Here is a 72089-nt window from a genome sequence, read left to right on the forward strand (position 1 = left end):
CAGGTGGGGATGTTTGCTGATCTACCACTGCATGTCCCAACTTCCTTCCCCTCCACTCCCTGTCCTTCCTAAACCTGGTGTCCTCCTGACTTCACAGATTCTCTCTGTCCCACAGAGCCTACTGACCTGTCCCGTCCGGACACAGATGGACACTCTCCCCTTTCTTTGCAAATTTCCTAGAATCAGTGATTCCCCTTTTTTTCTGATTTCTGGGCGAAGGGACAGGTATAGTCCACAGATGATGGAAAGGAGAATTCAGAGTAACAGGTGTCTTCTCTGATGGAGGGGAGTGTACACTTAGATCCTGGCTGCATGTTTGAATCCCTTGGAAGAGTTAAACAAACAAAGAGAAAATACCCTACCATAAACCAGTTAAATGAGAATCTCTTGTGGTGTGGCCTGGACTTCTGTACTTTAAATCAATCTTCCAAAGTGTAACCAACCGCCGACTTAGAGGATGACCCACTCAAGAGGTGAGTCCTTCCAGTGGGAAATCCTGTGTTTTGGGTGAGGGGGGTCACCCTGCAGAATCCACCACAAATCGTAGACATATCCAAAATGAAAAGTAACCCATGGGGACTATGACTCAGTAGGTACTTAGAATCTGAACGTGCCCTTGGGCTCTCAACACTGATTCTGCCATTTAGTAGATAAGTCATCTTTCTTTGCTTCACCTCAGTATCCTTATCTGTAGAATGGAATGATAGTCCTTGCCTCTTTGAGTGAGACTTGAATCGTATGCTGGGGCCCACTGTAAACACCCCGCCATTAATATAGCCATGCTTCTCTCTGCTTCCTGTGGAGCCTGGGGCTTGGGGATTGTGCAGGAAGCAGCTCCCCACATCCCCAGCTGCTGGGCTGTCCTGCTAGGCAAGGGAGGTCTGCTCAGTAAAACAAGAGGAACTGCTCCCATGTCTGTTTTGTCCCATTCCTGACATTGTACACCCTGTGATCACTACAAATTAATGGGGTTCCTCAAGGCAGTGCAATAACTGATTGTAAAGACACCCAGGGCCCAGGCTTGTGAGGCTGGTGGTTCTTAAGCTCTGTGTGGGAGGGTGAGGAGGGGGGGAAGGGCAGACATCTGTTGCTTTGGAGTCTATACGAGAATAGCCAGCCACTCACACCTTCCATGCAAGCACATTGGTGATGCACCATGCCATACCTGGATTTAATAATTGGTGATTGAAATGATTCTCTTCTTTGAACACCACCTCCTTCTCTGGTGGCTGAGGACCTTTTGTGAGTGGGTCCTCACCTGGGGCTCACAAAACAGCGCAGCACAGATGAAAGGCTCTTCCCCAGAGTGGCAAGCCGCCTTTCTAGAGGTCTCAGAGCTTGCTCATGGACCCTGACCTGCCCTAGAAAAAGGGCAAGTCCCAGAGCTGTGTTGGTACCATTGCTGGTGGTCACCTTTGCATTCCAAACATGTCTGCAAGAAAGAAAAGACACGTGCCAGGGGGTGGGGGTGGGAGATGCTTACAGCAGGAGGTGGAGCATTCCGGAGACCTCTGGAGGAGGTGTCAGCACCCTGCTGAGCCTCTTATGCAGGAGCCCCAGATAGAAGATAGATTTGGAAGGCGGATACAGAAAGACGAGGAAGCGGACAGGAAGGGGAAAGGGTATATCTTGCTGCTTGTCCCCACAAAGCCCGAGTTGAGGCTTCCATGAGACAGGTAGGGACAAGCTACCAGGCGCTCAGCTACTTCCATTCTAAGGCCTTGTGCGCTTGCAGTAGGGGTGGCGGGGCAGAAAAGATACCCTAAGAAAAGTGAGCCACAATGATCCCATCCCTTCCGAGGAGGCTGTCATAAGTTCAGGGGTTGGAGAGTTCAGGGAGGAACAGCCAAAAATAGCTTTTCTGGAAGTCTGGACATACCAGATGCTTCCGTGGTCCTTCTGCAAACACTCCGTATCTTGCAGCTGGGCAGGAGACTCTTACCACCACAGGGAAAAGTTCAACTGTTAGAAAATTCAGAGTCCGTGGAATCTTCATGAAGGTACTAGAAATTAGCCAACTTGAGGGACTTGTTGCCTAAAAGTCGTCTTTCCTTTTTTTCAGGCTTTTGTGTTCTTTTTTAACTTTAAAATTTTTTTTTTCGATTTTATTTATTTGAGAGAGAGAGAGACAGAGATGGTGAGAGAGCACAAGTGGGGAGGAGAGGAAGAAGCAGGGTCCCCACAGAGCAGGGAGCCCGATGCGGGACTCGATCCCAGGACCCCGGGATCATGACCTGAGCCGAAGGCAGACGCTTAACCGACTGAGCCACCCAGGCGCCCCTTTTTTAACTTTAAAAAATCTATCCTTTTTAGTCTGCCAGGGAACTTAGACACTTCCTAATTTTGCTGGTGTTCATTTTTGGACTAAAAGGGTAACTGCTTATACGTTGAGCCTGAGGACAGTTTCTACCCAGAGTCTTACGCCCTAGAAGAGAATCATGTATTTACTTATTTTTAAAGAGGCAAGAGACTGTGATCTAAAGGCATTCTGAGAGACTGTCTCTTCTAGGGCACAATTTTTCTTAAGCTAATATTTTCTTTCAACATTCTCCCTCAGTCTGACTTTTATTATGGCTGGCACTGTTTCTTAAAGATTGTCACATTCTTTGGGATAAACCTGGGATCCTTCCTCAAATTAAAGATGTCCCTGGTGCTTGGTCATTTTGTTTAAAAATAGTGTACCTTAGATTCGTATTTAAATGGAACTTTTTAGATGTGTCTCCAAAGGGTCAGCTTCCTCCTACCCCCTACACCTCCTGATGGAAACCTAGCTGAGTATCAGAAGGAAGTCGTTCAGTTGAGTCTTAAGAGGGTTGCTACCCTCCTGTTGGGATATGTAATTACTGGCTCTAGTCCCATGTGAAGAGCACAGAGTTTGCTTCCTTCCTCTTGGCATCAAAAATTATCAGAAAAGCTTCTGATTAGGGAAAAAGACGTGGTATCTTATAATGATGCCCGATGGGGCTCTAATCTGTAAAGGAGTGGCAAATCCATCTTTCCTACAGTTTTCACATCCCGCTCCGAGTGAACACATGTTGTAGGGTTGAGGCTGAGATATCCTTCTAGAAGTGGAGGAGGAGCTTTATGAACAAGTCTGTTTTGAATTTTTATGGGATCCCAGGAGACTTCAAAATACAGATTCCGGTACATCAGAAAGAAGCAGCATTCCGATCGACTCTAGAGCTAAACACCAAGATTAGATGAAGTGGTGATAAATGCAAAGCACCTAAATTATAGTGAATTGCTTAACTCCTACTCCCCAGGGTAGCCTTTAAATGCATCTCTAATTATAATGGACACATTTATCTGCTGCTTAAAAAAAAAAAAAAAATCTTTGTATAGGGGATCACATGCAAAAGCACAGAACTGATTGTTGAGATTGGCATACGTTTGCCTGACATCCCCAAATTTCAGGGATATTGCCTAAGAATGAGCAGACTTAAAAAGGGAACAAACAAGCTTCAATCTGCAAAGGAACTGTATTGTCAGACCTACCTGTGTGTGCCAATCACGTATACTGCTCCTGGCTTCTCTCTTCTGGAACCACTCTCTCTCTTCCTGCATCTTTTGCTGTCTGCCTACATTCCCCTGGTTCTTGTTACCTGGCCCCTGATGATCACACACTTCACATGTGCCCCAAACCCCAAGTCTTCTACTCACCTGTACACAGGTCTCCCTTGGAGCGGCTCTTTCCACCCCCAGCCACCCCTTCATTCCTTGCTTTAGAAATCAGTCTCTCACAGAAATCTGTTTTCCATGCGCCTGGGCAGCTCAGTCGGTGAGGTATCTGACTCTCGGTCTCAGCTCAGGTCATGATCTCAGGGTCGTGAGATCCAGCCCCTCATCACGCTCCTCACTCAGCTCGGAGTCGGGTTGAGATTCTCTCTCTCCCTCTTCCTCTGTCCCTCCCCCCTCACTCTCTCTCTCTAAAATAAATAAATAAATCTTGTAAAAAAAGAAATCTCAGTTTTGTTTTCTAGTCCACATATTTTGAAGATGGTTCTCGTTGGATGTGGTCAGAACTCCCATCAGGCATTACTCCCAACAAAAACGTGAACACTGCATTGGCTTCAATTAGTGTTGTGAAATTGACAAATGATGGGTCCGGTCAGCAAGACCCTCGGGAAGAGAAGCAGAGTGACCCCGGGCATTGTCTAAAGCAAAACTGTGTCACTCTGAAAAGGATGTGTAGTGGTGTCCCAGTGAAGTACAGAGAAAGGAGAGTCCCTAAAGATCTTGGCACAGTCTCGGAGAGAGGGAGGGACTGGTCAACTGGATGTGGTTTTCATGCCCATTGGAAACCCACCTTATCACAGAGGGATCCTGCATCCAGCATTCTTAACTTGGTCATGAAAGAGTAACTTAAGCTGCTTCTTCTTGTCTTTTTTTTCTGTTTAAGATTTATTTTGGAGAGAGAGAGCACGGGGGAGGAGCAGAGGGAGAGGGAGAGAGAATCTTAAGCAGACTCTGCACTGAGCACGGAGCCCAACGCAGGGTTTGATCGCAGAACCCATGAGATCATGACCTGAGCCAAACCAAGAGTCAGTTGCCCAGCTAACTGTGCCACCCAAGTGCCCCTTCTTTTTCTTTTGATTTCATTCCCAATAAGATTTGTGATTATGTACTGGTATATATATATGTATATGCATATGTATATGTATATGTATATGTATATATATAAGGAAGGGTGGTGTTGGTCATGCCGAGAGGTATATTCCAGGCAGATGACATCTCTCCCTGTAAATTACTAAGTTAGAATATGGATTCTATCAGTTAATCTTTCGGACTTGGTTAATGCCTTTGCTCTCCAGTCCCAGTATGCTGAAAGAACAAGTTTCTGACCCTGTGAGTCCAGAATCCAAAACTTGCACATGGCAAAGTCACGAGAAAATGGCCCCGACAAGGCCTTGTGGGAGATGGCCATCCTGCGTGCCACGGACCGTGCCCTGACCGCAACCAGCCTGCTCCCCTTTGAACGTCTCCAGATGGCCCATGTTTGCTATGTCTCAGATGTCATTCATGAGAGAAATGCTTAGTACATTCAAGCGGACTGGAACATGCCTCAACCTAAAAGTTTTTCCCATGCCAGTTTTCCAATGTTCCCATTCACGTCAAGAGTTCCAGGCTTCTTCTTTTTTTTTTTTTTTAAAGATTATTTATTTATTTATTTATTTAGACAGAGTGTGAGCAGAGGGAGGGGCAGAAGGGGAGCGAGGGAGAGAATCTCAAGCAGACTCCGTGCTGGGTGTGGAGCCCCACACAGGGCTCCGTCCCAGGACCCTGAAATCATGACCTGAGCCAAAAATCAAGAGTTGGACGCTCATCTGACTGAGCCACCCGGGGGCCCCAAGAGTTCCAGGATTCTTACACTGAGCTGAGCTCAAAGGCTCGGTGGCATGAATCTCAACCTCATAGCTCCTTCCTATAGTCAGACAATGTGCCCTCTTGATTATTTTAATAACCCCTGGACTCTCTTACCTTCCTTTGTCCACCATCACTGCCCTAGGTCTGGATTTCATCGGCTCACACAGGAGTAAACACTGTGGGCTCCTGACCCTCATGCTTGCCTCTAATGTCATTTCTAATCTCCTTCACCCGGCACACCTCTTACAATTAACATCTCCAATTAGATCCAACCCAATCCCCTCATTAAAGTTCCCCATGATTTGGCCTGGTAACAGCCACCTACCTTATTTTCATTGTTCAAATACATACCTCACACTCACTTGACTCGTGGGCAATCAGTTATCTATTGCTGACTAACCATCCCAAATGTTCACGCTTAGAACAGTAATCATTTATTTTGCTCACAGAACTGCAATTTGGGAAGGGTTATGTGGACAATGAGTCTGTTCTATGTAGCATCAGCTGGAGCACCTGACAGGGAGCCAGAGGATCGGCTTTCAAGATGGCCGCCCCCACAGCTGGCAAGCTGATGCTCAGCCAGGACTGTGGGATGGGTGTCTCTTCATGTCCACAGGCTGTCTGGGCTTCCTCACAGCACGGTAGGTGGGTTCCAAGTGTCAGCATCCCAAGGGAACCAAGAAGATGTTGTATCACATTTTATGTCCTAATCATGAGGCCACCCCGATCCAAGGGGAGGGAACACAGACACCATCACTTAATGGCAGGAATGTCCAGGCACACTGTAAAAAAAAAAAAAAATCACGTGGAATGAGAGATCGTGCAGGCCTTCTCTGGAAAGTGCAATCCACCACACGTAGCACGTGAATGGGTGATTGGTTTAGGATGGATAGTCCAGTGACACTTCCTACCTAGTGAGGCCAGGTGTCATATAATCATGCTCTTGGGGGCGCCTGGGTGGCTCAGGTCATGATCCCAGGGTCCTGGGATCGAGCCCGGTGTCCTGCTCCCTGCTCAGTGGGGAAGCCTGCTTCTCCCTCTCCCTCTGCCTGCCGCTCCCCCTGCTTGTGTTCTCTCTCTCGCTCACTCTCTCTCAAATAAATAATCAAATAAAATCTTAAAAAGAAAAATCATGTTCTCGGATCTTGGAGATTTCATGTCATCTGACAGCTCGGAAAACTAAGACAAATAGAAATTGTGACTTACCCAAGTCATGGTGAGTGGCAACGCCGGGAACAGCGGGGTTGAGGAGTGTACACGTTTAATAAATGTCCAAGATGACTTGCATGAGCAGGCACGGTTGGGTAACACGGTGCTGCCATTTGCCACTCACTGGTGCTACGGTTAGCAGAGGGCACATGGCAGCTGGTTACTAGAAACTCGGGAGGGTGTGGTTGCGAAGCGCAGATATTCAAGCCCCTCTCCAAATGGAAGCCATTATTATTAGTCCAGAGCCCCGGTGCACAAACTAATCTCCTTGGATAATTAGGAGAATGACTAGTCAAGTTCCCCATCCTGCCCCGGAGACACGGGGAATCAGGCACCGACTTGTTGCTGATAATTTAATCCGTGCTGGTGTGCTGGCATGCTGCCTTTCCCCCTCAAATGATTCAAGAAGAAAGGAACCTGTTGCCACAAGCAGGAGTCCTTCAGGTACCAGCTGCAACTGTGAACTGGCTGAGGCAGGAGCGCCCTTCATTATGCAATTATCCATAATTAGGCGCTCATTACTACTTTATCAGCGGGGAGCCAGCACCCACCTGTGCAGGGCTGTCGTGGGGCGGGGGCTGGCAAACAAGTGGAACAGAGCTTTGCTTGTTGTCTAGGAACGTGACAGGGAGACTCGGCAGTCCCAACCTGCAGGGGGGCGAGGCCACGCCTCACGCAGACAGATGCAGACACTCGGAGGCCAACTATGTAAATGACGCAGATGTCTTCATCCTGGGGCTCAGGTTTTGCTTGGGGTGGATGCCCATAGAGAGGGAAGCTGGAAGGACAGAGGGAGATGCCCCTTTGCCTGGCAAATGCTGGAACACTGCCCATGTTTGGATATGCGGGGGGTGTCTGAATAAACTGTGGGTGGAAAATAGGAGATTTGTAAGGAAGGTCCGCCTTCAAGGCACAGAGACAATACGTGTGATTGGCTTGTTCCATAAGGGGACAGGAAGGCAAACATCCAAATACTTCAGGTAATTCTATGGGGACAGGAAAGCAAATGTCCAAACACTTAAAGTAATTCTGTAAGGAGAGGGCCTACTTTTCATGGGGGAAACAAGCAGGAGACATACACATTATTAAGGATAATAAATGAGCAGAATCCAAATCAGTAAGGGTCGACAGGCATAGAGTCCCTCTTGTGGATGGAGCACCTTCAAAATCTGTTTTCAACAAAGTAAACTTATTAGGGTTGCTAATATCCCAGAGATGATTCATGTTTTACAGAACAATTCTTCCTGCCTTCTAGAAAGGAAAAGCGTAAGAGTAAATTTATTGATTTACCTGTTTAAAATGCATTGTAAAGGGCTAGTAGTTAAAAGGTTCAGGCTCTAACACACCAACAGACACAGGTACACTTACTCTGGGGACTGCAAGTTCAGAATTAGCCTCAACATACACAGGGATTCTGGAATCAGGGGTGGTGATTGTACAACGCTGTGAATATCCTCAAAACCACTTAATTTTACACTAAATATACATAATGAGGTATGAATTTAGAAGATGCTAAGAGTGTCATTTTTGAAATATTTCATAGATAATACTGGTTCAGGCGATGTAATATTGAAGGGAAAGAATACAGTATTACTTTGCTTATTATACAAAATTGATTGAAAACATAAATCCTGATAAACATACCATAAGTATTCTAGACAACAATTTGGGAAACATTTTTTTTTTTTTAAATGATCTTGTGTGGAAGGTTCTTTCAAAGCTTGGTAGAAATCCTCTAAACCAAAATTGTTAAATTGAACCACATAATTTAAAATTCTTGCATAGTGCATAGCAATGTTTTTAAATATCATATACAAAATCAAGACATACAATGTAAAGAAAATATAAAGGAAATTATGTATACATATAGGAATATGTTAGGATGGAGATGTATATAGGTATATATAGAGATATATATGAAAGAATATAAAGAAGGAGTGCCTGGGTGGCTTAGTCCGTTAAGCGTCCGACTTTTGGTTTCAGCTCAGGTTGTGATCTTAGGGTTGTGAGAAAACAGCCCTGTGTCAGGCTCCAAGATGGATGTGGAGGCTGCTGAAGATTCTCTCCTCCTCCCCTCTGCCCCTCCCCCTACTTGTGCTTGCACACGCGCGTGCACGCTCTCTCTCAAATAAAGAAAGAAAGAAAAAGAAAAACTTGCAACATATGATGAAGGACTAATTTTTGTGGTATTCAGAACCCAAACAAATTAATTGAAAAAATAATCCAGTGGAAAAATAAAAAAGGGGCAGGAATGAGCAGTTTACAAAAATAAGTATCACTAGTGAATAAATAAATACATCTCACTCATATCATGTCAACAATGTGATGTCAGTTTTTACCTGTAAGATTGGGAAATATTAAGATTTATAGTAGACTTGAGAGTTGTTAAGAGAGTTGATCTTAAACATCAGCACACACAACATCTTAATCATGTGCAGAGATAGAGGTGTTAACCTGATGGTGGTAATTGTTTTGCGACATATATGTGGATCTAGTCATCAAATTGTGCATTTTAAACTTACATATATGTCAATAATATCTCAATAGAAGATAATAAAGGGCTGCAGTCACATTCTGTGAAGCCACAAGCAATTGCTAATATGGGTAAAATCCTATTAGAAGGAGTAAATGCTTCCTCTGTCTTTCCTCTACATCTCTGAAAACATGAATGCCCTGTCCCTTGGCATTATATCGAGGAGAATAGAGGCAGGAAGGACAGAGGGATCTTAAGAAAGGTCAGCTGCATTTTTATTTTCTATTTTTTATTTTTATTTTTTTAAAAATATTTTATTGCTTTATTTGAGAGAGAGCGAGCGAGAGGGAGAGCATGAGAAGGGGGAAGGGCAGAGGGAGCAGAGAAGCAGACTTCGCACTGAGCAAAGACCCCGATGCGAGACTCGATCCCAGGACCCCGGGATCATGACCAGAGCTGAAGGCAGATGCTTAACTGACTGAGCCACCCAGGCGCCCCCAAGAAAGCTCAGCTGCATTTTTAGAGGCTATTTTTATTACATAAATATTTGTCCTGGCTATTTCTTCTCTTGGAGAGCATATCCCCTAAATGTCCACTCAAGTAACTCCTTTACCTTTGAGTGGTACTGTCACTGCAGCCTACCCTGATCATCATCATTAAAACTGTAATGTCCTTTGGGCGCGAGATTCTCACCCTCCTGTTCTAGATTCTACCTCCCATAGTTGGTCACACCTTCTAAGAGATTATTTAAGTTACATATTATGTTTATTTTTTGTTGGTTTCTTCTCTCCACACCCACTCTCTCTCTCTCCTTCTCTCTCTCTAACACACACACACACACACACACACGCACACACCCATTATGTGCACGCTGCACACAGGAAGGGGGTATTGTTCTGCACACTAGTGCATTCTAAGCATTTATAAAAGCATCTAACATGTGACACGTGCTCAAAAATTTGTGGAATCAACAAAATGGTGAATGTCTGTTAGTGTTTCTCTCAGATAGTCTTTAGGGTTAGAATCTTAGTATTTTTGTTACCATTACAAGAACAGTTAATGATTCTGATCTTTCTGATGGGTAAGAGCTCAGACTAACCATAGTGATGGACAGTCTATGACATTTTTGTCCATCCTCCTGTCTGCCACCGGCAGCCTGTGTAACCTTGGAAGTCTCTTCACTCTGTGGGATTGGAATGGAAACCTAAGATCTTTATTTTGATATATCACTCTCAATTACTCTTTATAGAAGTGGAGATGCCAGATGAGGGCTGTGTCCTTTATGTGTCATCTCATTGAATGAAATGAATTGGGATGAGTAGGGCAGTCATCTTTCCTTGGGAGAGAAAGATGTTGGACACCAAAGACCCGATGAGAAGCGGTGTCTGTGGGCAGGGCAGTAACGAAATGAACTGTCCAGTGGAAACAGAAAAGAGCAAACAATCACTGAAGTGTCCAGGCATTAAAACTCCAGGGTATTCCATTTGCCCTTTGCCATAAAAATGACAGAGTTGGGTTAAGGATTCTGCACCCCTTATTAGCCATTAGCATTAACAACAAAGATGAAAGACCCCAAAGGCAATTTTTGTCACTGAGATCTGAATTTATTTCCCTTTGCTGAATCTTAAATTAGTAGTTAACTGATGGCGAGATCTGTACCAAGAGGAGGTCATGTTTCCAGCCAACATTTCCTAAAGCCATTAGATATCAGTATTTCCCCCCCATAAATTCAGAAGCTGGAGTCTGACAAGAGCAATAAGGGGGGGAAATCCACACTCAATCACACTATCTTGAGTTTATCTTTCAGAAGCAGATGTAGGCTCCTAGCCTATCTCTTGTAACTACCCGACAGGGTGCAATACAAGAAGAACTCATATATGGGAGCTTTAGTGGAGAAAATCCTTTTTGTGTTTGATCTTCTCCTTTTCCAGAAATACTGACAGTTGCTGGGGACCATTATCTACTTACCAGGGTTTATGGTTTAGATCTCCTAGATTACTTTTAAGCTAAGATCCAGTTGAAAAGACAGTACAAAGGAAGTTTGTTTGTTTGTTCCAAATACAGAAATTGGGTGGGATAGTTCTAAAAGACCCTGTGTATTCCATTTTGGTCAAGGGAAGGCCTTTAATTCCACCTCTGGCTTCTAAGAGTTTCCATATAGATAATACTTTTCTAAATTGTCTGTTTATTATGCTGCCTCTTAAATAGCATAGCAGTAGTTTCTGGAGAGCAATAGAAAGTAAGGAAGAATACTAGAGTTTACGGAGGACCAGTTATTTACAGGGTACAATGTTTTTTCATGTATGTTGCAATTTAATGCTCTCAATAGCCCTGTTTAGTAGAAACTCTTCCCATTTACAGACGAAGCTATTGCTTACAAGTGCTGGGATGAGAGCATCAGGATAGACTGATCTGGAGACCCTGATTGGAGAGCCCTTGATCTAGACCTTGAAGGCTTTGATATTTCTGCTTGGGACACCATCATACCTTCGTTTGATTTATTCGATCAATAAATATTTATCGAGTGTCAACTACCTCTTAAGTTCTATGCCAGGTTCCAGATAGAGAAGTTATCAAGAGATTCATTCTTCGCTCTTAGCACTTAGTTTCTTGGGAAAGACAGTATTAAATATATTTATATGCATAAATGTGTGATTTTAAATTTGTGATAAGTGCTATGAAGGAAATTTCAAGGCGCAATGAGACTCAATGAGGAAGAAATTTCCCCCCAGCCCCCAAGATCAAGAAGCTGGGGGGGTTGGGAGGGTGGGGGGTCTGGACTGGAGATATAAATTGGGGCTTGGTATGTGAACTTGGGAGCCCAGCAATATCGCACGATGATCAAGAATACTTGGAGTCGGGTAGCCTAGGTTTGAGTCCCAGCCCCATAATTTATTGTAGGACCTTGGGCAAATTTCCTCAGACTTCCGTGCCTATTTCTTTTTTAATGTAATGGAGAATATTCATATACAATCCTCATGATAAATGACTGAAAAGCTAGTATGTGCCAAGAACTTAAATCTTATCTTAGTTTTATTGGTAATAGTGGTAATAATAGTAGTAATTTAAAAATTGAGGGGCGCCTGGGTGGCTCAGTTGGTTAAGCGACTGCCTTCGGCTCAGGTCATGGTCCTGGAGTCCCAGGATCGAGTCCCACATCGGGCTTCCTGCTCAGCGGGGAGTCTGCTTCTCCCTTTGACCCTCTTTCCTCTCGTGCTTTCTATATCTCATTGCCTCTCTCTCTCAAATAAATAAATAAAATCTTAAAAAAAATAAAAATAAATAAAAAATAAAATAAAAAAAAATAAAAAAAATAAAAATTGAGCATGTGAGGGGTGCTTGGGTGGCTCAGTGGGTTAAGCGTCTGATTCTTGATTTTGGCTCAGGTCATGATCTCAGGATTGTGAGATTGAACCCCACACTCAGTGGGGAGTCTGCTTGAGAGTCTCTCTCTCCCACTCTTAAAAAAAAAAAAATGGAGCATATGTAAGTGCAAAAGAGTGGAAAACTTGCCTAAAGAGAGCATAGAGTAAGAAGGAGGGCAAGCCCCAATTTCTAAGGATTGAGTAGAAGATGAGTCAGAAAAGTCAATCAAGAAGTAGATACCAGAGAAATAGGAGAAAATCAGAAGACTGTGAGGCCATGGAAGCCAGGAGAATGGAATGTTCTAGAAGGATGGAGGAGTCAACTGGGAGCACAGATAAAAATTGAGGAGTCTCTCCCATTTGGCTACATGGAGTGCACCGCTGACTGTATTCAAGGCATTTTGAGCAGAATGATGGGGTGCAGGACCGGTTGGAAGGGGAGGGGGGATGGTGTGCATTTACGAGAAGCAGGACACAGTGAGATAGTTCTGAAAATGGGGACAACTGCAGCATGTTTGGATATTGAAGGCAGAGATCAAGGGCAGAGAGAGAGACAGAGGCAGGGAGACAGAGAGGAAGTAAGGACAGAGCATGGGAGTGAGAAGAGACAAAAGAGTAGAGTGTGAGGTCCACTGAAAAGGAGAAAAAGGAAGGAGTCAGTATCAGAATGATGGAAAAGAAAGTCTTCCACTGTAAATGAGGAGAGAAGAAGGCAGGAAGGTATGCAGTTCTGGTGGTAGAACTGGGTGTCTTGTCTGTTTGGTGGCAGTGGAAGTCAAGGTTGAGCAGTGGCCAAGCTACACAAGCAGTTCCTGCAGAAAGTAGAGCACACCAAGAAATGTATGCTAATTCCTGGTAGAGTCCCTTCAAATCCTTGCTTACCTGTGACTCAGTTGCAAGTCCCTTTTCCAGCAGACATCAGCTTCTCAGCCTGCCCTGACGAGGTTTTGGTCAGGTTCTCCTAAGTTTGGTATCTACCTGGGTGGGTGCAATGGAAGGACAGAGGCACAAGGAAAGTATGGAATTCGCAAGATTTCAGGGCACGGGGGCCCTTGCACTCCTGAGCTGTGGCCAATAGGGAAGTTTTAGGAACTGTTTTGTGAAAAGATCAAGAAAAGTTGGGTGTTAATTTTGCGGGACAAAGTTGCAGAGGGCGCCGTGGAGACGTGTGGGAGGAAGTGAAACTGAGATTTCGAGAAAGGGAGCAGCCCAAGGGAAGGGGGAGGTGGGCTCACATCCAGCAAATGGTTGTGAGGTGTGTGTTAATGCCTTTCAGAGTTTCAAATAGACTTGGCCATCATGTCTTGTTAGTTTGAGGATGCTGAGGCCAGGGGACCTTCAGAAGCCACCGCTGAATCTGGAAGTCTAATTTGTAGGTAAAGAGACAGATAGAGGAAGAAGCACTGGGTGACTGAGATAGGCTCATACTCCCAAAGCAAAATATTTAGTACATAGAATCTTTTTCCCACGAGAACAGGACCCTGTTTCTGTCATAAGTACCACTGTTTGTCCAGAGAAAGTGAATCAGTGACATACAGCGCTATTGTCACCATGGCTGGTGCCTTGGATCGCTCCTCCCATCTCCTCAGCTAAGGACGACAGCGGCCACATCCCTGAGTGGTTGCTCTAGTCCTTATAAACAGAACGTGCAACATAGTGTCTATTCACATTTATTGAACACTTTGGGGCAGGGCACTCTCAAATTTTATATACATTGTTTTATTTAAGACAGCAGTATGAGAAAGGCATTATTATTGTCATATTATATATTTTTTTGTCATTATATATATGTGTGTGTGTTTCTTTTTTAAGATTTATTTATTTGAGAGAGAGACAGAGAGAGGGCGCGCTCGGAGCCTGACGCAGGGCTTGATCCCACAACCCATGAGATCATGACCTGAGCTGAAACCAAGAGTTGGATGCTGAACCGACTGAGCCACCCAGGCGCCCCTCATTTTATATATTTTTAAGGCTTAGAGAGCTTAAGCACGTTGTCCAAGTTCACCGCAAGAGAAAGCAGTCGACCTAAAATAGTGACCCAAGAAAGCTGACTTCAGAGTCAGCTCTCCCTGCTGCCATATTGGGATGGTTCCCTGTACCAGTTAATAGTCACCATATACATAATATGGAGGTAGGTATCTGCTGTGAGGGAACCTCCGGTAATAAAAGTCCATAATATCCTGGCTAGCTTTACGAATTGCCACATGGATTTTATTCTGAGCAAAGGCGTAGCATTCCATTTCATGAAGATTCTGTATTTTATTTAAACTCTCCCTTATGGGGGCGCCGGGGAGGCTCAGTTGGTTAAGCGTCTGACTCTTGATTTCACATCAGGCCTTGAGCTCAGTGTCATGAGATGGAGCCCCGCATCAGGCTCTGCTGCTCAGTGGGGAGTCTGCTTGAGATTCTCTCTCTCTCCTTCTCCGTCTGTCCCACCTAACCCCCCCCAAAAAACCACACAAAAAAATCTTTAATAAAAATAAGTAAATAAAAAGTAAGCTCTCCCCTATGTATGCACATCTAGACTTTCCCCTCTTTTTTCCTATTACTGTTGTTTGCAATTAAACTTTCTGGCACATATATCTGTAGACGTGTACAAAGTCGTGTCAATAAGATAAGCCCCAAAAGTGGAGTTGCTGGGTCAAAAGATCTATGCATGTTTCACTTGAGAAGTATTCACACTGCTGTCCAAAAATACATCCTCCCGCCAGAATTATAAGAACATTGTCTGTTTTCTTGCATATTTGACAACACTGGGTATTAGTAAGCTTGTAAGTTTGTGCCAATCTGATAGGAGAAATATGATCACTCATTGTTTAATATTATATTTATTCCACTAAGGGAGCCGAATTTCATTAACTACTTTTCTTTTTTTCTGTAGGCTGCTACTTTATATATCCTGCCCTTTTTTTTTTTTCCTCACAGGGTAATTATTCGTTTTCTTACTGAGTTATAAGAGTATTTTATGCCTTAAGGAAATGAGTTCTTTATCATATATATTTTCCTAGTTTCCTACTTATCTTGCCTAAAGGAACCTGCAGGATAGTTAAGTCCCATTTGTGTGTGTTCCTTTTTCAAAGGTGATCACAGGCTAGGATGTGCTCAGACATTTTCTTGAAGCACATGTGTGAAATGTAACATTACTTACCAAAATGTCGGCTGAGAAGGTAATTAACTTTTCACTTCTCACCGTTCTGCATGCTACTTTTTAAATACTGTGACTATATGGCTCTTGTAACTAAAAAGGCCACGCCCCTTGCTCTCGCTCTGGATATTTGAAACCCAGGAACTGAAAACATACAATTTTTGAACAGACAATGGCCTCCTCTATCTCTCTCCTTGCTGCTTTAAGCTCCCAAGTTGTGAGTTGAGAGCTCTTTTTTGAGTCCGAGAACCATAGTAAAATTCTTCTGTGGGCCACGTTGATGTTAATGGCTAACATTTGGGGCAAAGGTCTCCTCCATGTCCACATCTGCAGCTTTGTACAGACCTCACCTCCGAGATGCCTGAAAGCGTGAAGCCAGGCAGGGCGTAATGTATATTAGCAAGACAAAGAGCGCACGAGGGGAGACGCGGGGGATGAGCTGTAATTTACTGAAGATTTATTAGGCCTCATGAAATCTGCCTGAACCACCCATTTTCTGGCTCATCTGCCCACATCTAAATAGGATGGCTTTGTTAGTAGACGATAGTCGTTTAGAATTATCCAGCAACAAATCTCACTGCTTGAAGAGGCGGACCGACGGGAACAGCACATGGGAATGCCAGGGCCTCACTGGGGGCCTCCTCCTTGACTTTTGTTTGTGGTCTGAGTCCTTTGGGGTCGTTTGTTTACTTGGGCGTGTGAATAAGGCTCGGGAGAAAGCAAGGCAAAGGTGCTTTCACAGAGCATCCCGGAGTTTGCGAGGGTGATTTTCAGAGAAATGTGTTGAAAGTTCTGCTTTTTGGAAAAACGCTGCCCAAATCTTAAGACTCAATGGAGCATGTCCAATAATACTTTAGAGCCCAGCTCACAAGCACGAGATCTCTCTGGGGCTATACAAATGTCAAAATAGCTTCTCCCTAATTTGAATGAAAGGTAGAAGTTATTGGGGCTTGGGTTTCCATTAAGCCTTAAGCTTGCAGCTCGTTAATAGGACGTTAGAAATTCTCCTGGATTTTATTACCAGGAACTTCCCTTTGGGTTTTATCACACTGTGGGACTCACAAGTCTCTACTTGCCCATCTATGCAATGGGTAAATGCTGAGAGCTTCATGACAAAGCAAGGCATTTGGAAAAAATGGGAAAGTTTATGGATTTCTCCCCCAAAGAATATGATCTCATTCCACTCCACTCAACTTCGGGACCCAGAAGATATAAAGGGAGAGCTCTGTCCACCTTAATAAAATTCTCATCTGCGCTTACTGCTGATGTAATGTGAAAAGGACACATTCCTAAACTTAACAAGAGGAAGGATAAATTGTTCCTTCTCCTGGTCTTAAAAGTAGTAAGCAGGGCTGATGGAATAGAGTCAAACAAGAGAGGGCACAGTGGGCAAATCCACAGTCAGGCCCTTGGAATTAATACCAAGGCAGTGGCTGAAGAGGATTATATGCCAAGTTGACAGAGCATCCCGCCAATGGCATTACATTCTTGGCATTTGATAAAGAATCTGGAAAAAGCAAGAAGCTTTTACAAGCAAACACTCTGCTTTAAGCCATTCTTGGTGATCCTGGTGAACATCTAGAGCCAAAAGCAAATAGCTCTGAAACAACGTTTAAGTTATTTGTTTCTCGATCAATGTCATAATCACCTATGCAACTGTGGGTTGAAGATACACATCGGTCTTCGTATGTCATTGGTGAAACCCCCTTCTAAACAATGGGATAGTCCTCAATTCATGCAAATGAAACCACAGTTGTCTTGTCTGTAATTGTCTTAACTAGCAAAGCGCCTTTCTTTGGTGAAAAGAGCCATCCGAAACTCCTTGCTCTCTCTACCCCTAAGGGCCCAGTACATGCTCCATGCTTTATCTCTTTCTTGTGGCTTTTATCCACATCACATTAAAGGGACTCTCATTCCTTTATGCAGGCAAATAAAAAGTAGATTTAGAGAGGAGAGATGAAAAGAGCACATTCCACCAATGGCCGACTTCAGAATCCAGCAGTCTGGTGTTCAGACGTTGGCTAAGTTAAAAGTTGCACTGGGTTCCTTTACATCAGAAATTCAGAGGGAAAAAATGAAATCAAACATGTGCCCGTAAGGACTTGTAGTACATTAAAATGAAATTGTGTCATTGGCAGCTCTTGAAAAGGGATTTCCAGGCCTGCCTTTTCGCCTTGGCTAATGGGGAGGAAGAGCTCCAGAGCTGGAGGTTTGCGATCTGCCCGCTCAATCTGTTTCCATTTAAAGAATACTTTCTCCAAAGCTAAAAGCAAGTCATAGAGCCTCAACCGCACCCTTACCTCGAGAAGATCAACCCTCCCACTGCTTCTGAAGTTCTCAGGAGATAAGTTCTGCGGGAAACGTCAGGGACTCGTGCTGTTTACCCCAAGCAGATAATGGTCAAACAAATCGCAATTAAAATTCACTTAGCTCTCCAAATGAGAACTATCAGAAGAGAGGGGTTGAGTTCATTCCAGAGCAAGCCTAGCTTCAGACGGTACAGACGTTGGAAGAGAGGTTAATGGGTCTGTGTCAAGGCTGTTCCGTGTGACAAAGTTTTTTTTATCAGAGGGGGACCTTGGAGATGCAATCATTGTGTGCCATCACACCCGGACATCATTCAAACTGCCCCCCTTTCCAAAATATTTTATTTATTTATTTACCTATTTAAAGTGTGAGTGGGGGGAGGGGGAGGGGAGGGAGAGAGAGAATCTCAAGCAGACTCTGCGTTGAGGGTGGAACCCAACGCTGGACTTGATCTCAGGACCCTGAGATCATGACCTGGGCTGAAACCAAGAGTTGGACACTCAACCATATGAGCCACCCAGGCACCCCTTGGAACTGCCCTTTTCATTAGAGAGGTCAACATACCCAGATTCAGGTGGCATCCCTACCTTAACCCACTGTAGTCTTACACATTATTTGATTGAAACTACCCTCTTTGTTATTGCCACACACCCTCAGATACTCCCATGAGATAATAGAAAATTTATGGATTGGTCTCTGCCCCAATTCCTGGCACAGAGCTCCTGAAACCTTGTAAATTCCTGGATGATAGGAATGTCTTATGTTCTAATTAGGTGCCTCCAGGTGGGCTTCTGGATGTCTTTTGCATGAGGGCTAGATACCAGAAAGATCAAGCCATGATTAGAAGCTTGGAATTTTCAGCCCCAGCCCATCCCCCATCCTCCAGAGAGCAGGGGAGGGACTAGAAATGGAGTTAGAGATCCATCATGCCTACATGCAGGAGATTCTGTAGAAACTCCAATAGTAGAGGGTTCAGAGAGCTTCCAGGCTGGTAAACATATCCACGTGCTAAGAGGGTGATGCGCCCCAACTCCACGGGGCTGGAAGCTTCTGTGCTTGGGATCTTCCCAGACCTTTGTATGGCTTCATCTGGCTGTTCATCTGTATCCTTTATTGTGTCCTTTAATGAACTGTTAAAACCTATGGAAGCATTTCCTTGACTTCTATAAGCTGCACTCACAAATTAATCAAACCCAAAGAAGTGCTTTTTGGGAACTCTTATTTACAAATAAGTTGAACAGAAGGTGTGGGTAACCTGGAGACCTACTACTTGCGGTTGGCATCTGAAGTGGGGAGCAGTCTTGTGGGACTGAGCCTTTAACCTGTGGAAGCCGATGCTGTCTCCAGACACAGACAGTGTCAGAATTGAGTTGACTAGTAGGACACACCCAGCTGTTGCCACAGAGAATTGCTTGGTGTGGAAAACTGCCCAGCCCCCCCACCAAATCTGGTGTCAGAAATGTTGTGAGTATAGTAGTTGTGTGAGTAAAGGAGACTTGCAGGAGTCTGTGAGGTGAACTGAGGTTTTTTCTAGCAATCTCAGAGATGCTACTATCCTCTGAAATGATCCTCACCCCGTATGCTGGAGGTGAACTGAGGTTTTTCCTAATAAAACACCTATAACCACAGGCTCTAGATCCCCGTAAAGTGACCACTGACCAGCCAAAGGGAATCCCTGTGGCCTTTGTTCCAACATTTTACTATTTTCAACTCTACTCTCAGTCACCCTTTCCTGCCCATGCAACATTCAGCTCATTCCAAGCCTCAGAGAGTTCCATTTCCTCGCTTCCTATGTCCCATGTGGGGTCAAGCCACCAATGGAATTCAACTAGCCTTTACTAAAACCTTTCTTCAGCCCTTTACTAACCCTGGAAACCCAAGCTACACTGGGGCTCCTGATGCCTCATGCCCTTCCTCCAAAGCCCCGGCTGAAGCAAATACAGTCACCTTCCCTAAAGCTCACCATGCTCTGGACATAGCATGGACTTTGGAGCAAATGGTCTTGAGTTTAAATCCTAGCTCTGTCACTTAGAAGCTTCTGTGCTTTATTTTTCCCTTTTATCACCACAGGGTAGGGAGATTGAAAATAATACAGAGGAGCTGGTGTGTTTTGATAGTAGCCTTCAAGATGATCCCCAGTTGTTTTCACCTCCTGGTATCGTGTTCTTGTGTGATCTCCTTCTACGCTGAAACAGGGCTAGTCTTGTGTGGCCAAGAGAGTATGGAGGAGGTGATGATATGTGACTTTTGAAGGAAAATAAGAAAGGGCGTGACAGTGTCTTCCTTTTCTCTGGAATCAACCCTGGGTCAGGAGGACATTGAAGCAGCCTAATGGAAAAGTCCAAATGGAGGGAACCTTGGATCTTCCCACCAACATCCTTTACTGAATTGCTAGCCACGTGAGTGAGTTACCTTGGAAAAGGATCCGCCAGCCCCAGCCAAGCCTTCAGATGTCTACAGCCCCAGCTGACCCCCAGCTGCCATCTCAAGAGAGATCCCGAGCCAGAACTACCCAGCCATGAGCTCCTAAACTCATAATCCACAGAAATTGTGCAAGATAATATTCAGTGTTGTTTTAAGCCACTAAGTTTTGGACTCATTTGTTATGTGGCAAACCATAACACATGGTAGGTGTCCAGATGTATGTTTCATTCCTCCTTCACTAAGAAGTTGAAACATGCCCTTTACCTTCCCAAGCATGTTATTTCTTATAAACGCTAATCTCCCCTACCACAGTGCTAAAGCAATTTTTCTCGGCTATGTTGTACTATCTCCCTTATGTAGAGATCCTTTCAGGGTCCTGAGTTCAAGCCCCACATTGGGCTCCACTCTGGGCATGGAGCCTACTTAAAAAAAGAAATGTTAAGAGTAGTATTTCTGGGTAATGGGGATACAACTAAATTTAGTTGTTTTTTTTTTTTTCCAGTCCTACGTATTTTAACATTTTCTATAATCAGCATTTATTGCTTTTGCAATTTAAAAATTATTTAACAGTTAGTTTCCTGTTGCCTACAGCTGTCTATCTTCATGCCACACATCCAACTATGTAAAAAAATACTTTCATACATTGATAGAATAAATGCTGTAAAGATGGTACCTTCAGAATGTCATGTAAATAAAATTTGAAGGATGATTATGACAATTGCTACCGTAAACCACGACGTAAGCAAGCATACGGGGTGAGGATCATTTCAGAGGATAGTAGCATCTCTGAGATTGCTAGAAATCTCTGCTTGTGGCTTTCTAGCCTTATAGAAAAACTGTCATTTAAACATTTATGAACCCCTATTCACCAACAAATCGTGCTAGATGCATTACTGCACCTGTACCCTGTGTCCAAAGTTCTTTACAGTTTATAATACAAGCTGAAAATCTCTTTCAGTAGAAATGTCTGCAGTGGGTAGTGGTTTTTCAATTTACATTTAGAAATAACAGATTTAGCACTTAAAATATACCTCCTGATTAGGAAGAAGACTGTAGTCAGTAGTAATAGGAAAGAGCTATTGCTTCATAGTATTGAAATGTAACGTTTTGAGATCAGTTTTGAAAGTCGTTCCATCTTCCGGACATGCTCATTTGCACACACATGAAATCCCCCGCCCAATTTCTGACCCACAATAGGAGATCAATACATATGACTTGAGAAAAGGAGGGAGCGGAGTTGAGTGATGTCATACAGACACTGTAAACATATTCTACCCCGAATAGAATGCTGCCCCTCACTTGTCCCTCCAATTTCTGTCCCTTCCTGGGGCATTCAAAATTCCTTCAGACAACGTCCTTCCCACTACTAATGAATGATTTTATTTATTTTTTTCAAAAAAGATTTTATTTATTTATCTGTGAGAGAGAGAGACAGAGATTGTGAAAGAGAGCACGAGCAGGAAGGAGAGGGAGAAACTCAGACTTCCCGCTGAGCAGGGAGCCAGACGGGGTCTCGATCTCGGGACCCTGGGATCATGACCCGAGCCGAAGGTAGATGCTTAACCAACTGAGCCACCCTCGGGCCCCTTATAGAGTGATTTTAAAAACCCAGATGGAAACAGCCCTATTCTGGGATTTTAGAACACTTTGTTTTGCCACTTAGAAGTCCCACGTGTCCTTGGACCACTCCTTTACATTTTTGAGGCTCAGTTTCTACACCTGAAGAAGAGCAAACAATTCTGCCCTTTCCTTCCTTGCCGTGTTCTCATAGAGATGGAAGATACCACAGGTGAAATGCTTTGTGTTATAAGATCCAGGGAAGTTGCACTGGTTTTAGGAACTTGCGCCACTTGGCTATGGTCTTTTATTTTCCTGGACGTGATCTGCCTAACCCACCCTGCCCCTGTTTCCATCTATAAAGTTTCTGCAATTCCATTTACGCAAAATGGGTCAGTTGAGGCTGGAATCTATGCTCAAATCTACAAGGACGACAGGCTGCACATTTCAGCCGGGGCTGCCCACCCAGGATCCTTGAAACTCCTTCTCCTCTCTCTCTCTCTATTCTCCTGCCCTTTGCAGATGTCCTCGGCTGCCTTGAAGAGACAGACAATGAGCCGTCCATCATCAAGAAGCTGCTCCTCGTCCAGAGCCGGCACCTCGTTGGTTTGTTTGGTTAGATGCATTGTTCAGGGTTGATTTGATTACAGTCCAAACAACAAGCTCCACAGTAAAGAGCAACAGACTCAAGTCACTAAGCATTTGAGCAAGCAGGGCATTATCCAGTAGACTGCCTTTCCTATTTTCAGTAAGAGCTTGAAGGGCCACTCAGAAAGAGAATAAGGAGTTCTCTTGACACAGTGAATGAAGTCCAAACCAAACAGATTCCTCCCCCCGTGAGGCCTAGAGGCTGACACGTTTTCTTTGATGTGAGCCGATGGTGATGGGCCCCTTGGGCTCCATCCCGCAGAAACCGCTGGTTTCCTTTTCACCTGGCCCACCTTCTCCTAAATGGCATGGAGTCCATTTTTATCTACGTACAAACTTTTAGGCCTTGTGCTCTAAAAAACAAACAGGAAGATCAAAATGTATATCACCAAGCGAAAAGCTATGTCAGTCTCTCTGGACTTCCATATATGTACGTGTGTGAATAAAACAGTGTTTTGGGATGCATTTTGAGCTTGTCACACAACTCTTCTTTGAACACCAAATATTCCTCTGCTGTATTTATAGGGGTTTTTTTGAACCCTTTAAAACCAGTTCATACTGTCGGGAATGGAAATGGTTTCCAAATTTTCACCCGGCAAACCACACTATGGTCAACGTTTTTATAGATAACTCTGCGCTATGTCATAACGCTCAAATCTCCTGCAGTGGAATTACCGGGTTGGGGTGAAAACATTTTGTAAAGACTTTTGAAATATTTGTCAAACCACCCTTCAGATAAGTTGTTCCAATTTTCACCCCACCAGCCATAGATATATTCTTTATAGTATTATCATATTTAAACTATGTGCCAACTGATGGGCTAAATGAAATCTCAGTTTTATACCAATGTCTTTGATTATTAGTGAAAGGCAGCATCTTTTCATGTATTGGTCCTTTTGAGTCTGTGTGTGTGTGATTATTGCATATGCAATAATCTATAATAATGCATATATATGCAGTATTATGCAATAATCACACACACTATATACTTAGTATAGACGATAGATAGATAGATACACTTAGAGATACTGGCAGTTTTTCTGGGTGTCTTATAATTTATTTGTGGGGGGTCCTAGCATATTAATATTAATAATATTAGCTCAACGTTGAATTGTGTCACCAATATATTCAATATGTCATTTGTCTTCATTTGTTTTGTTTTGTTTTGTTTTTTTACATTATCAAATAATTGTGTTTTTTGTTAGTTCTGTCTATCGAGGGCCCAAGCCTCTGTTTCAGAGAAAGTGCCAAACGTTTGAGGAAGCCATGGCCCACTTGGAGAGACTCTCGCGGTTGACACGCAGCCTTGTAACACTTCCTCTGAGGTCTACAGCTGTCTCTGAATGTATTGGTCTGCGGAGGAAAGGGGGTCTCTAGACAGAGTTATCCTCACTCTCCCACTTGCTGCCAGGACTTGCACCTCCAAATTAGAAGGTGTTACTGGCCTTCTGCCAGGACTTTCTCCATTTATTTCCCAAAGTACTACATGTCTTTCTCATGAAGAAAAATTACAACTGAGCTTTTGCAAATTCATTAAATCTGGACTTATCTGCACTGTGCTTTATGGGGAATTCCTCAAAGTTTTAGGCATATCATGCCTCCCTAGTTTCAGTGCTGAGTAAGACTCTGTATTATTTAGCTTAACTTGAACCGTGTCCCACAGGTATTAGTACCTCTTCTCATGTGTCCATCTTCCCCGGAACATTGTTTGGTTCCATTATAAATGCACGTTTCCCATTGTCTTCTGCCTTTGTATATGGCTAATGTATGGGATATTGTATGGAGTTTTATTTATTTTTTTTTAAGTAGGCTCCATTCCCAGTGTGGAGCCCAGTGTGGGACTTGAACTCACAACCCTGAGATCAAGACCTGGGCTGAGATCAAGAGTCAGACACTTAACTGACTGAGCCACCCGGGTGCCCCAGCATTTTGTTTTTTTTTTTTAATAGGAAATCTTACTGTAGCATTTTTCCATGTGGTCCTCGGATTACCAGGATAGACAATTAAATCACGTGAAAGTAATACTTCCATCTCCTTTTCCAATGTTTACACATTTTTATTTGCATTTTTTGAGATTTTTAGAACCATGTTGAATAATGGTTACAATGGTGGAAATAATGAGCACCCGAGTTTTGGAAGGAATGTCTCTAGTATTTCAGTGCTGATTAAAATGCCTGTTTTACATTTTCTATATCAACCTGGGGGTGCTACTAGCATTGGCGGATAGAAGTCAGGGATGTTTGGTACTTCAATGTATTAAATTATTATAAATGTTAAGTTTGGCCAAATATCTTTATCATCATTAGCTGATCGTAATTTACCAGGTTATCTTCTTCTTCTTCTTTTTTTTAGGCTTTCTTCTTTTGACTTATAAAAGTAAAAGATAATACTCGTACATTTTCTTATATATATTTTTTAAAGATTATATTTATTTATTTGAGAGAGAGAATGAGAGACGGAGAGCACAAGAGGGAAGAGGGTCAGAGGGAGAAGCAGACCCCCCCGCTGAGCAGGGAGCCCGATGCAGGACTCGATCCCAGGACTCCAGGATCATGACCTGAGCCAAAGGAAGTTGCTTAACCAACTGAGCCACCCAGGCCCCCGTACATTTTCTTATATTGAGCTATCCCAGCACTCCTAGTCAAGGTGTACTATTCCTTTAAACACTATTGTATCAGATTTTCTGCTTTGGGAATATGTTTTACAACATATTTGCCACGTGCAAATTTGGTTGCTGTATTTTTTTTTAATTCTCCCTCAAATATTCCCCCTTACCAGTAGCATGCCTAAGTCTGGACTGAAGTCATCATGTTCTTTAAACAAATCTCTCAAGACAGGTTTCAGAAAAACCCAGTGACAAGACAAGTGTTGAATTAAAAACCTCACAACACATTTCAATAGAGAAAAAGAATTTGACATAATGCTCCCTTATGATAAAAAAATAGTGAGCAGTCTAGGAATAGAAGGTAACGTCTTTATCTGATAAAGATAATTTATCAAAAAATCCATAGCTAACATTATACTTAATAGTGAAAGACTGAATGCTTTCTCCTAGGATCAGAAAAGGTCAAGAAGGGCTACTCTCACCACTTCCATTAAACACTATACTGGATAAGCTATCCAGGGCAATTAGGCAAGAAAATGAAATAAAAGGCATGAAAATTAAAAATTTCTCTGTGCTTGAAAAACATAAAAATATAGAAAAACCTAGGAAATTTACTAAAAAACTATTATAAATTATAAACAAGCTTAGCAAAGTTGCAGGACTTTTGATACACTAATCAGTGTATCAAAATCACTTGTATTTCTATGCAGTAGCAATGAACAAATGAAACGAAAACCATTCAGTGTATAAAAGCATCACAAAGAAAATACTTAGAAATAAATTTAATGAAAGAAGTATAAACATTATTCTGAAATCTACAAAAACAGTGTTGAAAAAAATTAAACACCTAAATATTTAAATAGAAAAATATCCCTTATTCACAGATCAGAGACTTAATATTGTTAAGATGTCAGTACTCCCAAATTGATCTACAAGTTCAATGCAATCCCTATTGAAATCCCAGCTAGCTCTGTTGCAGAAATTGACAAGCTGGTCCTAAAATTCACTTGGAAATTCAGGGGACACAGAATAGCCAACCCATCTTTAAAAAGGAAGAATAAAGCTATTCACATTTCCCAACTTCAAATTTACTAAAAAGCTATAGTAATCAAGACAGTGTAGTCCTAATGTAAGGACACAGTTCAGTGGAATAAAATTGACAGTCCAGAAACTAACCCTTACATTTATGTCCAGTTGATTTTTGAGAACGTCTTGAGGCAATTCAATGGAGAAAAGAGGGGTGAAGAAACCATTGCTGCCAAACAGCTGGATGTCCACTTGTGAAAGTATGAGGTTGCACCCTTACCTCACACCACATAGAAAAATTCACTCAAAATAGATCAAAGACCTATAAGAGTTACAACTATAAAACTCCTAGAAGAAATATGTGCAAATCTTCATGACCTTGAATTAGACGATGGTTTCTTAGATAAGAAACCAAAAATATAACAACAAAAGAGAAAGTACATCAGGAAAATGTAAAACTTGTGCTCCAAAGGACATCACCAAACAAGTGAAAAGACAACCCACAGAATGGGAGATAATTTTGCAAATCATAAATGTGATAAGAGACTTGTATCTAGAATATATAAAGAACTTCTACAACTCAATAATGAGAAGATAACCCAATTAAGAAATAGGAAAGAATATGGATAGACATTTCTCCAAAAAAGAGATACAAAGGGACAATGAGCACATGAAAAAAGGTTCAACATCGTTAGTCACCAGATACACTCACTGGCCTGACTATAAAAGACAATATAATTACAAGTGTTGCTGAGGATGTGGAGAAATTGAACCCTCATGCATCAGTGGGAATGTAAAATGGTGCAGTTGCTTTGGAAAAGAGTCTACAAGGTCTTCAAAAGGTTAGACATACAGCTTCCATAAGACCCAGCAATTCCGCTCCTTGCTATATACCTAAGAGACATCGAAGCACATCTGTTTCTGTTTCATTGGCCCAAAGCAAGTCACGTAGTGAAACTCAACTCAGAGGGGGTAAGGGAAGTACATCCTACCATCTACCTGGAAGAAAAACTGGAAATATTTACTGGACCATACTAATACTTACTATAGTCTTCTCTTCTTTTCACCAAATTGTCTTTCATAAGCAGAACACATACTGTCCTTGAAGGAAACAAAATTCTCTGCATCCAGCTCATTGTCTGGGATCTCAAAGTGACATCCGCTGTCTCTCTATCAGAACTGAGGTGAATTCTCTTGGTCCAGGGCCCTGTGAAGTAAAAAGACAAATTATCTATGTCCAGACACATTCAATATAAATGTGAAACAGGAAGAATGGGGGTAAAGGACAATCATCTGTCTGGCAATTCCGAAATCCCCCTGAGACATCATGGTGAACTCTCCGCTAGGGTTGTAGAGTATTTCTGGCTTTAGTCCTATATGCCCTTGGATCCACCCTTTACAGGGAGGATACCCTTTTCCATCTCCTGCTTTGGTCACATCTAAAGACGGGGCACCGGGACATGCCTGGAATCAGGCAGTTTTGGAACTTGCTTTCCTTGGGGATCACTTCCTGCTCACAGATAATTGGGGTCTCAAGGCTTGAAGACACAGTCCTCTCCAGCAAAACAACTGTTTTGAGAACTTAGTCATCATATTTGATTTGGTGGAAGTCTATAGCAGATGCCAACAGCTTTTTAAACAGAAATTGTATTTGTCATATTTCATTGCTCTTCCATCATCCTCGCTTTAGCCCATCCAGCTTTGATGGAAAAGCTGTACTCTTATTCTTATTTTCATGAATTGACTGACATAATAAAGATTTGCCTGCATGGCCAAGAGTGTTTTTTCTTCCTTCCCTCCCTCCTTTTCTTCTTCCTTCTCTACCTCTCCACCTCTCTGTCTCTCTCTCCCTCTCTGTCTCTCTCCCTCTCTCTGTCTCTCTTTCTTTGTCATTAACTGCAATGAATTTATATAGATTTTGATCCAGGCTCTTGACAATCTGGGTCACAGGCCTAATAATCCCCCCAAACTTAGAAAATTCTGTTCAGGTTTGTCAACTATTACTGAAATCCAGGACTAGATATACCTGTACAAAAAAGGACGGAGATCATTCCAAATGAGAAATTGTGGAATAGAAGTTGTAATGATTTGTCCATTTGGGGAAGAATGACTCATGGTGAATGCAATTTACTTTTTTTTTTTAAGGATTTATTTCTCATTTGAGAGAGAGTGTGTGTGTGTGTGTGTGTGTGTGTGTGTGAGCAGAGAGAGAGAGAGAGAGAGAATCTTAAGCAGACTCCTTGCTGTGTGGAGCCCAATGTGGGGCTTGATCTCAACCTTGAGCCAAAACCAAGAGTCGGACACAACTGACTGAGCCGCCCAGGCGCCCCTAAAGCAATGTACTTTGAAGTAATTTTTTCTTTATCTTACAAACAGGAATTCATAAAAATTAAAAGTGGAATTAATAGTTTAGGGTTAAAGTCCTGTGCTGCATTGAGTTGGAAGAAATTTAAAATTAGCTTTATAACTGGATTTTTTTCCCCATTCGACCTCCCTAAATATATTTAAAAACATCTCCTAGGCTTTAGATAAAGGCCAAAAATTTTCATTCAGTCCACAAAGCTTTCCCTGACTGAACTCATCTTTCTTGCCTTTTTTTTTTAAAGATTTTATTTATTTATTTGAGAGAGAGAATGAGAGAGAGAGAGAGCACATGAGAGGGGGGAAGGTCAGAGGGAGAAGCAGACTCCCTGCTGAGCAGGGAGCCCGATGCAGGACTCGATCCCGGGACTCCAGGATCATGACCTGAGCCGAAGGCAGTTGCTTAACCAACTGAGCCACCCAGGTGCCCTTTCTTGCCTTTTCTTGATCCCTGGCTTTCTTCCACTCTACCTTCAATCCAGCCACAGTGTCTTTTTTTTTTTAATTTTATTTATTTTTTTGTCAGAGAGACAGAGAGAGAGAGAGCACAAGCAGGGGGAACAGAAGGTAGAGAAAGAAGCAGGCTCCCTGCTGAGCAAGGAGCCCGATGCAGGACTCAATCCCAAGACCCTTGGATCATGACCTGAGCTGAAGGCAGACGCTTAACCGACTGAGCCACGCAGGCATCCCCAGCCACAGCGTCTTCTAATTGTGGAAACATGACATGTTCCTTCTAAACTCAGGATGTATATGTGCCAGTCCCTCTGCTTGGGCCTCTCCATCTTCCTCCCTCAAATTCCGTCCCTAGAAACTCCACTTCCTTGAGATCTCTAACTTCAGTGGTACATTGCTCTGGACCCAATGTTTGTGTCCCCATGAAATTCGTATGCTGAATCTTAATGCTCAGTGTGAGGGTATGTGGAGGTGGGGTCTTGAGGGGGAAGCCCTCGTGAATGGGACAAGTGTCTTTATAAAAGAGACCCCAGAGGGCTCCTTTGTCCCTCCCACCATGTGAGGACACGGTAAAAAGATGGTTATCAATGAACTAGAAAGCAGGCCATCACCAGACACTGAATCTTCCTACACCTTGATCTTGGGCCTCCCGGCCTCCAGAATGGTGAGAAATAAATTTCTGTTGTTTATAAGCCATCCAGCTTATATATTCTGTTATAGTGACCTGAATTACATAGTCTTTCTCTCATCTGCCTGAGGGGTCCTCTCTTCCTTTCCTCTGCCTTCACAACACCTTGCACTACTGCTGGAAATCACTCATTGCAGATGTTGTTCATTTGTTCTTGTTAATTTGTGCGACTGGTCAGTATCAAGGTGACATCTGCTTCTGTATCTCTAAATCTTAGAAAATTCCTAGTTCTGGGGCGCCTGGGTGGCTCAGTTGTTAAGCGTCTGCCTTTGGCTCAGGTCATGATCCCAGGGTCCTGGGATCGAGCCCCGCATTGGGCTCCCTGCTCAGCGGGAAGCCTGCTTCTCTCTCTCCAACTCCCCCTGCTTGTGTTCCCTCTCTCTCTGTGTCTCTCTGTGAAATAAATAAAATCTTAAAAAAAAAAAATTCCTAATTCATACAGGCCCCCAAATGTTTGTTGAAAACATCAACCTAGGCCATTTTACAACATAAGAAACAGACTGTATCCTTTGCATTTAAAATTTTGGGTGTCTGGAATTGTGGAAGTAAAACAAATTTGATTACTTTCAATTAATAATTCGACTATTCACAGCTTTTGTTTGTTTTTATTGCTTTAACCTATATAAAGATAAATAGCTGTCAGGAGCAATATTTTCTTGAATTTACAAATATCTCCATGAGTACTTTGTGCATGGGTCTTCTTACTCATTGACCAGATAGTGTGAGGTCTTGCTGACCTAAGTCAGTATTTTTCAAATACTCATTTCTTTTAACGAGTCTCAGGAGGTAGTAAAAGCTTCCGGTTTTTCATTTTCACTCTTGGATTCTCAGACATTTTTATTCTTGATTTTGCATCTTTACAAACGTATAATTATCAAAAAAGATATACATAACTACTTGTCTTGCACCTCAGAAACAAAACTGATGGTAGAACCCAAATGAAAAGGAAAGGAAAAGGAAGCTATTTATTTATTATTTATTTTTTTTTAGGAAGATACTTAAAGGGAAATTTCAGATGCAGCTATAGTATCCATAAAGCTGGAAGCCAAAATCCTTATAGCTGATTCTTGGAATATCTGGTTTAACGTGCCCCACTTAAAATAATTACGTGTACCATTTATTTATTTTTTATTTTTGTTAAGCACTCTGTGGGCACTTACAGTAAATAGTTGTCATCAGATTTTATGAAAAGAAGGGAGCCCGACATGGGGCTCGATCTTAGGACCCTGAGATCATGACTTGAGCCGAAGGCAGACACTTAATGTACTGAGCCACCCAGGCGCCCCCTGTTATACCTATTGTTCACATTTTGATACAATAATGCACCCTCAGCAATCCTTCCTCCATCCAATATAACCTTTAGTCTTCAAGAAACACACTGCCCTAAGGTGAACTCTGACAGGAGTGCTTTTTAAGAAATGTGTATGCTCAATTGTCAGCAGAAACCTTCCCCTCGGTCGCTAGCTGTTCTGGCCAAATGGCAGGCAGGACCTGAGGTCTGACTATCTCAGTCCTCTAATAAAAAGGATAATAAAATGAATGTTTAGTGAGAAAAATGCTTTTATGGCAAGTTGTGTAATTCAAACTTTTTGGTGGTGCTTTAACGTCAGATTTTATAATAGGGTTGTTAAATCGTTGGCTCAATGTTTTAAAGGTCTGGGGAATTTAAAGGCAGAAAGTATACTCTTTGTAGTTGTGAAGGTTCAGAGAATGAGGCAGGCAGAGGGGATACTTAGGGTTTGGGTGGCTCACTGCAAGGCTTCTGGGCTTCTTTCTCTGGGTCATCCTTCACTCTATGATGGGCTGTGCCTTAAGCAAAAGAGGAGTGTAGATGTGCTTCCAAGGAGCTGTTGGTTTTCCAAGAGAGGAACAAGTTAGTCCTGAGTCCTCCACACCCTGTAAGGTCATTTGTGGTCATAAATTTGAGACAAAGGCCCAGGACTTTGCCTCTGAACAGAAGGAAGCCCATCCTGATGGCACGAATCTACAAGCTTCACTGTTCGATGTCCAAACCAACTGAGCTTCTTCTGATACTGTTCCTTTTTGAATGAGGAGCTTAAACGGCTACATCTGGGTCCCTGCTAGAACCTTCTGGACAATAGGAAAGAGAGACTTCCAGGGTGTTTGATTGCACTGCCCTCGGAAAAGGATGGGCATAAAAGCCATCTGGATACGAATGTTCATGAGAAAAATTGTAAAGATCACATCTATCATACCCTGTGATTTATCATTACCCAGAATGTCGATTCTGGATTAAAGAAGAAAAAAAGAAAAAAGAAAAACACAGAATAATGATCTTTAAAATTAAAAAGATATTTTTGATTATACACTAGCAGGCAACAATGAGCATTTTTCATTGTACCGTATTTCTGTTATCTCTCACTTCAGTAAGTTGGTGCAACTGTAGGATTATTGGTTGCTCCTCCATGGACTAGGTAATTCCAGCTTAGAACACAAAGGATGGCACATCATTTTCAGAGATAATGCCACTGTCCACTTTTAGAAAAGTAGGACTAATGCTTTAGTTAATTATCCCAAAGTGGAGGGATTGATCCTCTCATGTTAGACACAGATAAGCATTTACAATACTCCTGGTTTGGGTTAAGAATACAGCAGGATCCTAAGGTCCAGAGAACAGCTGAGCTAAAGGGAAATAAAACACGCACCCCTGACCATTGAATATTGCGTCCGGATAAGTGAGGATTGTGATCATCTGTGTGTTTAGTGCAGAAATCTCTGGATGAAGAGAAAACGAAGAGTCTGAAAGTTTATTATTCTTTCCCTTTAACAATGTATATTCTTTTGCATTTGTAATGTCTGTGTGGATGAATCATAAAATTGTGATTACTAGATCAAAACATATATACATTTTAAAGTTTTGCCTACATTTCCAAAGTAGTTGTACAGTTTATATTCTCCCTTGGCGGAGTACACCTGTACTTGCTTCTACCATCACCAGCTATACATATGTGTGTATATTAATATAATATATACATGTAATATGTGTATGTTATATGTGTCATATAATATAATACATATTTAATATATGTGTATCGACATATATGTATGTATGTATGTAACATATATGAGATATATATGTAATATAATGCATATACATAATATACATATAGTACTACATATAATACAATATAAAACTATATTATATACTTATATATAATACACATATGATACATATAATATATACATAACATACATGTGTATATATTTTTGGATTTGCACTTCTTTGATAAGGAGCAAAGTTAAATATATTAATATATTTTCATAGGGTTGGCTATTATAAATGGCCATTTTCCCATTGGGAGAGTACACCTTTCCTTGTTTTAACTTTAGTAGGATTATTTATAAGACAATTAATACTTTCTATACCAGAAGGATAAGTATCTTTATTCCACTATTTAGAGCAGAAAGAGTGCAGGGCTGTGGGGAGGTGGGACAGTGTCATAGTGCTTGAATGTCTGTGAATACTTACCTAACAACAGACAGGGCAACTAGACAGTCAAAGCAAAAGTCCACGGACAACATTTCACAAAACTAAGTGACAAAGCCCAAAACACAAGTAAGTACAAACCATGGGCAAATCCAAGACCTCACAGTATGGGGTCTATTCACAAAAGGAAGGGAAGCAACCGGACAGTGTCTAAGGGACTTGGGGCAGGAGAACAAGAAGTTGAGACTCCATGTGTTTGCTCAGGCTGCCGTAACGAGGTAGGTTGTGTGGCTTAAGCAATAGAAATTTATTTTTGTACAGTTCTGTAGGCTAGAAGTCCAATGTCAAGGTAGCAACAGAGTCAGTTTCTTTGGAATTCTCACTCCTTGGCTTATAGACGGCCATTTTCCCCCCAGTGTCTTATCTTGTTCCTTCTGTGTGTGTCTGTGTCCCAGTCTCTTCTTATGAAGACACTGGTCACTCCCTTCTTATGAGGGCCCACCCTAATGACCTCATTTTACCTAAATTTCCCTGTTAAAGATGCTGTCTCCACTTACAATCATATTCTGAGGTACTGGGGTTAGGTCCTCAACATTTGAGTTTTGTGGGGACACACTTCAGCTTATAAGAGGAATACACTGGAGAGCAGGCAGGCCAATGTGAGCACAGTTGATGAAACTGGGAGGGCTCTTGCCCATTCCCAGGAGCCTGAAGGAAGCAGCGCCTGGTGTGGTCAGGTTGCTGTGAGCTCTCAACTGACCTATCAGGGCAGCCTTCCAGGACGGGGCCCTGAACTGAGCAGAGACCACTGGAATTTGACTCAAAATTGAGCAGAAAAAGGATGAGAAAGAAGAAGGAAAGAGACAGTCTCAATAAAAGTGAGGAAGTGGAAGAGAGAGATGAAATTTCCAGCCACCATCTTTTTCAACAATTTACTCTAAATTATTACACAGAAATGAGAGGAGAGGGAGTGCTATAAAGTTAGAAAAGCTACTTGGAACCACACCTCTTTCAAAATTTTAGATAAACTAACTTCACATAAAAATGAGCAAGGGATGGGGCGCCTGGGTGGCTGTCGTTAAGCGTCTGCCTTCAGCTCAGGTCATGATCCCAGAGTCCTGGGATCAAGTCCCGCATCGGGCTCCCTGCTCCGCGGGAAGCCTGCTTCTCCCTCTCCCACTCCCCCTCCTTGTGTTCCTGCTCTCACTCTCTCTCTCTGTCAAATAAATAAATAAAATCTTTAAAAAAAATGAGCAAGGTCAAATCCCACAAAAAATGTATTCATCTTTATCGATTTATGTACATACAATAAAATTCATGCAATTTTTCTTTTTTTTTTTTTAAGTTTTTATTTTACATAATCTCTACACCCAACTTGGGGCTTGAACTCACAACACCGAGATCAAGAGTTACAGGTTCCTCTGACTGAGCCAGCCAGGCAACCCTATAATTTGTACATTTTAAGCACACACATCGATTAGTTTTGACCAAGGTATACAGTCATGTACCTGCTGCCCCATCAAAATATAGAACATTTCTAGTTCAATAGAAACTTTGCATTTCATCTTCCCCATTACCCCTGCTCCAGGCAACCACTCACCTGACTTCGATCACTATAGATTAGTTTTGCCTAATTTAGAATTTCATATAAATGAAATCGCAGGGTAGATATTCTGTTGCATCCCTGTACTTTCACTGAGGATACCATCTGTGAGATTCGTCCATATTGTTGCATGTGTGATAGACAGGCTTTATTGCTAAGTTGTATTCCATTATATTTATTATATATATTATTTTGCATATATATTAATATTTATTAGCCTTTGCATGTATATGTTTTGATTTCTCGTGGGCTAAGAGCGTATTGTCTGAGGCATATGGTGTGTGTTTAGCTTTACAAGAAGCTGTCAAGATGTCTTCCGTCTTCCATAGCCTCTCATGATATTCCACTGCATCAACATTTTATGAGCGTTCCACTTGCTCTATTTCCTCAACATTAAATATTGTCAGTTATTTTTTTAATTTTAGCCACTCTATTAAGTATGCAGTGTTATCTCATTGTGGTTATCATTTGTATTTCCTTGATGTCTAAAAATGATTAGCATGTTTTCTTGTGCTTATTGATTATCCATATATTTGTATTGTGAAGAGCTTATTAAAGGTTTTGTCCATTTTTTGCACACTTTGATTATTTTTATTGAGATGTAATTCATATACCAGAAAATTTACCCTTTTAGAGTATATATAGTTCAGTGTCTCTTAGTACCTTCTAAAGTGTTACAACCATCCACATTGTCTAAGTTCAGAACATTTTTATCCCTTCACAAAGAAAATCCATACCCATTAGCAGTTCTACTTGTACCTTCTGCTTTTAATTCCTTTTCTTATATTTGCTTATTTTGCTCCTTTCCTTCATTCCTTTGGGTTAACTGAATAAATGTGAGTGTTCAGTTGTATTTCTTCTCTTGCTTTCTTAGATACACTTCTTTTGCCTCTCTTTTAGTTAGTGACCTAGCACTAACAGATGCTAGTATCTTAGTCTATTGAGAAAGACTATTGTAATCCTTTACCTTTACTCTTGACACTTCATATCCCCTACTTTACTCTTTCACTTCCTCAGTTCACACCAGACTCTTCTCACTATTTGCTTTCCATTCCCACTTCGCACATATGATGTACTTACAACAGTGTGATTCCACTTACTCATGCCCCACCCTTTGTATACTCACTGTTAATGTCTTTTATTTCTATAAACATTATAATTCTTACTCTATAGTGTATTTAATTTTTTTTGAGAGAGAAAGAGAGCGTGAGTAGAAGAAGAGCCGGAGGGAGAGGGAGAGAGAAAATCCCAAGCAGACTCTCCACTAAGCGCAGAACCCAATGTGGGGTTTGATGTGGGGCTAGATGCCATGACCCTGAGATTATGACCTGAGCCAAAATCAAGAATTGGATCCTTAGCTGACTGAGTCACCCGGGTGCTCCTATAATGTATTTAATTTTAATCAGTTATTTAAGGAAATCATGAGAACAATGGTATCTTATATTTCCCAACTTATTTTTATTTCCTGGGCTCTGCATTCTTTCTAGAGACCCAAGTTTCAATCTGAAACTGAAAAGCCTGGTGCTAAACCTCTTATAGAGCAAGTTTTCTTACAGTAATTCTTTCAGTTTTTACTTATCTAAAAATATCTTCATTTTACTATCATTTGTGAAAAGTATTTTTATGTACATATAATATTAGGTTGATAATTATTTTTCTTCAGTGTGATAAATCTGCTATACCATTATCTTCCAGCATCTATTGAATTTAGTGTTAAGAAGTCAGTAATTATTTTTAGCTTTGTCCTTTTGTATATGGGGTATTTCATGCCTCTTTTATTTCCCTATAACTTTCAAGATTTTCTCTTTACCTTTCGTTTTCAGTAGTTTGGCTGCAATGAGCCCAGGTGCCGTTCTTTTTATATTTATTGAGTTTGGATTTTCCTGAATTTCTTGGATCAGTAAATTTGTGTTTTTCATCAAATTTTGAAAAAATTTGGCTGTTTTTTCTTCAAATATTTTCTTCAATTTTCATTTTTTCCAGTCCCCGTGCCCCTCTCTTTTCCTTTAAGATCTAATTATGCTTATATAAAACCATTCTGTACTGTCCTAATTTGCTGAGACGTCTCTGCTTTTCATCATTTTTTTTCTATCTGTGTTTCAGATTGGATAATTTCTAGTGTTCCTCCTTCAAGTTTACTGTCATTTTGCCATTGTCAATGTACTACTAAATCCATCCAGTACATTTAATTTTTTTTTTTTTTTTTTTTACTTTTCAGTTCCAGGATTTCCATGTGGTTCTTATGGTTTTCATAGTTTCCATTTTTATTTTTGGTATTCCCTAATTTTTTACTCCCTGAGACCATATTTTTCTTTAATTTTTAAAAAATATATTTGTCTTTATTTTTTGAACATATTTTCCCAATTATGTTTGTTTTTTATGAATCATGATTTTTTTAAAATGAAATTCTGGGCATTGTGGATAATACAACTACTCTGCAAGTCACAGTTGAGACTCTAGATTCCATTATTGTCCTCTGGAGACTATTCCTTTTTGTTCTAGTAAGTGAGCAAATTTCCAGTTGATCACTTTTTACTTATAGGCTTTCCAAGAACCTGTAATTTGGCAGGACCAGTCATCAGATTCTGCCTGTTTGGGCTTAACTGTAGGCTTTGTTAGAGTGGATCTTGAGTAACTTTTATCAATATTTTATTCTTAAGGCACAGTTTTTTTTGCAGTGTTTCAGTTGGATGCCAGGGTATTAGTAAATTCTTAAGGAGATCTCTGCTAAAGCCATAACTCTCACATCCCTTGGCACCATTCACCATTCTTGCCCCAGTATTGCTTGACCTCTAGTGTCTGTTCTTTCTCAGCCCTAGAAGCAGCTGCTACCTTTTAAGCCCTGGATGGACTCACCATCATCTGTGCAGTGTATTCATCAGCAACAGACTCACAGGAGATGCCTCTACACAGACTTCTGGGTCTGACTCTCTATGGAGCTTCTTCCCCTCTGTTGCTCTGTCCCACAGATTCCAGTCCTTGTAGCTGCTCTGAACTCTGATGTCTTCCTTGTCAGCTCAGAAAAAAATACGAGGTCCTGCTCAAAATCCAGCTCTCTATGCTTTGGTTAGGAAATTCTCCCAAGGAAGAAAGCTGGGCAATTATAAGTCTTATCCTGTAAGTTGTCCTTTCCTCAGCAAGTGCCTCTTCTTCATAGCTTCCAGTTGCCTCATATATTTTGTAATTTTATAGTTGTTTAATTGTAGGAGGACAAGTCCAGTACTAGCTATTAAGTTGTGTCTGGAAGCAGAAACTATCCCACAAAAATTTATTATAAGATAAAAGATAATGAGGAGCCTAATAATATCTCTACAGACAATAAAAACTTGCCAGAGGCATGCCATAGAACATACCAAAACTGTAACAGCTCCTTTAAAAAGAATAAAAGTTATTAAAGTGTATCATACAAGATCATGAAAAACAAGATAAGTCAGAGTCAGAAATATTCAGAAATGAGGTGCCAAAACTCAGACAAGATTTATAAAAATGTATAAAAAGTTTAACAAATAGAAACAAAAAATTAAAATAGTGGGAACACAGGGAAAATAAACAGGTGAAAAATAACACCCTAAGAGAAACAGAAGGGGAAAAGGAAGAAATTTTTAAAAATAAAAAACTCAATGAAAAAAACCCAGAAATAGTAAGTATTTGGGCAAATAGAACTATTTTTCTTCTCTTGAGTTCCTTCAAATATGTTTCACAGCTAATAGTAAAAAATTATAACATTATGTGATCGAGTTTTCAATGAATGATGTAATACATAAGAGAACTATAACACAAAGATGGGGAAAGCATAAGGACCTATGTGATGGTAAAATTTATATACTACCCTTGAAGTGGTAAAATACTGATTCTAAATAGACTATGAAATGTATATTTTAATCCAAAGAGTAACTGATAAAAAAGAGAGATAAATGGCAGGTTGAAAGATACATAACTATGCTAAACAATAGATGAATTAGAAGGGGATATTTTAAAAGGTTAAAATGTGATAAAAGAAGAAAAGAAAAGGGAAACATATAAACAGAAAACAAATAATAGAATAGTACACCTAAATGCAAACATATCAATGGTTACATTAAATATAAATGGCCTAAACACACCTACTAAAGACAGATGTCAGAATATATTAAAAAAAACTAATACAACTACATTCTGTCTACAAGAAACTCTAATAGCATGTTACATATACATTGAAATAAAAGAATTACAAGCATGGATATATATAGGCCATGAAAACACAAATCAAAAGAAGGCTGGAGTGGCTATGTTAATATAGGACAAAGTGTACTCTAGAGCAAAGAAAACTAGCAGGGATAAAGAGGGATACTGTGTATTAATAATAGGAATCAATTTACCAAGAAAACATAGCAAGCTTAAATATATATGTTATTAAACAAAACTTAACAAATTTATGCATAGCACAATCCCTTAATATAATGGAATTAAGGTAGAAATTAATAAGAGAAAGATAAAGGGAAAATACCTAAGCACTTGGAAATTAAACAACATATTTCTACATAATATATTGGTCAAAAAGACGTTTCAGGGCAAAGTTAGAAAATGTCTTTAGCTGGAAAAAAAAAAAGAAAAGAAAACCCAACACATCAAAATTTGTAGGCTGCAGATAAAACAGAGTGTACTTGGAAATAATAGCATTAAATTCTTATATCAGACAAAAAAAATGGTTTCAAAACAACAATTTAAGCTTTCATCTTAAGAAACTAGAAAAAGAAGAGCAAAATACATCCAAAGGAAGCAAGAAGAAGGAAATACTAAAAGTAAATAATGGGAAAGATAAAAGTGGATTTAAGAGTAAGGTGCAAATATTGAAAAAAAGCAAAGAGGATCCAATATACAGCAAATAGGAGTTCCTAAAGGAGGGGGCGGAAATCAAAGCAAGGATGCAATCAAATACTAAAAACTATAAATCAAGAAAACTTTCATGAAATTAAGTAAAAAAATTGAAGCTACATATTGAAAGAACATACTTAGTATTCAATAATATTGACCTAGAAATGACAAAAAATCCAAGACATATTCTAATAAGATTACTATATTTTACTATATTACTATATTTTCTAAAAATACTTTTCCTCAAGAAGTTAAACAGTTACCATATGACCCAGCAATTTTACTCATAGTTATATGGCCCAAAGAATTGAAAATAGGTATTCAAACAACTATTTGTATGTGAGTATTTGTGTCAGCATTATTAACAACAGCAAAAGGTGGAAACAACCCCATGTCCATTAATGGGTGAACAGAATCACAAGTTGTGTTACATACATACAGTGGACTATTTTTCAGTTATAAAAAGGAATGGAATACTGATACATGTTACAACATGATAAATAAAAAAAATATTAAGCCAAGTGAAAGAAACCAGGCACAAAACATCAGGTATTGTATGATTGCATTTATACAGAGTATCTATCATAGATCAATCCATAGAGACACAGTGGAGACTCATAATTTCCATGGGAAAGAGAGAGAGGAAATGAGGAGTGACTGCTTACTGGGTATGGAGTTTTCCTCTGGGGTGATAAGAATACTTTGTAACCATGTAGATGTGGTTGTGGCACATGTCAAATGTGTTATATGCTACTTTAAATCGTTTATTATATGTTACAGAGAACCAGTTTTAGACAACCAAAGATTTGAGGCACGTCAGCGTAAGGACTGGTGGTGAGGCTTGAACACATAAGTACTAGTAGGACTAAAAGTCAAAGGGGTTGGGCGCCTGGGTGGCTCAGATGGTTGAGCGTCTGCCTTCAGCTCAGGTCATGATCCCAGGGTCCTGGGATCGAGTCCCACGTCGGGCTCCCTGCTCAGCGGGGAGCCTGCTTCTCCCTCTGCTTCTCTCTCTCTCTCTCTCTCTCTCTGTCTCTCATGAATAAATAAATAAAATCTTTAAAAAAATAATAAAAGTCAAAAGGGTTAATTAGAGAAAGTACAGCATGTAATGGATTATAAATTATTTTAAGATAAAATTATTGTTAAACATTTACTAACCTCTATGGATTATTTTTTAAATGTGTAAGCCATTTTAGAAATTGAAGAAGAATGTTGAGATTATATAAAAAAAAACAATTTTTAAGCTATTCTCAAAAAGAATAATTGATGGCTATAATATTAGTATTGTTATTCTGAGTTATTCTGTTGTCTGTGTGGAATGTAATCAGTTAAATAAGTCATTCAGGGATTTTCCAATTCCACCATTCCCTGTGTCCTTCAGAACAATGATTCTCAGTGCCGAAAAAAGAGGGTGAGCTTAGAATCCACAAGAGGTCTTTAAGACACACCAACCCTATAGTCTCAAATTTGATTTGTAAATTTTAGTATGAATTCATGTAGGTATATGGTACCTACATCTCTCCTGGTTCTATCTACTGAAGAGATGTTCAACGACCAATCTGGTAACAGAAACCCTCTCTAGGGGCTCCTGGGTGGCTCAGTTGTTAAGCATCTGCCTTCGGCTCAGGTCATGATCCCAGGGTCCTGGGATTGAGTCCCACATCAGGCTCCCTGCTCAGTGGGAAGCCTGCTTCTCCCTCTCCCACTCCCCCTGCTTGTGTTCCCTCTCTTGCTGTGTCTCTCTCTGTCAAAAAAATAAATAAAATCTAAAAAAAAAAAAAAGAAAGAAAGAAAGCATCTCTAGTGCCCAGATATTACCTTGAAATACCATTTCCTACTAAAACAGATGTGTTTTTTTTAAGTTTTAAGAAATGGCTAATTCTTATGGGACACCTGGTTGGCTCAATTGGTTAAGCATCTGCCTTCAGCTCAGGTCATGATCCCAGGGTCCTGGGATTGAGTACCACATCAGGGTCCTTGCTTAGCAGGGAGCCTGCTTCTCCCTCTGCCTGCCACTCCCCCTGCTTGTGCTCTCTCTCTCACAAATAAATAAATAAAATCTTAAAACAACAACAACAAAAAAGAAATGGCTAATTCTACTTTTGTGGCCAGAAATGTACAAGATGACTCTGGAGTAGCTTGCCATACTTAATAGTGTGGACACTATCCCAAACTACTAGGTCCATATTAAGGAACTCAGAGACCATTCAAAGACCCTCCCACTGACCAAAAATAGAACAAGTTGAGTTTTGATAAGATGGTAATTATATAATAATTGCAATAAATTGAGACCCATCAAATATGTTTAAATCCTTGAATTCACAGTAACATTTTTTTTTTTTTAAGATTTTATTTATTTGACAGAGAGAGAGAGACAGACAGCGAGAGAGGGAACACAAGCAGGGGGAGTGGGAGAGGGAGAAGCAGGCTTCCTGCTGAGCAGAGAGCCTGATGCGGGACTCAATCCCAGGACTCTGAGATTATGACCTGAGCCGAAGGCAGACGCTTAACCAACTGAACCACCCAGGCGCCCCACACAGTAACATATTTTTAAAAACCTAATTCATAACCAGTGCAAATTAGTGGTAATTATGTAATTATTTGAAGACTGGTAAATTAAAAAAAAAAATCTAGCATTTATTCATCCCTCCTGTCTGAACTGTCACTTGGGGTGTTCAAGTAGTGGATGAAGTGTACTGCCTATTTATAAAAGTATTTCAGTGAATAAATGAAAAATAAATGATAGAATTAGAATACCACTATATTGCAAGCCCTTTAAAAAAATTTTTTAAGGAATTTTATTTGTTTGTTTGAGAGAGAGAGAGCACAAACAGGGAGAGGGGCAGGCAGAGGGAGAGGGAGAAGCAGACTCCCCGCTGAGCAAGGAGCCCAATGTGGAACTCGATCCCAGGACCCTGGGATCATGATCTGAGCTGAAGACAGACACTCAACTGACTGAGCTACCCAGGCACTTAATTGCAAGGCCTCCTAAATTAATGGATTGAAATATTAAGCATCAACAGTTGCCAACATCTTAAAAAAAAAAAAAGACACAGATACTATGTCCCTCCTGGTGAAAGAACTCAATGCTACTGAGAGTCTTGCCATAGGAACCAGTCATGAGACTTATCTAATGTCTGAGCCCAACTGCTGCTGTGTAGGGGGACATGCTAAACAATACCACGAGAGTGCAGTCAGAGAAATCTCGACTGTGGGAGACTACACAGGTCCCATGGTCGGGGCACTTCAACAGAAAAATTGCAAGGTGAGTGCCTGGGTGTCTCAGTTGGTTAAGCATCTGCCTTTGGCTCAGGTCACAATCCCAGCATCCTGGGATCAAGTCCCACATCAGGCTTCCTGCTCTGGGGGGAGTCTGCTTCTCCCTCTCCTTCTGCCCCTTCCCCCTGCTCCTTCTCTCTCTCTCAAATAAATAAATAAAGTCTTAAAATAAAAAGAAAAATTGCAAGGAAAAGACAAGAATGAAGGGGAAGCTTGTAGAGTAAAGGAGATTTAAAAGACACATATCTTTTAATGGACACTACCATGTCCAGGGATGAGAAAACTATGAAGTAACTAATACAAAAACTAGAATAGGAGTTACTTTGTGGGGAAGAAGGAGGAGCTTGAAGGAGAGAGGTTTGGGGAATGGGTAGCAAAGTTCTATTTCTACACCTGGATGATGGTTACAAGGGTGTTCACTTTATAGTAACTCATTAAGCCATATATGTGTATGGTTTTGGGTATTCATGCTTTATTTTTACAACAAAAGGGGGAAACTATCTTTCTGTTTCCCTTTGTGCACTCTGTTGGTTATGGTTTACTCTGAGAGATCTTTCCAAGCACAAGATTTTATAAATATTTACCCATGTACTCTTCTGCACGCTTTATGTGATTAGCTGTATATCTCAATTATTAATCTGTCTAGAATTGCTGATTAGTGCATGGCACGATGCAGGGATTTCACTTTGCCATCCTTTCACTTTCCACGGTGTTTCAAACTGGTTTTTCCTATTGAAAAAGTAATGCATGTACGTGGAGAAAAGATGGGAAACAAAAAAAAAAAGTAACTCTTCCTTCCATCTACAATTCCAACCCCCATCAAATGCAACCACTATTATAGTTTTTAGTTATTGTTGTTGCTGTTCTATATCTGAAGTAGACAACTACGTTTTCCAGGCAGCATGGATAATAATTTTGTTTTGCAGAATCCACCATGCTATTAGCTTTATGGGGTCCATACCATTTGTGTGAATTTGACCTTGACCCTGAGTCGAAATATTTCCCTAGTGACATAAATTGAAACAGAGATGGAAGCAGGATAAAACTCGGGCCAACAAGAGCCATCAAAACTCAATTTTAGGGATTTTTTTTAAATTTTTTATTGTTATGTTAATCACCATACATTACATCACTAATTCTTGATGTAGTGTTCCATGATTCACTGTTTGTGCATAACACCCAGTGCTCCATGCAGAACGTGCCCTCCTTAATACCCATCAGCAGGCTAACCCTCTAGAACCCTCAGTTTGTTTTTCAGAGTCCATCGTCTCTCATGGTTCCTCTCCCCCTCCGACTTACTCCCCTTCATTTTCCCCTCCTGCTATCTTCTTCTTCTTTTTTTTTCTTAACATATATTGCATTATTTCTTTCAGAAGTACAGATCTGTGATTCAACAGTCTTGCACAAATCACAGCGCTCACCATAGCACATACCCTTCCCAATGTCTATCACCCAGCCACCCCATCGTTCCCACCCCCACCACTCAGCAACACTCAGTTTGTTTCCTGAGATTAAGAATTCCTCATATCAGTGAGGTCATATGATACATGTCTTTCTCTGATTGACTTATTTCGCTCAGCATAACACCCTCCAGTTCCATCCACGTTGTTGCAAATGGCAAGATCTCATTCCTTTTGATGGCTGCATAATATTCCATTGTGTATATATACCACCTCTTCTTTATCCATTCATCTGTCGATGGACATCATGGCTCTTTCCACAGTTTGGCTATTGTGGACATTGCTGCTATAAACATTGGGGTGCACGTACCCCTTCGGATCCCTACATTTGTATCTTTAGGGTAAATACCCAGTAGTGCAATTGCTGGATCGTAGGGTAGCTCTATTTTCAACTGTTTGAGGAACCTCCATACTGTTTTCCAGAGTTGCTGCACCAGCTTGCATTCCCACCAACAGTGTAGGAATGCAGACAGAGAAATCGTTCTCCACATCCCCGCCAACATCTGTCGTTTCCTGACTTGTTAATTTTAGCCATTCTGACGGGTGTGAGGTGGTATCTCATGGAGGTTTTGATTTGGATTTCCCTGATGCCGAGCGATGTTGAGCACTTTTTCATGTGTCTGTTGGCCATTTGGATGTCTTCTTTGGAAAAATATCTGTTCATGTCTTCTGCCCATTTCTTGATTGGATTATTTGTTCTTTGGGTGTTGAGTTTGATAAGTTCTTTATAGATTTTGGCTACTAGCCCTTTATCTGATATGTCATTTGCAAATATTTGCTCCCATTCTGTCGGTTGTCTTTTGGTTTTGTGGACTGTTTCTTTTGCTGTGCAAAAGCTTTTTATCTTGATGAAATCCCAATAGTTCATTTTTGCCCTGGCTTCCTTTGCCTTTGGCGCTGTTTCCAGGAAGAAGTTGCTGCGGCTGAGGTCGAAGAGGTTGCTACCTGTGTTCTCCTTTAGGATTTTGATGGACTCCTGTCTCAAGTTTAGGTCTTTCAACCATTTGGAGTCTATTTTTGTGTGTGGTGTAAGGAAGTGGTCCAGTTTCATTCTTCTGCATGGGGCTGTCCAATTTTCCCAACCCCATTTGTTGAAGAGACTGTCTTTTTGCCATTGGACATTCTTTCTTGCCTTGTCAAAGATGAGTTGACCATAGAGTTGAGGGTCCATTTCTGGGCTCTCGATTCTGTTCCATTGATCTATGTGTCTGTTTTTGTGCCAGTACCATACTGTCTTGATGATGACAGCTTTGTAATAGAGCTGGAAGTCCGGAATTGTGATGTCGCCAGCTTTGCTTTTCTTTTTCAATATTCCTCTGTGGCTATTCGGGGTCTCTTCTGGTTCCATACAAATTTTAGGATTATTTGTTCTATTTCTCTGAAAAAAGTGGATGGTATTTTGATGGGGATTCCATTGAATGTGTAGATTGCTCTAGGTAGCATTGACATCTTCACAATGTTGGTTCTTCCAATCCACGAGCATGGAACGTTTTTCCATTTCTTTGTGTCTTTTTCAATTTCTTTCATGAGTATTTTATAGTTTTCTGAGTAAAGAACCTTTGCCTCTTTGGTTAAATTTATTCGTAGGTATCTTATGCTTTTGGGTGCAATTGTACATGGGATCGACTCCTTGATTTGTCTCTCTTCTGTCTTGCTGTTTGTGTATAGGAATGCCACTGATTCTGTGCATGGATTTTATATCCTGCTACTTTACTGAATTCCTGTATGAGTTCTAGCAGTTTTGGGGTGGAGTCTTTTGGGTTTTCCACATACAGTATCCTATCAGCTGCAAAGAGTGAGAGTTTGACTTCCTCTTTGCCGATTTGGATGCCTTTGATTTCTTTTTGTTGTCTGATTGCTGTGGCTAGGATTTCTAATACTATGTTGAATAGCAGTGGTGAGAGTGGACATCCCAGCCGCGTTCCTGACCTTAGGGGAAAAGCTCTCAGCTCTTCCCCATTGAGAATGATATTTGCTGTAGGTTTTTCATAGATGGCTTTTATGATATTGAGGTGTGTACCCTCTATCCCTATACTCTGAAGAGTTTTGATCAAGAAAGGATGCTGTACTTTGTCAAATGCTTTTTCTGCATCTATTGAGAGGATCATATGATTCTTGTTCTTTCTTTTGTTAATGTATTGTATCACGTTGATTGATTTGCGGATGTTGAACCAGCCGTGCAGCCCAGGGATAAATCCCACTTGGTCATGGTGAAGAATCCTTTTAATGTACTGTTGGATCCTATTGGCTAGTATTTAGGTGAGAATTTTTGCATCCCTGTTCATCAAGGATATTGATCTGTAATTCTCCTTTTTCATGGGGTCTTTGTCTGGTTTTGGGATCAAGGTAATGGCCTCATAAAATGAGTTTGGAAGTTTTCCTTCCATTTCTTTTTTTTGGAACAGTTTCAGGAGAATAGGTATTAATTCTTCTTTAAATGTCTGATAGAATTCCCCTGGGAAGCCATCTGGCCTTGGGCTTTTGTTTGTTGGGAGATTTTTGATGACTGCTTCAATTTCCTTAGTGCCTATAGGCCTGTTCAGGTTTTCTATTTCTTCCTAGTTCAATTTTGGTAGTTGATACATCTCTAGGAATGCACCCATTTCTTCCAGGTTATCTACTTTCCTGGCATAGAGTTGCTCATAATATGTTCTTATAATTGTTTGTATTTCTTTGGTGTTGGTTGTGATCTCTCCTCTTTCATTCAAGATTTTTTGATTTGGGTCATTTCTCTTTTCTTTTTGATAAGTCTGGCCAGGGGTTGATCAATCTTGTTAATTCTTTCAAAGAACCAGCTCCTAGTTTCATTGATCTGTTCTACTGTTCTTTTGGTTTCTAGTTCATTGATTTCTGCTCTGATCTTTATGATTTCTCTTCTCCTGCTGGGTTTAGGCTTTATTTGCTGTTCTTTCTCCAGCTCCTTTAGGTGTAGGGTTAGGTTGTGTATTGGAGACCTTTCTTGTTTCTTGAGAAAGGCTTGTATTGCTATATACTTTCCTCTCAGGACTGCCTTTGCTGTATCCCAAAGATTTTGAACAGTTGTGTTTTCATTTTCATTGGTTTCCATGAATATTTTTAATTCTACTTTAATTTCCTGGTTGACCCATTCATTCCTTAGTAGGATGCTCTTTAGCCTCCATGTATTTGAGTTCTTTCCAACTTTCCCCTTGTGATTGAGTTCTAGTTTCAAAGCACTGCGGTCTGAAAATATGCAGGGAATAATCCCAATCTTTTGGTACCTGTTGAGACCTGATTTGTGACCTAGGATGTTATCTATTCTGGAGAATGTTCCATGGGCACTAGAGAAGAATGTATATTCCGTTGCTTTGGGATGGAATGTTCTGAATATGTCTGTGAAGTCCATTTGGTCCAGTGTGTCATTTAAAGTCTTTATTTCCTTGTTGATCTTTTGCTTAGATGATCTGTCCATTTCAGTCAGGGGGGTGTTAAAGTCCCCCACTATTATTGTATTGCTGTCAATGTGTTTCTTCGCTTTTGTTATTAATTGCCTTATATAATTGGCTGCTCCCATGTTCAGGGCATAAATATTTACAATTGTTAGATCTTCTTGTTGGATAGACCCTTTAAGTAGGATATAGTGTCCTTCTTCATCTCTCATTACAGTCTTCGGTTTAAAATCTAATTTGTATGTAGGGACCCGAAGGGGTACATGTACCCCAATGTTTATAGCAGCAATGTCCACCATAGCCAAACTGTGGAAAGAGCCAAGATGCCCATCGACAGATGAATGGATAAAGAAGAGGTGGTATATATACACAATGGAATATTATGCAGCCATCAAAAGGAATGAGATCTTGCCATTTGCAACGACGTGGATGGAACTGGAGGGTGTTATGCTGAGTGAAATAAGTCAATCAGAGAAAGACATGTATCACATGACCTCACTGATATGAGGAATTCTTAATCTCAGGAAAGAAACTGAGTGTTACTGGAGTGTTTGGGGGTGGGAGGGATGGGGTGGCTGGGTGATAGACATTGGGGAGGGTATGTGCTACGGTGAGCGCTGTGAATTGTGCAAGACTGTTGAATCGCAGTTCTGTACTTCTGAAACAAATAACGCAACATATTTTAAGAAAAAAGAAAAAGAAGAAGATAACAGGAGAGGAAGAAAAGGGGAGTATGTCAGAGGGGGAGACGAACCATGAGAGATGATGGACTCTGAAAAACAAACTGAGGGTTCTAGAGGGGAGGGGGGTAGGGGGATGGGTTAGCCTGGTGATGGGTATTGAGGAGGGCACGTTCTGCATGGAGCACTGGGTGTTATGAACAAACAATGAATCATGGAACACTGCACCAAAAACTAATGATGTAATATATGGTGATTAACATAACAATAAAAAATTAAAAAAAAAAATCTAATTTGTCTGATAAAAGGATTGCCACCCCAGCTTTGTTTTAGTGTCCATTAGCGTGGTAAATGGTTTTCCACCCCTCACTTTCAATGTGGGGGTGTCTTTGGGTCTAAAATGAGTCTCTTGCAGACAGCATATTGATGGGTCTTCTTTTTTAATCCAATCTGATAGCCTGTGTCTTTTGATTGGGGCCTTTAGCTCATTTACATTCAGGGTAACTATTGCAAGGTATGAATTTAGTGCCATTGTATTGCCTGTAAGGTGACTGTGACTGTATATTGTCTCTGTTCCCTTCTGATCTGTGCTGCTTTTTCTCTCTCTCTTTGCTTAGAGGACCCCTTTCAATATTTCTTGGAGGGCTGCTTTCGTGTTTGCAACGTCCTTTAGTTTTTGTTTGTCCTGGAAGCTTTTGATCTCTCCTTCAATTTTCAATGAGAGCCTAGCTGGATATAGTATTCTTGGCTACATATTTTTGTCATTTAGTGCTCTGAAGGTATCATGCCAGTCCTTTCTGGCCTGCCAGGTCTCTGTGGATAGGTCTGTTGCCAATCTAATGTTTCTACCATTGTAGGTTACATATCTCTTCTCCCGAGCTGCTTTCAGGATTTTCTCTTTGTCTCTGAGACTCGTAAGTTTTACTGTTAGATGTCGGTGTTGACCTATTTTTATTGATTTTGAGAGGGGTTCTCTGTGCCTCTTGGATTTTGATGACTGTTTCCTTCCCCACATTAGGGAAGTTCTCTGCTATTATTTGCTCCAATATTCCTTCTGCCCCTCTCTCTCTCTTTCTTCTTCTTCTTCTGGGATCCCAATTATTCTAATGTTGTTTCATCTTATCGTATCGCTTATCTCTCGAATTCTGCCCTCATGATCCTGTAGTTGTTTAACTCTCTTTTTCTCAGCCTCTTTATTTTCCATCATTTGGTCTTCTATATCGCTGATTCTCTCTTCTGCCTCATTTATCTTAGCAGTTAGTGCTCCCATTTTGGATTGCACCTCATGAATAGCCTTTTTGATTTCAACTTGGTTAGATTTTAGTTCTTTTATTTCTCCAGAAAGGGTTTCTCTAATAACTTCCACGCTTTTTCAAGCCCAGCTAGTATCTTTAAAGTCATGATTCTGAACTCTAGGTCCAACATCGTACTAATGTCCATATTGAGTAGGTCCCTAGCAGACGGTACTACCTCTTGTTCTTTTTGCTGAGGTGATTTTTTTCATCTTGTCATTTTGTCCAGAGGAGAACAGATGAATGAGGGAACAAAATGCTAACAGGTTAACAACGTCCCCAGCAAATATACTCTATACAAATCAGAAAAGACCTGAAACCAGGGGACAAGAAAGGGAAACAAAGAAAAAAGAAAGAGAAAAGAAAGAAAGAAGAAAAAAAGAAAAAGATTAAAAACAAAAACAGAACAATACAAAAAAACCCGAATATGATCAAATACGATCAGGCTAGTGCATAGATCAGTGCCACACACTAGATTTTGGGCATATTTTGGTCTGTTAGAAAAAAATGCCTCCTAAAGTTTTAAAGGAAGAAAGACATATATGTACAAAATAAGGGTTGATACAATGAAGGGATGAAAGATGACTGTAAGGATGAAAATTATAAAAGATTTTATAAAAGGAATTGATACAATAAGAAGTTGTTTGAAAAAAGAAAGAAGAAGATTAAAAAAAAAGGGAGAGAATGTGATCAGGCAGGAGACTAGAACAAAGCCATACACTAGTCATTTAGGGTATATTTTGATCTGTTAGAAGAAACTGTATCTCAAAGTTTTAAAGAGAGAACAACTTATATATATATGCCAAAAATAAGGGTAACTACTATGAAGGGATAAAAATAAGACTCTAAAAATGAAAAATAAAAAATATTTTTTAAAAAAGGGATTGATAAGATGTTGGTTGAAAAAGGGAAAAAGAGAAATTAAAAAAACAGTTAAAAAAATTAACTTTGAAAACCTAATGAATCATGGTAAAAAAAAGCCACGAATTCTATGTGCAGTATTCCCCTAGTGCTGGAGTTCTCCCATTCTCCTTGATGGGTAAACTTGGTCTTGGCTTGCTGGCTGTTCGTGCTGATCTTCTGGGGGAGGGGCCTGTTGCCATGGTTCCCAAATGTCTTTGCCGGAGGCGGAATTGCCCCGCCCTTTTGAGTCCGGGCTAAGCAAGCTGCTCGGGTTTGCTCTCAGGAGCTTTTGTTCCCTGCAAACTCTCAGTACAGCTTTGGAGGACCAGGGCGAAAATGGTGGCCTCCCGATCTCCACCCAGAGGAGCCGAGAACTCTGGGCCCTGCTCCTCAGTGCGCCCCCAGAGAGAAGCAGTCAGTCACTCCCATGTCTCCAGTCTCTGGCCACACTGCTTGCTCACCCGGCCTGTGACCGAGCGTTTGTATCTCTGGCACCCGACCCCATGTGGAGTCTCCAAACCCAGCAGATCCCTGTGGTGCGCTCCCGCGCTGCTCCTCCCAGGGGAGGAAGGGGAGTCTCCCCGGCTCTGCTGCTTGTTGGGTCCCTGCTGGAGGAGCAGTAGCCCAACTGGGCCCCGGATCACAGTTTATGGTGACCCCGAGCTGAGAGCCCGCGCCTCGTCTCCGTCTCTGCAGCCGTCTTCCCCGCTCTGATCCCTGGGAGCTCTGCTGCACTCAGGCACCCCCGGTCTTTCTGTGACCCCGAGGGTCCTGAGACCACACTCTCCCGGGAGGATTCCACCCCCCGCTTAGCCACTGGAGCGACGTCCCTCAGCAGAGCTAACTTCTAAAAGGTCCGATTTGGTGCTCCACAGCTCTATCACTTGCCAGAAGCTGCCAACGGAGGCCCCCTCCCCCGTCATCTATCCTCCCGAATATTGCCTCGGATTCACTTCTCCGCACGTCCTACCTTCCAGTGAGTGGTCGCTTCTCTGTTCAGAGAGTTGTTGCTACTCTCCTCTTCGATCTCCTGTTGAGTTCGTAGGTGTTCAGAATGGTGTGATCCCTATTCAGCTGAATTCCTGAGACCAGACGAAATTCAGGTCTCCTACTCCTCTGCCATCTTGCTCCGCCCCCCAATTTTAGGGATTTTTATTTCAGCTACTAAGCTATGAAACACCTCTAAATTTGGTACTGTCAAAATGTTGTCCAGAGCTGCTAGGGACACCAACATGGAGAGTCCAAGAATAAAGCCAGCAAAGAGAATGAAGAGCAAAGAAATGGAGAAAATCAGAGTCTGACAATGAATCTCTTGCTTGCAAACTTAGATTGAGTTTTCTGTCACTTGCAACCAGAAGAAACCTAGTTGATACTATATCCTTCCGAAAACTCTTTATACCTACCTCCCCCACACACATACTTCATCGTCAAAACTCAGGATCCACGTAGATTCAGATAAATTGTCTATTATAAATGCTCTTTGACTCACTTCCCACTATCTGAAACTCAGGAATAAATTAGTTAACATCACATTGAACTTGCTCTCTAAACTCTTGTTATTTGAACTAATATATTTATGTGTGTGTGAGAGAGAGAGACAGAGAAACAGGGAAATCTTTTATATACATACTATCATGGAGATCTTTCATATCAGCTCATAGAGATTTCTTTTAATGGCTATAAAATTTTTCCCAGATACAGTGTGCTTAAAAAGTACATATCCCATTGGAAGACAAAGTTTGTGCACAATATCTTGCCGTTCCCAATATCTTGTTTCATCATAGATATATGTGAGTATACCTAAAGATAAATTCTTAAGAGTGTAAATGCTGGATCAAAAGATATATGGGTGGCTTAATTTTTAATAATACAAAATTTTAGATAAGAATTTTGTTTGGACTTGTTAAGGGCATCGGAAAAGGAGCAAGATTTGGAGAAGATGTCTTTATAATATTAAGGCTATATCCCAGTGCTTATTTACTAATGATATATTTTACCAAAAATTCTTTTATAATTTCTATGAAATCACTTTCATCATCTTATCTATTGATGTGATGGATTATGTCAACATTTTTTCGGATATTGCAACATCTTTGCATTACTAGAAAAAGCCCATCTTAGACTTGATGTGATATTCTTTTCAAATACTGTGAGATATTATTTGATTTTAACTTTTTAGTATTTTTACAATTTTATAAAATTCATGTACTTTTCTTTTTGGTTGCATCTTTCTCAAGTTTCTGGAATCATCTAAAGCCAAATAAGTAGCTTTTTATATCAAGTGAAACAATTTATATAGCATAGGATTTACTTATGATGTAAGGGTTCACCCCTAAGTTATTATTTTGAGCCAGGAATCTCATTTGGAAATATTTCTTCAGCAGAAATTGAAGAAATTGTCATAGCCATTAATCTAGTATAGCTTTTCTCTTTTTGAGTCACTTTTGGTCACTTACCTGCAAAACATCTATTTCAAATAGAATTTTTATTTTGTGGGTATATGTATGTACTTTCAGATTTCTAAAAAAAACTAGATACCTCTTTCCATGTATATATGATTTGATATGACAAAATTCAACATGACAAATGTTTGATTCAATACGACCAAAGTTTGTTTCTTTTTCATGATTTTTCAAAGTATCTGTTCTTGAATTTATCAATTCTGTCACTCTTCCAATTCAGTACTTTCTATTTTTCTTTTTCTTCTTTACTTCTTTGATCTATTTCTAATGATATGTATGTTTACCTTTGTTCTATTTGAATAACATTGCAAGGCAATGGATTTTCCCCTAATCTTAGTTATATTACTATATTTTTGGAAAAATAGTATTTGTTGTTACTATTTTCTGACCAGTTCATCATTTTTAAATTTGATTTCCTTTTATCCAGGATTAATTTGAGATATATTTATGGGTTTTCTTTTTTCCAAGTAGTTTGGAGTTTAAAAACGAACTTATACATATTTTAAAATGAAACAAATACTGTCACTTTTGAATTGTTAGATTCCATTACAAAATGTAGCCCATGTAAATTTTATTCTTTACAAAGTAACGGATTCATAGACACTCAAAGTTTATAAGTATTTCATTAAAAACTGAAACAAGAATAAACTAAGAATAAGGTGAAAATTTCCCTATAACAAGAAGCATGGTTATGAGATTTCTTTTTCTTTCTTGAATGGCAACCATTTGGGGAAATAGTCTGTCCATGAGATTCAAGTGAGTCACACTCCAAAACATAGTCCCCTCTACTGTCCTTTGTTCCCCCCAGAGGATGACACAGGCCGAAACTGAGCCAGTTGATCATGGGACTTTTGCTGAAAGGACAGGAAGGGTGCATTTTCTTTCCACAAGGGTTTGCCAAACTGGCAACATGTAAGCTGCTTGTGGACATCTTTGTGACCAGATTGTGAGAGCTAGTCTGACGACGAAGCCAACGCAGAGAAGGGCAGAGACAGTGTTCTTTCTAAAATGAAGTGGGAGCCTGGTTTCAGCCTAGATGCACCTCTCCATGTCCATTTGACTGACCATATAAATTCCCTTATTGCTTAAACAAGCTTGATCTGGATTTCTTCGTTAGCCCACAAAATCTTGATTAATAGAGAAACTAACTTGGTCTCTCCACAAAAATGAACACTGATCCAATATACTCTCAGCTTGGAAGCTTGGTGCTCTGCTTTGTGTGCTGAAGACATGTGGCATGCAGAGAAGAATGCAGTTCACCCCTGGAGCATTTTCTTTCTTAGCTTGTTGAGGTTGCTTACAGGGAGAAGAATCTTGCTGGTTTTTCTAAAATAGTACAGGGTATTGTTGAAGTTTACATTTTGACATGGTGCATATTGTACCATTAACCCAATTCACAGCAAAATCAATGATGCCAAGGTTATCATTGTCCCCGTATCATCGGACCTCAGAAATTTCACAGGGGCCCCAGTGCTTTCAGAATAAAAACATCAATCATCCATGCAGTAATACAGGATTAATTCGTGTGTTCAAAAGCATCTGGTCATGACAAAGTGTGTGCCTTCCAAGGATGACTTCTTGTTTGAAGCTCATCCTCCAGCAAAGGCTTATTGGGATCAATAAATGTCCCAAAGCACTGAGGGCACACTTTTCTCTTTTATGTTTTCCTTTGCATAATGACAAAAACAAATCTAGGGCCTTTTGGAGCAGTTGTCTCTACATAGAAATAGTCTTTTGGGGGGTCTTGTTGGTAAATGCCTTAAATAGGTAAGCTTTAAATGTCCAGAAGAAGGAATAACTTTTGTTTTAAAGATCAGATACTAAAAGTGGGGACCAGGGAAAGAAAAAAACTCCAACCACTTTAAAAATCCTTAAAAGGAAACTTTGGAAGAAAGAAAAAACTCAGCCTTCTAGCAACACGATGTGAATACGCCAAATTTTTCTCAAAAAATGCAATTAAGAATTTTCATTAGCCCGTCAAAGTACAAAATCAGTCAAGTTATTGTTCAAAATTAGTAGTTCTTTAACTAAATTGACCATTTAATTCAACCAGATACGTACTGTGTTTCTGGCTCTGTGTGTGTGTGTGTGAACGTCTATGTATGTGTGTGCATGTGTGTGTGTTTATTTGTAGAGCAATATTCTGAACCTTGAAAGGCTGACAAAATCCCCTTGAAACATCAGATAAATCTGTCTGTAGTTTTGGAGTCCTTTAGGGACATAGTTTACTTTTTCCACATTAGATTTTTTGCTTTAGCAGATATAGATGGAGCATTTCTCTACCCAAAGAAATAAAATAGGTTTTTGTTTTGGAGAAATGTGTTCTTTGCTCATGGTAGTTCACCAGGAGTCTTGCACAAGGTTTTAGAGAATCATTTCCTTTTGAAATTCAGCCCTGTGCTGTAAAGTTAACTTTTTGTAATAGGGTTAAATAGTGTGAAATAATTTCTAGTGTAATGGTGTGAAAATTTAGTAGAAGTCCACAAAAATCACTTCTAGCTACAGGAAAGACTCCGTTAAACTGAGCAAACCTTGGAATAGATGTGTGGGCACACACATCCGTGCACCCACAGTTCAGTTCTGCTAGAATTCCAGAGTCCGTCTATCCTGGTGTGCAGTATAAGTCTTTAGACAGCCTACATATTAAACCATATGGTGAAGAAGGGAAGAAAAGTAGTTGATTCAGACACTAGAGTTGGCAAGGAACTAGTAACTGTATTTAATCTTTTGAGGGTTTCATTTGTTCAAGCCACTTAGACTTTGAGCTCAATCCTTTATATTTTTCAAGGATTGTCTTTCTTATGCAAACTCTACTACCACATACCTTTCATAATATGGAAGGAAATTTGTGAACTCTTATGCAAGATACTTTCTATAGGAGAAGCAGTAGAGAATTATTGCAACTTCCCTAAATTCAGATAGAACTGGGAATAAGGGGGAGAGTGTTTTTTTGTTTTTTTGTTTTTTTGTTTTTTTTTGTAAGGTATTGGTGGTGGTTAGGTGTCTGAGTTTCCAGGAATTCTAACCCTCCGCCTGACCCATGACTGGCAGTGTGGCTCAGAGATTTGCTCATTACCCACCATGAATAGCAACGTCCCCTGGTTATTGCAATCAGTGTCCATCAGTTGAAGAACCAAGCAGATGTAATGGCTGATGAATTACATTTTATGATGCAAATGGCCCTGGGAGGGATTGTGTTCCATGTATCCCAGATCCTTTCTCCTTTTAAAAATCTCATTTTCAATGTCTTGCATGTAACATTTTTAAAGTTATTTTTATTGTTTTTGTTTCTTGAGAGAAAAGCCTTATTGTAAGGGTAGAGAAGCTTGCATGACCAAGTCACAAAAGAAATTTAGTTCTAAAAAGTAACAAAAGAAAATGAGGGAATCTTTTTTTCCCCCCTTTGGTTAAGTTTACCATTGGTTTAGAGAAGAAAAAAGCACAAAAGATTTCATTGGACTACGTGATCCAAAAGGTCTTCAAAGAGGAAAAAAAAAATTCTTTGAATGTAGCTCTACTAAATAAATATTTTAAAAGCTTATAATGTGCATAACCTCCAGCTATTATGAGAAATGACTTACTGTGAGCCTGTCAGATACAGAGGGAAATTGATGACCTGACAATATAGGGGAGAATGATAGAGCAGATTGACTTTTCTTTCACCTAAAATAACACAAAGGAAAAAAATTGTTTCTTTTCTATTTTGTCCAATTATCTTGATGCTAGTGCTTCTTTGATAAGAAAGCTTCTCGTGAGAAAATTTCACAGTACAAGATGCATGCGTGGCTGTGTTGTCTTGCTCAGGATCATCTCTATACATTTGCCCAGAATCTGTGTATCTCGATGCACAACTAGGGTGAGCATCCTTGGGCACCAAGCACTCTGCATTGTTCCCCAATACTCAAATACTCAATAGATTTCCAGAGAAGTCTCTCTCTCTCCCTCTTCTCTGTCTCTCTTAATCTACCCCCTCCTCCGTCTCATTCCCTCTCCACAGGAAACAGCTGCTAGGAGGTTTTCTCTCCCCCTCATATCGTATCTTTGTCATCTTACAGAACATACTGTGAACAGCTACTAAACTTCTCCCTCCCTAGCCTCCTTTCCTCATTTGATAACCCATTCTTTCACCAGTGTTAAGTACCTTCTTTGTCATAAAATAGGCTACGCTGAAGATGAAAACCTTGCTCATTTCTGTTTTGACTTTAAAGCAGCACAGATTTGCCATCTGCCCTCTCCACTTCCCCAGAAAGTTATGCTACAGATGTTTCTACCAAGCTCTCTTTTTTCTGTAGATCGGCAGATTGGTGGGGGCTTGCAGCATCTGAGATTTTCTGTGGAAGTTACGCATGTGCTGTGTGGCACCCCCACCCCGGAGTCCCCTGCCCCTTGCCTGGCATATGACTTCAATGTCCAGCACCTCTCATGATGAGCTGCGCATTTTCTTACCCTCTAATGCCAGAGTTAATAGAGAACTGAGATTTGAGAAAGCCAACCACTTATAAAACTAAATACTTCTTTCTCTGATTTCACTGTCAATACTATGAGCTCATCCAACCCAGGGCTCTCCATAATTCGGACTCTGTAGTCTTGCCAGGAATGAATCTCACCACACGCACCCCATTTATTAGAAATTTAGAGGAGCAAACAGGCACGCCTGGGTGGCTCAGTCAGTTAAGCATCTGCCTTTGGCTCAGGTCATGATCCCGGGGAGTCTGCTTCTCCCTCTCCCTCTGTCCCTCCCCCCTGCTTGTGTGCGCCCCCCTCAAATAAATAGAAATCAGAGGAGCAAATGCATGACATCTAAGAGCTGTAATGTCATCTGATGTGAGACTTTCTTTGGTGTTAGCAGATTGAGGCTTCATGCATGTGTTTGACCTAGCCTACCGGACTGACTCCAGCTGCACCCCCTTGCTGCATCCCAGAACAGGAAGACTGTCTTTCTTTCTCACTGGCTCTCAGTCAGTGTACATCACTTATATTTTTTTTCCTTTTAAAAGATTTAACTATTTACATGTTTCTTGAGCTGCCTCCATTATTTCAGAAAGCAGACTTCGTTTTGACTTCCTACAAATTCCACATATTAGATAATCATAATCATGGGATGGAATGTCTAAAGTGTTTTCCTCCATAAATATCTCCTCAATCGAGTAAATATCTCCTAAAGGGAGATAGTAGGTCTCTTAACAGCATTTTCTATGCCTTTGGTCTCTAGCACAGTGCTTTGTACACAAGCACACAGTGATATGTTTGATTACTTTTCCAATCAGGGGCACTGTCTCCCTTCACTATTGGTTTATTCTAGCTGCAGTACAAAGATCAAGGGCCTGTTTTGTCTGAACAAAAATAGCCACTGTCTTTTCCTGAATGTTGAGTCAAAATTGACCAGTACAAAAAGAGATGGAGAATTTACAAAATAAAATGAGAGGGGTCTTGGAAGTATTTTTCCTTCACTCTATTTTTGTTCCATCATTGATTTTTTTCATTTCCTACAAGACCTACTTCTGTGGAGTCCCTCCTGAACTGGAAAGGGGAGGAAAACTAGTTACCAGCCTGCTGCCATTTGCATACCAACCATCATCAAGATGTGCATAGTCTGGGTATTACTGTGAGTAACAGAGGAAAGTTGCATTGTTTTAAATATAAATTTAATTTGAACAGACATTCCTCCAAAGAAGACATCCAGATGGCCGGGGCACCTGGGTGGTGAAGTAGGTTAAGCGTCTGACTCTTGGTTTAAGCTCTGGTGGTGATCTCAGGGTTGTGAGATCAAACCCCACACTGGGCTCCACACTCAGCATGGAGTCTGCTAAGGTTTCTCTTTCCTTCTCCCTCTGCCTCCCCCTCAAATAAATAAATAAATCTTAAAAAAAAAAGACATGTAGATGGCCAACAGATACATGAAAAGATGCTCAACATCACTCATCATCAGGGAAATGCAAATCAAAACTATGATGAGATATCACCTCATACCTGTCAGAATGGCTAAAATCAACAACACAAGAAACAAGTGTTGGCAGGGATGTGGAGAAAAAGGAGCCCTCATGTGCCGTTGCTGAGAATGCAAACTGGTGCAGCCACTGTTTTAAACAGTATGGAGGTGCTTCAAAAAGTTAAAAATAGAATTACCATTGGTCCAGTAATTCCACCACTGGGTATTTACCCAAAGGATATGAAAACACTAATTTGAAAGGATATATATATACCCCTATGTTTATAGCAGCATTATTTACAATAACCAAAGCATGGAAGCAGACCAAGTGTCTATCCACCCATTGATAGATAAATGAATAAAGAAGAGGTGAGATACACACACACACACACACACACACACACACACAATGGAATATTATCTAGCCATAAAAAGAACAAAATCTCGCCATTTGCAACATGTAGGGACCTAGAGTGTATAATGCTAAGTGAAATAAGTCAGTCAGAAAAAGACAAATACCACATGATTTCATTCATATGTGGAATTTAAGAAACAAAACAAAATAACGGGGGCGGGGAGAAAGGAGAGAAACAAAAAATAAAATAAAATAAAAATAAAAACAACCCAGACTCTTTTTTTTTTGCTTTTTTTATTTTTTATTTTTTAAATTTTTTTATTGTTATGTTAGTCACCATACAATTACATCATTAGTTTTGGATGCAGTGTTCCATGATTCATTGTTTGTGCATAACACCCAGTGCTCCACGCAGAACGTGCCCTCTTTAATACCCATCACCAGGCTAACCCATCCCCCCACCCCCTCCCCTCTAGAACCCTCAGTGTGTTTTTCAGAGTCCATCGTCTCTCATGGTTCCTCTCCCCCTCTGATTTCCCCCCCTTCATTCTTCCCCTCCTGCTATCTTCTTCTTCTTTTTTTTTCTTAACATATATTGCATTATTTAACCACCCAGACTCTTAACCATAGAGAACAAATAGATGGCTATCAGAGGGGAGTGGGGGGTAGGGGGATGGGTGAAGTACGTGAAGGAGATGAAGAGCACACTTATCTTGATGAGCACGGAACATGGAATTGTTGAATCACTATATTGTACACTTGAAACTAATATAATACTGTATGTTAACTACAGTAGAATTAAATAAACAGAGAAAGAAAGGAAGAAAGAAGAAAGAAAAAGAAAGAAAGAAAGAGAGAGAAAGAAAGAAGAGAGAAAGAAAGAAAGAAAGAAAGAAAGAAAGAAAGAAAGAAAGAAAGAAAGAAAAAAGAGAAAGGAAGGAAGAAAGATTGGTCATCTTGTAGATGAATAAGGAAGATACTAAATAATAATGGACACTCTAGATTAGATCCAGGGCAGAGAGGACTTATGGATGTTAGAGGAGAAGGGACAAATAACAGCACACCACGGTGGGAAAAGGAAGACCCAATGAAGGAGAGAGGTTTATAAAGTGTGAGCCTGGAGGGGAAAGACAGAAAGAGAAAAGAGTTCAGGACAAGTACTGATCTAGTCTGTGTGGGGAGCTCAGTGGGGCCAAGGACCCCACAAAGAATTAAGAAATCCAAGGTGAGAAAACCTAGAAGGACAAGAAACAGCCAATATAGAGACCCAGATGGCTTCACAGAACCATTTTAAAATTAAATCCCAGGGCGCCTGGGTGGCTCAGTTGGTTGGGCGACTGCCTTTGGCTCAGGTCATGATCCCGGGGTCCTGGGATCGAGTCCCCCATTGGGCTCCCTGTTCGGCGGGGGGTCTGCTTCTCCCTCTGACCCTCTTCCCTCTCGTGCTCTCTCTCTCTCATTCTCTCTCTCTCTCAAATAAATAAATAAAATCTTAAAAAAATAAATAAAATTAAATTAAATCCCAGTCTAAGTCCAGTCATAAAGTTTTTCCTTTCCCCCCCGCAAAGGACCAGGAGCCCACAGAAAAAGAACAGACAATTCAGGGATAACAGTATGAAGCAAGCTCGGACTGAGAAACAATCTCAGGGACTGCACTGAGCAAAGAAAGGCTGTCAGTAAGCATGATATCTATCCTCTGCCCATGGATGTGAGTTACAACTTGAGTGGAGGCACTGTAGGTATGATAACATAGTATTATAATAACACTCCAAATGGTGAGTGCAGCGTGAAAAGGATAAATGAACAGACTTTCAAGAGTGTGAAAATCCAGGGCATTATTTCACAGTCTTAAAAATGCTCCTTTTTATGACATGGGTTGGCAACAGAAGCTGTGGAGATCGGGCAGTCCAACATGGATTAGTTGATCAGGTTAGCAATGTTTTACTTGAAAGCTCGTAACAAGGCACAGGTGGATCTCGATGTACGTTGAGGGTAAGGTTGAAAAGGTTAGACACATAAATGAGGTGAGGAAAACAGGCCCAGGGGTGGTGGGTCCCCACTGGGCAGCAGGCCAAGGATTTGGGGGTAAAGGGAGGACACGGAGTTCAGGGGAGGATGACCCCATGAGAAAGTCCCATGAAGTCACTGCCACGAGGACTATGTTAAATGTATTATTACAAATGCATGGGCTTTCTCACTGACTTTATTTTGTAAGGACAAATGTTTTTCATCTGTGGCACATTTTTGAGAAGACCAACTCTGACTGCTGCCAAACACAGAGCCAAAGGGAAGCAGAAGGAGATTCACCAAAGGCATTTCCTTAGTAAACAGCATGTCTATTGTATGTGGGTCCTCTAACTGGCTGTGAACTGAATTTCACCTTTGGCATTAAATGCAAGTGTTTATTTTCACTGTCCCCATCGCTGTAATGTTTACATGAGATATAAATGCTGACCTCTATTATGTAAGCAGTAAAACAGCGGCATGGATTGATCCAGAGAGAAGTCAACCCCAGCGTGGTGGGGGCCACATGTTTCAGAAGCTCATCAGAGCTATCTGGATCTATGGATCTAAAGATGGATGGATGAGAACATGTGAGCAGGGGTTCCCTAGGGAGGCTGCTATAATTCTGTTGCCCTCATGTCGTCAATGTTTCCCTGCTACCTTCAGGATTGCTGCTATAGGTTGCTTCAACTTCTGTTACTTCGTAATAGGGAAGGACTACATGGAAGGCTGTATTTATGTACATCCTGTCCAGACAGAATTTCCTGTGATGGAGAAACTTTAGGGCTGTGAGGATTAATTACTGAAAGCAAAAGGGTTCAGTGCTCCTCAGGAGAACAGAACTGTCACATATGATATAAACCACCCCCTGGAAATCTGTAATCAACTTCTATAGTTAAAATACATGGAAAGTTTACTGTGAATCAATGACCAACAGGACAGATGTCTGGAAAAAAGGGCAATTGAGCACACATTTCATTCTTCCCCATCCACGATGCTTGTTGAAACGCTGAAAAGGAATAATATGTTGCCACGAAAAGTATGGTGGAAGGTCTATATGTAGGGACATGAAAAGATATCCAAGATATATTAAATGGATAAAGGAAGCTATAGATTAATATCCTGTTTTTGTAAAATAAATAAAAATACTTAAGTATAATAAATATGTAAGTTAATAAACATGGAAATATCTGTATATGAATTAATAAATCACTTAATAAATATATAATGTATGTATAGTAGACATAAAACTACAGCAGTCACATTAGGAAATGAGACTTCCATTCAAAATGTCTTCTATGTGTATTTATTTTCAATAGCAATATATGAAGTTCCTATACAACGTCAGCACTGTAATGTCATAAAAGAAAACATGTAAATTTTTCTTGACCACCCAGCCCTTTTATCCTCACCTTCATTTTTCTAGGGTTACACATTCAGAAAATGACCACAACTAGCTTACTCTTATAGCCAGAAAAATACATATTAAAAACAGTAACTAAACAAAGAATTATCATTGCCAGATAAAATTTCCATCAGAATTGGGAACCATGGAAGAGTTCTATGGAAAGTTCTGCTGCACTTTTCCCCTCATCCAGACCTGAAAAATTCAAAAGAAGCCCACATGCTCCGTGACAGAACCCACCTCAACTTCCAAAATTGGACAAACATAGGTTTCCCCTCTAAATCTCAGCAAAGAGAGAGATGTCATGAAACATAAGAAACAACAGAAATGGGAACAAATCTGAGATCGTTTATAGTTCCCCTTGAGAAAATCTCTAGTTTATCAAAGGGATGTTACATCTCTATAACTAAAAGTAGTCATCCTAATGTCAGAATGACCTCACATGGTGTTCATCAAATATTACATGTGCTTCTCGTGTTGAGGTTAATGACTAGTTCTGGCCAGTGGACAGAAATGACATGTTCAAGCAGTGAAGAGCCAGGGAAAGTTTTCTGAATTCTCACCTTACCCTCCTCTATAGCCACACTGGCAGTTCCATGTTGAGATGGCAGAATCACAAAATTGAAACAGTCTGGGATATCTTGACTCTGCTGTGAAAAGAATTACCCTGGAGAGTCCCTTGAACATACCAAACTTTGCTTACACAATAAATAAAACTTAAGCCATTGAAACTGTGAAGTTTGTATAACTGCAGCATAGCTTAGCTGTGATGATAAAACAGATCCCAGATATTATTTATATAGTATATAATATATATAATTACCAAGATAGAAAATGTAATAGAAGAAGTAATCAAAGCACAAATTAAAGAAGTTTGATTTGAGGCCAGAGGGTTCACTAATTGCCAGGTAGAAGTAACAGATCCAAATACAGTCATATTTCCATTCAATTTTCCCTAATTTTGAAAACAAGAAAGGAAGAAAAAAAAACAGCAACAATAAAAACCAAACTAAAACAGATTTCCTAGGAGAAAGACAAGTTTGGCATAAAAGCCCTCCTCTACAATACAAAACGGAATAATGTCCAGAGTTTTGAGAAGAAAGCATGACTGAGAACTTTACAAACAAGCTATAATTTTTATGAGACAGAAACATAGTCTCAGACATATGACAGAGAACATGCAATGCATAGTTCTTATCTTTCCTAAAAATTTTATTTGATACATAAGAATGCTAAGGTTCAACATATATGTCACCCATATGTCTAATATGCAATAATGATCATGGGTGTGGAAATGAATTCTCTCCAACACTATATTGCCAGGGCTTACCACAATATGCAGTTCATATTAAGTGCACAATAAATACTTTCTGATTTAAATACTCAAAGTGCTCAGGGCGCCTGGGTGGCTGAGTCGGTTAAGTGTCTGACTCTTGGTTTCAGCTCAGGTCATGATCTCAGGGCTGTGAGCCTCCACTCTCAGTGGGGAGTCTGCTTGAGGATTCTCTCTTTCTTCCTCTGACCCTCCCCACTCTCTCCCTTTCTAAGATAAGTAAATCTTTTTTTAGAAAAATAAATACTTAAAGTACTCAAAATTACAGAGAAATATGTTGGAACTAAGAAATCAACAGATGAAACATGGCATACAAGAAATGATGGTGAGCAAGAAAATCAGTGAAATAATTCAATCTTTAAAAAGGGGCCTAATAAGATTAAAAATTGCACACATCTTGGAGTTATGTGATATTGCTTTTATGATTTGAAACATATTCTTGATCTGAAAATTCCAGAATTCTTCATTGAAATTAGGAAGTGGTAGGAATAATAAGTGAAGGCTGTTGAACAAAATACTTTCTATTTCATCTTTTACAAAGGTAAAGAAGTAGTAACTGTTACTGTCCTTATATTGTGACATGGAGGAAAATAGATGTTGTTACTAATAGCAATAGAATAAAATCATGATGAGAAATTTTGAGATCGCTAAAGAAAAAAGACCAAGAAAATTTGGTCCATATACCAAAGACAGGGAAAGCTAATTCCAAGATAAACAAACAAATAAATCCAAAACCAAAGCAAGATGGAAGGAGACCTTAAAAATCTGTTATAACAAATGAGAATGAGTTTAACTTTATTTTTCTTGGATTCTATGTATTTCTCCTTTTTTTAATGTTTCTATGACTGACTAACTTCCCTTCTTATGAGCATGTTCTGTCTATAAATATATTATGCAATTTTTTTCAACTAGAGTACCGTAGAATACATGTGTGCCGGAAGTGGGTTACAGCTCTATCATGAGATTAATACATTCAGTTCTCAAGGTGCCCAGGGAGGACTGGGGCAGCCAGAGCCCCTCTCTCTCCCTTTGACTCTCAGAAGTCTTGATCAAACCTAATGGATGGAGACTCAGAGAAGGGGATCTGACCCATGTCTATGGTTGAGACATTACCAGCACTCTAGAAGCTTCCAACTTCTACTCATTGATCCTCACAAGTAACTACATTATAATATTCAAATTGTGTAGTTTTCAACCAAAAAAAAAAATTTACATGGCACATAAGGAAGGAAAATATGGCCCATTCACAGGAGTATAATAAATTGACAGAGGGGCGCCTAGGTGGCTCAGTCAGTTAGGTGTCTGCCTTCAGCTCAGGTCATGATCCTAGGGTCCTGGGATCGAGCCCCACATCAGGCTCCCTGCTCAGTGGGGACCTGCTTCTCCCTCTCCCTCCACTGTTCCCCGTGCTTGTGCTCTGCCTCTCTCTGTATCAAATAAATAAATAAAATCTTTTTTAAAAAATTAAAAATTAAAAAAAAATTGACAGAACCTGTTCCTGAGGAAGCTCAGACACTGGACTTACTACGCAAGGTAAATTGACTATGTTAAAATAGTTAATATTTCCTATAGCTAAAGGAAATCGTGAAAAAAGATCTGGAGAAAACCAGAAGAATATATGAAAAAAATAGCATCAGTAAAACCAGAAGAATATATCAGTAAAACCAGAAGAATATATGAAAAAAATAGCATCAGTAAAGAGCTAGAGATAAAAGCAATCAAAAGATAAACATAATAAAGAGATACAACTTATAGAAATCAATCTGGAACTGAAAGTTTAATAACCAAAATGAAAAATTCATTAGAGAGTTTCTATAGCAATTATGAGAAGGCAGAAAAGAATCAGCAAACTTGAAGATAGGAAAATTCAATTCATCTATACTGAGGCACAGAAGGAAAAAGAATAAAGAAAAATAAACAGAGCCTAAGGCACCTTTAGGACACTATCAAACATACTAACACGTGTATTATGTGGGCCTCAGGGGGAGTAAAGAGTTAGAAAGGGAGGAGAAACAAATTTTTGAAAAAACAAAATGGCCAATAACTTCCTACATTTGCTGAAATATAGGAAACAACATATCCAGGACAAAAATTCCAGGTAGGAAAAATTCAGAGAGAGCTATACCAAGACACATTATAATCACACTGTTGGAAGCCAAAGACAAAGAACCTTGAAATCAGCAGGAGAGGAATGATTTGTCATGTATACAAGATCCTCAATAAGATCATCAGCTAATTTTACATCAGAAATCACTGCCGGGAGGTAGTGGGATAGCATATTGAAAGCGCTGAAAGAAAGAGATAGCCAACCAAGAATTCTACACCCAGCAAAACTCCCTCTGCAAATAAAGGAGAAATTAAAATATCCTCAGATGAACAAAAGCTGAGGGATTTTCTCACTAGCAGACTTGCCTTACAAGAAAGGCTAAAGCCTGGACTATAAAGGACAGTAAGTTGAAGTCATGTGAAAAGATGGTCTCCAGTAAAGGTAACTATACAGATAAATATAAAAATCAGTATTATTAAATTTTTATAATGTTTGTGTATATATATATAATGTTTTATAAAGTTTGTAATGGAAAGGGCTATGTACCAAGACCAAGAGGGATTTACAGCAGGAATACAAGGGTGGTTCAACAAAAGAAAATCAATCAATAGAATACACCACATAAATAAAACAAAAGAAAAAAATGATTGTTTCAGTTGACATTGCAAAAGCATTTAACAAAATCCAACGTCTTTCATAATAAAAACATTCAGAAAACTAGGAATAAAAGGGAACTTCTTCAACATGATTAAAAGTATTTAATTAAAAAACAAAACCAAGGGGCGCCTGGGTGGCTCAGTCGTTAAGTGTCTGCCTTCGGCTCAGGTCATGATCCCAGCGTCCTGGGATCGAGCCCCGCATTGGGCTCCCTGCTCCGCGGGAAGCCTGCTTCTCCCTCTCCCGCTCCCCCTGCTTGTGCTCCCTCTCTCGCTATGTCTCTCTGTGTCAAATAAATAAAATCTTTAAAAAATAAAAATAAAAAACAAAACCAAAACCCAAAAAACCTTCTAGCTAACATATTCAACGATGAAAACCTGAAACTTTCCCCTAAGGTCAGGAACAAGACAGGAAAGTGGGATCCCAGTTTCACCAGTGCTATTCAACAATGTACTGGAAGTTCTGGCCAGAACAATTAGGCAAGAGAAAGAAATAACAGTCATCCAAATTAGAAAATAAGAAATAAAACTATCTCTATTCTCAGATGACATGATTGTGTATATAATCAAATTATATACAAACCCCAAAGAATACAAACATTTGAGTGCACACACATACACAACATAAAACAACACACAACACAAAACTACAGGAGCTAATAAACAAATTTAGTAAAGTTTCAGGATACAAGATCAACCCACAAAAATGAATTTTGTTTCAATACATCAGAATGAGCAACATGAAAAAGAAATATTGTTCAACAATTAGAAAACAATTCTATTTACAATAGCATGCAAAAGAATAAAATTTCTATGAATAAATTCAACCAAAGACTTATACACTGAAAACTACAGATGTTGCTGAAAGAAATTAAAGAAGACCTAAATAAATAGCAAGACACTTGCGTTCTCAGATTGGAAGAGTGAATATTCTTAAAATGGCAATGTCACTCAAGGCAATGTACAGATTTAATCCAGTCTCTATCAAAATTACTGTGTTCTTTCTTTGTGTAAATGAAAAGCCAATCCCCAAATTCGTATGTAAGTACAAAGGGCTCTGACCAGCCAAAGCAATCTTGAAAATAAAAGAACAAAATTGGAAAACTCAACATTTGTTGATTTTCAACTTAATACAAAGATGCAGCAATTAAACCAGTGTGGTACTGGCATATGGATACACATATAGAGCAAAGGAATAAAATGGAGAGCCCAGAAATAAACCCATACATCTATAGTCAAAGACGCCAAGACAGAGCAACAGAAGAAAAACCAGGTACACTTGGCTTTATCAAAATTAAAAACTTCTGTGCATCAGAGGATTTTATTAAGAAAGTGAAAAGGCAACCTCCAGAATGAGAGAAATATTTACAAATCAACTGTCTGAAAAGAGTATCCAGAATATATAAGGAATTTTTAAAACTCAACAACAAAAAGACAAACAATTAAAAACTGGGCAAATGACTTGAATAGGCATTTATCAGAAGCGGATATACAAATGGCCATCAAACACATGAAAAGACGCTCAGTGCTATTCAGTCACTAGGGGAGATGGAAATCAAAACCACCACGGGGTACCGTTTACATCCACTACAATCTCTGTAACAAGAAAAAAAAGATGAAAAAATAACAAGTGTTGGTGAAGATACAGAAAAATATGAATTCTCCTAGAGTTCTGGTGGGATTTTAAAAATGGTTCATCCACTATGGAAAATACTTTGGCAGTTCCTCGAAGCATAGAACTTAGAACTACCATATGACCCAGCAATTCTTCTCCTAGGTATATACTCCAAAGAACTAAAAATAGGTATACAAATACTCGTAGAGAAATGTTCGTAGCAACCCTATGGTGGTGGAAAATAAAGACCAAAAGGTAGAAACAACCCTAATGCCCATTCACAGATGAATAGATACAAAATTCCAGAATATTCAGCCATAAAGAAGGAATGAAATACTGACATATTCTACACCATGCATGAATCTCAAAAACATTATGCTAAGTGAAAGAAGCCAGACACAAAAGGTCACATACTATGTGGATTCATTTATATGAAATATCCAGAATAGATAACTCTACAGAAACATAAATCAAAGCGGTGATTGCCAGGATCTTGGGGCGGGGGGTAAGGGGGAGGAATGGGGGCAGTGGGGATTTTATCTGGAGGTGATAAAAGGATTTCGGAACTAGATAAGGATTGTGGTTGTGCGATATTGTGAATGTACTGTATGTCAATGAATTATTCTCTTTAAAATGGTCAAATTTGTGTTACATGAGTTTCCCCTTGATTAAACAAACAAACAAACAAATGCCCTGTGTCAATCAGGGGGTCTTTAATATATAATTCATATCTTCCACAAATTCTCCAAAATATCACAAGTCTTCACCATTGTTGCATGTTTTCAGAGGTGATTCTTAGCATCACCGGACTGCAGGGCCTTATGCATGATGGGAGAGTCAAGTGAATCCACCAAGGCTCACGTATGAATGCTAATGAGGTAAAAGCATGTATTGAGCTAATTTTTTTTTTTCCTCACTGAGACATGTGGACAAACACAAATGTACCCTCCAAATTCTTTATCTGCTTGTCTTGTACCCAGGGGAAAGTTCTCAGTTTACGGTGGGGTTCAGAGAGATAAAACTAGTAACAGAAAGAAAAATAAGAGGTTGGCTCAGACTCTTTTTGGAAATCAGTCAATTCATCCCAAACTCTTAGGCAATGTCCATCCCCGTTGTGTGAGTGGCAGAGAAGACTCTGTTAATTTAAAAATGAGGAAAAGCAAAAAACAAAATATTTTTCCACCGCCCGTGATAACGTCATTCTTCCTTGAAACACTGCCTCCTCGGATCAAAGATAAACAAACAACATGGAGGCTGGCGGAGGGGGAGAGGCAGTGAAGCAAAGGCACTCTGGAGAGCCACAGGTATCCTTTCTCCCTCTCTCTGAAGGCCAGAGCCTTCCATTTGGAATAGAAATGTTTTAAAAACTTTTGGTAATTGCTAATGTAAAGAAGAGAAAAGAGCTTTCTTCACAGCAGGGCTGCTTATCTGCAGACCTATCCTCGCCTTCAGATGGGGATGGCAGGGCCCCAGTTCTCAGGATTTCAGAAAAGAATGTGTTAAAATGGGGCTGGGGGTGGGTGTGGATGAGAGGAAGCTGAAATGTGCGCCGCTGGTTTAACATGCAAATGCTCCCCACTTTCTTTTAGGTGGAGGATCAAGGTTTGGCTATTTCCAGTTTCTTTTCCATCCCAGTTTAGTTTCAAGAGGACTGGAGATGTGACAAGGGCTTTGTGTGGGGAATTCAGGGGAATGAAAGGGCCAAGGAGACCCAGTTGAGGGAACAAACTTTTGGGGGTCAGTGGGGTCAGCTTAGAATAAATGTGTGGCATTGTTGTTATTAAGGACATGGTCTCAGCGGGGTGTCCTGAGCCCGGCACACAACTCGAAGGCCTGTTTATTCAACACTGAAATACCTAGGATGGGTCTTGGGGAGAAAAGGAAAACTTCAGCAGCAAAGGCCTGCACCTTTCAGTATCAGAACATTCTCCAGAAACACAAAGACCTGCTTTTTCCTAAGTGCAGAGACGCAAGTGCCTGTGCATAACCCAAAATTAATTGATTAATTAACCAGTGCATTAAAAGAAGAGCTCCTCCTAGCATTTTCTTTCTTTCTTTCTTTTTGTCTCTCTCTCTCTCTCACTTTTTTTTTCCCCTCCCCACATGGACAATCCAGGTCATTGAAAGCCTAAGATAGAAACAGTTTCTTAACAGTGTTTGAAAACAGCGTTTGTTTCCATGGAAGTGGTACAGGGCCCTCTATGGTTTCCTTCCAGAAAACATTTACCTACCTCAGAGTGTTTTTTTTCTTTCTTTCTTTCTTTCTTTCTTTCTTTCTTCTTTCTTCTTTCTTCTCTTTTCTTTCTTTCTTCTTCTTCTTTTCTTTCCTTTTCTTTCTTTCTTTTCTTTCTTTCTTTTAGGATTAAATGAGAGAAAGTGCTTACCACAGTCTGAGCACATAGTTAGAGCTAAATAAATATTAGCTGTTGTTAGCGTGTATTGCTCTTATGTTGCTCAGTCATAGGAGGTCAGGGAGAAAGATGGGAGGCTGCAAGCAGAGGCTGTCCCAGCCGAGCTGGAAATCCCATTAGAGAGGAAGGGGGTGGGGTGGAATGAGATCACTGGTGAGAAGATTAAACCTCTAGGCAACTGAAAGGTAGAGAGTGGGCATTTCCTAAACCAGAGTTGAAGAGTGGCTCCAAAGATTAAAATCAGGAACAAATTTACCTATAGGCTCTCCCGTTGTGAATTTTTAAAAAGCCATGTGAAGTTGCGCAGATCTGTCTTGGGGGCAACAAGACTAAGACACATGAAATATTGAAGAATGTTGAGTGCTGAATTATGTCTTACAGACTGTCAGAATGTTAGCGCGTCAGAGGAAAGGGTAGACAAGTCTCATGCATGAAAACAAATAAGAGCCAAATAAAGATACAGGGTCCATAGGAATTTAATGACAGGAGAAATTAACATGGATGGTGTGGTCAGGAAGTAGCACCTGAGAGGAAGAGACTCTTGACGTAGGCAATCAGGTGGGCAGGGAGGAGTGGGTGATGCTGTGGTAGAGTTAGAGCGTTGACTACGAGTTCGAGAAAACAAAGTTTCAGGAAGTTGAGTTGAGGGGAGGGTCTATGATGGCTTGGCATGTGAGGAGTCTGCAGACATGAAGGTTAGCTGAACATTTATGGCCATAACCCATGTACAATGTGGTTGTGATGGTGGTGGCACAGTGCATGCGTATTTATGGACTAAAATAGCATTGGAGAGAGGGGTTAAACTCAATGAAATTTCAAGAAAACACAGGATGGACAAGGTGGCTGACTGGGAGATAAAGAAAAAGGGAAAGATAAGAGAACTCATTATTCTGTCATAGGAAACTAGAGAGTAGTGGCAACAACACTGGTGGAAAGGCGGGACTGGGGGAAAGTTCCTGTACTGAGCATGAAGACAATTTCAATTTAACTCATGTGGAATTAGATCCCTCTGTTGGATGGGTGGTATTGTGCAGAAGGGGAATCTGTTATATGGGAGGAGGCAAAAATTATTAAGGTTTGGGAAATGGGAGTAAAATGAATTATTGTTACATCTAGGAGGAACAGTAGAGACTTCTTGGAGAAGGTAAAATAAAGAGGAGGAAGCTGAAACATGTTTCTATTCCTGTAACCTTAAGGGTGAGAATGCCCAAGACCAGGCTTGGAGGGCAAACCCTTGGCCTGGAAGGTTCTGCCATGTGCCCACTATGCGTGCACTCCAGGCTACCCTTTCAACATGGCTCCCTCTTGATGATGACCG

This window comes from Zalophus californianus, chromosome 16 (genome assembly GCF_009762305.2).
Source record: "Zalophus californianus isolate mZalCal1 chromosome 16, mZalCal1.pri.v2, whole genome shotgun sequence".
Classification (NCBI taxonomy): domain Eukaryota; kingdom Metazoa; phylum Chordata; class Mammalia; order Carnivora; family Otariidae; genus Zalophus; species Zalophus californianus.